Here is a 69,882-nt window from a genome sequence, read left to right on the forward strand (position 1 = left end):
GTCTGACCATTCTCGTTGACAGAGGAAGAGCAGAAGACCTATTATGAAGGGTATTTAAATCGCACGTGGGCCTTTTGCTGGGCCTTTGCATATGGGTGAATGTCAATCAGATAGAGCAGGGAGCACATGCCTCCCTGATTCTTCACCCAAAGTTGCAAAACACTAGGGAATAAACGTTTTTGAATCTGATTCACTAAAAAAAAAATATCCAAAACATGAAACTGGGATGGAACATGGACATGCTGAGTTGAAATTCACCATGAAAATAGTCGGTTATTTTAATTCCCCTGCAATTAGTTTCCGATTGTGCTGTGGTACGCCAAGTTGCCTCTGTCACGGGGCGTTTTCTCAGACTGCGTGGCATTGTGCGCACTGAGGGCAAGATCTTTGAAAGAGCTCAGGGCTAAAATTTCAAGGACTCAGCACCAACAAACAGGGTCAGATTTGCAAAAGAGCTGAGCACCCAGATGGTCTCAGGCCACTGGCCCTGCCCCCACTCCACCCCTTTCTGCAGCCTCCCCTGAGCCTGCCGTGCCCTCACTCCTCCCCCTCCCCCCCAGAGCCTTCTGCATGCCACGAACCAGCTGATTAGGAAGTGCAGGGAGGGAGCAGGAGGTGCTGATCGGTGGAGCTGCCGGTGGGTGGGAGGTGCTGGGAGTGGGGGGAGCTGATGGGGGGCTGCTGACGTATTCCTGTGGCTCTTTGGCAATGTATGTTGGTAAATTCTGGCTCCTTCTCAGGCTCAGGTTGGCCACCCCTGCCTTAAATATTAATTAAAGGTCTGGACAGCAGAATAAATTACATATGCATTTTATTAGACAAACACTGGAAAGTGACAAGAAGCTTCCAACAACATGAGCTCCTGAGCCCAAAGAACAAACAATAGTGCGACACGTTTTATATACAACATAAGGCTGGATAACTTTCAATTCAAAGTCTGTTGGAAATAAAACAGTGGGAATTATGTGCAATGTGAGATACAGATGTGGCAAATGCAGAACAAGGTGGGAACACCCGTTTCCAGACAGAACTCAATACAATTTGGGTGAACTAAAGCACAGTGTGCTGTAAATTTCTAGACAAGGAACCGTTTGTTCAACTGAATAATGAAATAACCTGATGGCATAAATAGGTGCCCAAGCTATGGAGAGAGAGAGCCATGTACATTGTGTCCTGTAATGGACTCAGATTTTGAAATGTACACTAGATCTGAACAAGAAATAATGATCAGGTGCCTGGTTCTACCATCATTCAGACAGTGCTTAACATAATGGTTCTCTTGCCATTGTATAACTTACGCAACTGAGTTTTGGCATAAAAAATATCCAAATCCATGAGCTACTCCTTGGTATGGAGGAAAAGAAAATACCTGGGAAAGGGACGGCGGTTTTATTAGTTGCACTAGGTCTTGTTGAGGCTATGGAATCACCAGAGGTGATTCAGAAAATAGGGAAATCTTTTTATCCAGAAAAATTCAATATTTCACTGGAAGAAAGGGAGCCCCTAAATTGAACGTGTTTGAAGGAAACTCAAATTTTCCACATTTTGAGGGGAGATTTTGGCATGTTTGGCTGAAAACTTTTGGGTGAAAATTAACAGAAATGTTTGGGCTTGTCAAAAACATTCATCTTTTCAGCTTTCCGTTTTCCAATGAAAAATTCAAAGTTTGTGAGGAAAGCACACACATTCTGCTGTCTGGAGAAATATGTACTTTCTCTTCTTGTTGGACAGAGGTTATAGGTTTCTACGTGAGAGATAATAGATAGCAAGATTGAAAAAAGAACCGATTCAAGGCAATGTTTGGAAAATTCAGATATAGGCCAACATTTTTTAAGCTTGGTTTCTAAAGAGAAGATTAGAAAACGTTGCTTTTATTCAATATGGTGGTCCCATTCGTAGGTCAGTAATGTGTCAGCATCAGGAAACCATGGAGATATTTCAATCAGGGTGCGAGGACTTTGAATTCTGAGCTTTAGCTTTTCTAGCTTCTTTTGGTGGAACAGGTAGTTGAGACGAATTTCATGCTAGAGCCACTTCCGCCTCCGAGGCTCAACCCGCCGATGCCTCTTCCGCTTCCAGAGCTGAAGCTGCTTCCTCCAACACTGAGCCCACCTCCCAGGCCAAGACTGCTTCCACCTCCAACGCAGACACCGCTTCCACCTCCCATGCCGAGACCGCTTCCACCTCCAATGCAGACACCGCTTCCACCTCCCATGCCGAGACCGCTTCTGCTTCCATACCCACCTCCAACAGTTGAGGTGACCACAGCTGCAAAAAGAAAGCACCGTGTGTTTAGATCTCACCGGATGGTGGCCACTGAGTGGCAAATGGAGACTAAAGCAAGGCAGTTTGTACAATATATATATTCAAGTGACTTACAAATATTCACTGCGCCTACACCATCTCCACACAGCCTGTTAGGGAAGAGAAGAGAGGAAAGTAAGAATTCAAGTGATGTCCATTGACATTGCTGGTTGAAAAAGGCAGAAAAATGTCCATGACATTTTTCATCAAGTAGTTGAATTTTTGTGCGGAAAACAGACACTTTCCAGGAAAATTTTCAGTTAGCCAAAAACCCCAGTTTTCCAACTAAAAAAAAAAGTTTTGACAGAAGCCTTTTGACCAGCCTTCAGGGTTTTGTTTGTTTTTGACATTTCAAAAAATCAAAACCTCTCTACACACTGGCTGACAAACAAAAATAATTTCAAAAAATATTTTTTTAAAATTGCTAGTATATTTCATCCAAATTTCAAAACTTTTTGACCAAGTTTTTCATTAACATTTTAATTGATTCCAGCATAAAGAGAAGTTGCTTCAGGGGGGAGTTTTCAGAAATGCTGAGCACCTGCAGTTCCCATTGACCTCATTAAAATCCGGACATGAATGTGCTGCATTTCACCCACCTGCTCTCCTCTCCTTCCAGCAGCTTCCTGTAGGTGGCGATTTCGATATCCAGCGCCAGCTTGACGTTCATCAGCTCCTGGTACTCCCGCAGCTGACGCGCCAAATCTCCCTTGGCCTTCTGCAGGGCATCCTCCAGCTCAGCCAGTTTGCCCTGGGCATCCTTGAGGGCCAGTTCACCGCGTTCCTCAGCCTCAGCAATGGCTGCTTGCAGGTTGGCGCACTATGGCAGAGAAGAACATCGATCTAAACTTCCGTAGGAAACATCAAACCATTCTGCCTTCCCAGTACGCAATTGTCTGGGTGCAGATCAAGCTGGAATAATCTATGAGCATCTCATCTCTTCCCATCAACTTTTCTACAGTTCGGAATAGATCATCAGCTGGTGTAAATTTTCTGAGCTCCATTAACTTTAGCAGAACGTGGCTGATTGACACCACTGAAAATTTGGCTCTCTGTGTTTCAATCTAACATGTTTGCAATCATTTCCAGGGGCTGCAATGGGGGAAACATTAGGGATAGTATCATGCAGCTTAACCCTTTGAAGTCCAGATTGCCAGCTGGCCTAAAGCGCATTGACTTCATTGACACTGAGGTTCTGGCCCTATATTATTTATTCATTTTATTTAAAAGCAGAAAAATCTGGTCAAATCCTAGTGGCATTTTTACTTTGAGACCAAAGGGGCCAGATTCAGTTCTGGTGCAGCAGAAATCAACGGGGTTCCACTTGGCCTAAGGCTTGGAACTGCGAAAATGAAGCACCCGCCCACAAAATACCCTCCTGTGTTTTCCGGAGCGCCCTACCTGTCTTTTCACATTGTCAATTTCATTCCGCAGTCTCTGGACGATTCGGGTCAGCTCTGAGATCTCATGCTTGGTGTTGCGGAGGTCATCCCCGTGTCTGCCAGCGGTAACCTGCAGCTCTTCATACTGCCGTACACAAAGGGACACACAAATCACGTTAAAGTCCATTTTGTTTGGGGCAGGCGTTGCATGGTATTACGTGTGTGCAGTGACTAGCACAATTGGTTACCACCTAATCCCTGATTGGTCCCTCTGAATGCTCAGTGACACAAATCAGGAAGCACAATAATAGTGATATACAACTGAACGTGCAGCGAGTTGGGACTCAACCCTTTGTTGGTGTATGGTGACTCACCTTAGTTTGGTACCAAGATTCAGCCTCAGCTCGGCTCCTGTTAGCGATCTCCTCGTACTGCGCTTTGACTTCAGCAATGATGCCGTCCAGGTCCAGGTCTCGGTTGTTGTCCATAGACAGAACGACGGAGGTGTTGGAGATTTGCGTCTGCATCTGAGCCAGTTCCTGCAATTCATGTCAATATTTGGGCGAACGGTGAGTCAAAGAGACTTTTCCTCATTCGTAGACAACTGAACTTTTTACTATGTACCATACGCAGAGGCTATAACCTAAGGTAAGGAGCTGCCACTCAAACAACTATCAGGAACAGTAAAGACAGCCCATGTCATTGCAAAAAAAGCTTCAGAATTTTGGACGTCACTGGGAAACCTCATTTGAAACCCATGAAAGAGACCTCGTGCTGCTAGCACTTACCTCTTCGTACACGGCTCTCAGGAAATTGATCTCATCAGTCAGGGAGTCCACCTTGGCAACCAGCTCCACCTTGTTCATGTAGGCACCATCCACATCCTGAAAGACAGTAAGGGACTGAAATGAGCGAAGCACTTTCATTACCAGGCCAGCAACGTGATTAGCTCCAAACTCATTTTCTAGAGGAGAATAAATGTAAAGGATTTTCTAATAGCTGTTAATAGTGTTGTGGCTGAAGGGCTGATCTGAGAGGTCTGGTGGTTAAAACATTGGACTGATGCTCTGAAGAGCTAGGTTCAGTTCCCAGGTGTGCCACAGATTCCCTATGTAATGTTGGACAAGCCCCTTAGATCTTCCTGTGCTGCACTTCCACTGGGCTAATAATCCTCCCTTTGTCTGTCTTCTCTATTGCAAGCTCTTTGGGGCAAGACCTGCCTCTCTCTGTGTGTTTGTACAGCACCTTGCACAACGGTGCCCGGATCTCTAGCTGTTGCTGAAAGACAAACAGTAATAAGGCTTGCATTACACAAACGACACTCACCTTCTTGAGCGTCACAAAGTCATTCTCAGCAGTTGTGCGCTTGTTGATTTCATCTTCGTACCTAATGGAACAGGGCAGAGGGAACGTTTGTGTAGGCAAGTAACTGACCAAGATCATTGCAGCCTGTTAGAATAAACTTCCCCAAGAGCATTTTGTGTGCGTGCTAATCTCAGCTGTCACCAGGATCTGAATTTTAGTTTTCAGGATAACTCAGGCAATGATCCGTGTGTCTACGCTAACCCAGTTAAAACATGCAAACTGACGTCTATAGAAAAGTACTCCAGATCAGTGGCTCTCAACCTTTCCAGACAGCTGCACCCCTTTTAGGAGTCTGATTTGTCTTGCGTACCCCCAAGTTGCACCTCACTTAAAAACCACCTGCTTACAAAACCAGATATTAAAATACAAAAGTGTCCCAGTGCTGAAAAATTGATGACTTTCTCATTTTCTCCATATCATTATAAAACAAATTGATTGGAGTATAAATATTGGACTTACATTTCAGTGTATAGTATATAGAGCAGTATAAACAAGTCATTGTCTGTATGTAAATTTAGTTTGTACTGACTTCGTTAGTGCTTTCTATGTAGCCTGCGGTAAAACTAGGCACAGATCTAGATGAATACCCCCTGGAGTACATGTACCCCTGGTTGAGAACTATCACTCTAGATAAAACCTTCTGTTCTTTTCCTCTCTTTCTGGCAGTCAGTCATTCTCACTGCTTCTTCCCTTACAGTTTAAGGATGCAGTCTCCAAAAGTCTAATGCCCGTGAGTTATTTTACTCAGACCAATAAAATGCATTCATAACTCTTTGTAGATTCTGCACCTAACGTGTCATCTACAAAATACTGTTATACCTGGACTTCTTGTCCCTTCACTCTATAGAGAGATTTTTAGCCTTTCCAATTAACCATGGGAAAGTGATATAATACATATACTATAAGATAAAACAAAGAGGAGTCCTTGTGGCACCTTAGACACTAACAAATGTATTTGGGCATAAGCTTTCGTGGGCTAAAACCCTCTTCATCAGATGCATGGAGTGAAAAAGCTTATGCCCAAATCAGGGGTGGCTCCAGGCACCAGCACGCCAAGCGTGTGCTTGGGGCGGCACGCCACGGGGGGGCGCTCTGCCAGTCGCCACGAGGGCGGCAGGCAGGCTGCCTTCGGCGGCATGCCTGCGGAGGGTCTGCTAATCCCGCTGCTTCAGCGAACCTCCTGCAGGCGTGCCGCCGAAGGCAGCCTGCCTGCCGTGCTTGGGGCGGCAAAATACCTAGAGCCATCCCTGGCCCAAATACATTTGTTAGTCTCTAAGGTGCCACAAGGACTCCTCCTTGTTTTTGCTGATACAGACTAACCCGGCTGCTCCTCTGAAAACCTCCCTGGCCACTCAGTAACAGACCTGAAGGTGGCAATTTTGCAACAGAAAGACTTCAAAAACAGACTCCAACGAGAAACTGCTGAGCTTGAATTGATTTGCAAATTAGATACCATTAACTCTGGTTTGAATAGAAACTGGGAATGGCTGAGTCATTACACTACTTGAATCTATTTCCTTATGATAACTATCCTTACACCTCTTGTCAACTGTCTGTAATTGACCATCTTGATTATCACCACCAAAGTTTTTTTCCTGCTGATAACAGGTCATCTTAATTAATTAGCCTCTTAGAGCTGGTATGGCATCTTCTCTGTATGTATATATATATGTACTCTTCTTATATGTTCCGTTCTATGCATCCGATGAAGTGGGCTGTAGCCCACGAAAGCTTATGCTCAAATAAATTTGTTAGTCTCTAAGGTGCCACAAGGACTCCTGTTCTTTTTACGGATACAGACTAACACGGCTGCTACTCTGAAACCTCTGAAAACTGTCACATTATAAGATGTAGCTCTCTAGTGACCTTGCAATTGGTGACTTGTTAGTCTTGTCCCTTCCTTATCAGACTGATATTACCGTGTGGATGTACTATTTTTTTTATTTAAGCACCCCTGATACTATGGTGATGGGGCGCAGCTAGGGAGATGGACTTACCTGTTCTTGAAATCCTCCACCACGTTTTGCATGTTGTTCAGCTCCCCTTCAAGTCTTCCTCTCTCATTCAGCAGGTTGTTCAGCTGCCTCCTGAGATTACCGATGTAATTTTCAAAGAGGGGCTCAATGTTGTTTTTCACGGTTTTTTGACCCTGTTCCTGCAGCAGGCTCCATTTGGTTTCCAGCACCCTATTTTGCTGCTCGAGGAATCGGACCTGAAAAGCACAAGGATCCAGAAGATGCTAAAATGGTTCCATAAAAGTATTAAAATAATATGGGTCATCCAGGTTAACTCCCATGCATGTTTAGGGTCCAATCCTGCAAGGTACTGAGCATTTCCTGAGAGATGCTGAGTGCCCTCCGTGCTCACTGAGCTCCTATGAACTAGTGAGCAAGACTGGCAGTCGTAAGGAAGATAGTCAGGGCCAGATCTTCAGCTGGTGTAAATGGGTGTAGCAAATTTGACTTCACGGATCTTGCCCATATTTCAATCTAATTAGAAGCCAGTTCCCCTGTTCCTTATACCATATTCCTCCCCACTGAACAATCAGGACAAGACAGCGATGAAATCTTATATCCTCGCCATTTACACCTGTGCAAAGTGGGTTTTTAAATGATGCCAGGACAGATTGGTTGCCTTTTGCACACGTGCAAATGATGACACGGGGGACAAGGCAGGAGAAAAATAATCCCTTAAGTGGAAAATAAATCTAAAATATTTATTACTGGGCTGAGTACAAAAAAGTCCACAAGACAGTTTAACATTTGCTTTCACCACTAATGCATGCGGATTGGTCAACAAGAACATCAAGGTTTTCGTTATGCTCCTGTTTCTGCTTGTTCTGGCAAATCTGATGCAATCAACAAAGAGATGACCAGGATGCTGTCAGGTAGGTAAGTCCTCAAAATACCTGGACTTTAAAAGAACCACCTAACTCTAATTGCATTGTTTCAATGTTACCTTTCCAATTTAACAAGAAAATTCAAGTCTGGAGGTGTGGTTCCCTGATAGCTTAAATGGGCAGGGCACCGCTGACTGGCCATTTGACAGCTCCGTGATTAATAACACAAGATAATAGTCAGTAACTGCCTTTACAGGCCAGATGCTGATGTCAACTGCAGTGGACTGATAGACCTGACCCAAATGAGTGGGGTTATGCCAGATTCGCCCCCAGGCTCTGTTCGTGGATGAGCAGACAATGCTGATAAGGAAACGCAATTGTTTTTCCTCCCCACTGAACAATCAGGGCAAGAATTTGATGAACTCTTATATCTCACCTTGTCAATGAAGGAGGCGAATTGGTTGTTGAGGGTCTTGATTTGCTCCTTCTCCTCTTTACGCACCCTCTGGATGGTGGGGTCGATTTCCAAGTTGAGAGGTGTTAGAAGGCTCTGGTTGATGGTCACTTCTTGGATCCCACCAGGTGGACAAACAGGGAACCCAAGGCCAACTCTTCCCCCACCAAACCCAGCGCCAGCTAACCCATAGCCGCCGCCTGCTCCGCCACCGAAACCGAATCCGTAGCCAGCGCCACCAGCAAAACCAGCTGGGCCTGGAGCGCCACACAGAAAGCCACCGCTGCTTCCAGCCATGGAGATTCTTTTAGATCCGCCTAGGTTGTAGAGGCTTCTGCTACCAAAGCAACTGCCACCGCCAACAACCCTGCCAGCGCCAGTGCCAGCGCCAGCGCCGCAACCTCCGGCCCGGGCTACAGAACAGGAGCTGTAGCTGGTGCGGCAGCTGTTTGGGATGATGGCAGAAGAGGCACTGAAGCCCTGTTTTCCGCTCTGGAACCTTACAGTGGATTGGCGAGACATTGTAGCTGGTCTGGGTAAAATGGAAGTAGTGGAAGGAAGGAAGGAGTGAGCTTTCTGGAGAAGAGAACAGAACAAAGAAGAATAGGCTGAACCTCTGTTCTTTAAGGGCCGAGGCTACCTCTTTTATTTGCTTGAGGAACTGGGATTGGCTTCGCGATGTGAATTATCTCCCTGATTAATTGGGCTTGGTATGCCCTGCAGCGTTCTGAACAGTGAGGTCACTCCACCTACACGCCCCTGTCTAATGAAATAGTTGCATTTCGGAGCAACACTCCTGCCGTTTGGAAATAACTGTCGCCGTTTGGCCTCTGCGTAGGCAATAAGAAAGGCAGTGTCAAAGAGTTCACGGCGTCTGCTCGTCATTTGGAGCCCAGAGAACAAACTGCCGACATGTCTCGCTGTAACACTGCTTGTTCAGCCCTTACGCGTTGCCATTTCCAAGCCTGGTCCCAGCACGCCCATCTTGACCTTAAAAGCAAGGGGTTTTCACCTGTGTTATTCAAGGCACAAAGCTAGCATTTTATAAGATACATTTATAAGATTTAAATTTATTTATAAGATAAATAATATGTTCAATATGCCAAATGGGTTTCCTCCGGTCACTGCAGCAGAGAGAGAGAATAAAACTTTCTGTTCTAGATTTTTTAACCCTTTCGTTTTACATGAGACTTACATACTCCCATGGAACTAGATTTTCAAAAGGGCTCAGTTCCCAGAGAGGGCCTAAATCAGAGGTGGGCAAACTACAGCCCACGGGCCACATCCGGCCCCCCCCAGTCGGGTTCATCTGACCCTCAAGCTCCTGCTGGGGAGTGGGGTCTGGGGCGTGCCCTGCTCCCGCGCTCCAGCCGGGGAGCGGGGTCGGAGGTCGCTCCATGTGCACGTGCTGAGGCTCCCTGGAGCAGCAGCATGTCCCCCCTCCGGCTCCTACATTGAGAAGCAGCCAGGGGGCTCCACGCGCTGCCCCTGCCCCAAGCGCCACCCCTGCAGCTCCCATTGGTTGGGAGCTGCGGCAAATGGGAGCTGCAGGGGTGACACCTGTGGCCAGGGCAGCGCACAGAGCTGGAGAAGGGACATGCCGCTGCTTCCAGGCGCTGCTTGAGGTAAGCGTCACCTGGTGCCTGCACCCCTGACCCCTCTCCCGCACCCAACCCCCCTGACCCAACCCCCCTGCCCTAGCACCCTGAACTCCTCATTTCTGGCCTCACTCCAGCCTGCACCCCCAGCCAGAGCCCTCACTCCCTCCTGCACCCCAACCCCAGTTTCATGAGCATTCATGGCCCACCATACAATTTCCATACCCAGATGTGGCCCTCGGGCCAAAAGGTTTGCCCACCCCCTGGCCAGATTTCTAATGCTGAGCTCTTTTGAAAATGTATCCATAAAGAAAACCCCATAAAACAGAGGGATCTGGTGGAAGGGTGGCCATGGCAGGTAGCGCTGGTGGAGAATGTGTCACCGAAAGGGTGAGTGACCAAAATTTGCTGACCCGTCAAAACTATAATAATGGCTTTTTTTTAAAAAGTTCCACATTGTGGAAATGGCCCTTTTGGACAGTTTGGAAAACAAATGTTTTTTGGCGGGTTGAGGGTTTCCCTTTCAAAATTTCACTTAAATTCTCCTAAAGAAAAGGAGAACAAAATGTCAAAAATCAAAACAAAAAGGTTCAGAATTTTCAAATGAAATGTTTCAATGGACCTGAACGGACTTTTTTTTTTTTTCCACTTTCTGGGTTCACAAAAATTGTTGGGACTTTGACCTTTTTGTTTCGATCTGGAAAGAGAAAATGTTTCAAAATCTAGAAAAATCATATGGGATTGAAAAACCTGCCGGAGTGGTAGGTGAATAACATTGGTGCAATGTTCAGAGTGCTAAATCAAGCAACTGAAAACAAATCAGGGAATTCCAGAAGGTAATGCCACTCCAGCAATGGTAACCCAGCAGTACAGTATATTTTACAGTATGTGTTCAAAACAAAGACTGATACATTAATGGGCTCTATGTCTGAATCTTTTCCGTAGGGTTACATCACAAGAACTTCCTCCCATATAGCAAAGATTGAACCAGGCGTTCTCTCCCTTTTAGTATCAGAGGGGTAGCCGTGTTAGTCTGGATCTGTAAAAGCAGCAAAGAGTCTTGTGACACCTTATAGACTAATAGACATTTGGGAGCATGATGCATCTGACGAAGTGGGTATTCACCCACGAAAGCTCATGCTCCCAAACGTCTGTTAGTCTACAAGGTGCCACAAGACTCTTTGCTGCTCTTCCTTTTAGGAGTATGAGACTAGCAGGATGGTTGCAACCTAGGGAGGTGGTGGAATCTCCATCCTTAGAGGTTTTTAAGGCCCGGCTTGACCAAGCCCTGGTTGGGATGATTTAGTTAGGTATTGGTCCTGCATTGAGCAGGGGGTTGGACTAGATACCTCCTGAGGTCTCTTCCAACCCTGATATTTTGTGATTCTAACCCTTGACACAAATGTTTGCCATCTCCCTGGGAGTCATGACATCCCCCACCATCCCAGGTTGTGAGACGCTGCATTATGTTATTTTCTGATGTGCAAAAAAAAAAAAGGAATAGAAAATACCACACATGCCAGACCCCCAGCTGATGTAAAGTGGTGTTGCCCCACTGGCATCAATGGGCCGCACCCCACAACTGGTGTAAATCAGTGTGGCACCACTGAAATCAGTGGACCACAGCGTCAGCGGGGGTAAATTGTCAGAGCTTCTCTGAAGTCAATGGACTTTGCACTAGCTGCCCATCTGGGCACGTGTGTGGAGAACGGTTGAGATAACGTTGCTAAAACAGCCTTGACTGCCCTGAGTTTTGAGTGACAAGGCAGGTGAAGTAATATATTACCACACCCACCTTGCCCCTCTGATATCCTGGGACCCACACTGCTACAACTACACTGTGTTTTGAGTGTCTGATCTCGCAGCTTGGTTACTCCATTCGGGATATTTTGTATGTATTTAGGCTGAGATTTTCCACAGCTGCCATTAAAATCAAAGGAAACCGGGTGCACGCGTCCCCTAGCTTGCTTTGAAATAGCTCAGTCTTCGTTTCTTTAGAGGGAACAAAGAAGGAGATTGGCACCTGACGCTGCTTTGACAATCAAAGCTGGCTCTGTGGCACTTGAAAAACTCTCTTACCTGCTGCTATTCTCACTGCACAGTATATAGACCCTGATGGATTTTCCAGGAGAATTTGTAAACTCTTTAAACCAGGTGCTATACACATAGATGAGGGGTGGCCAACCTGAGCCCGAGAAGGAGCCAGAATTTACCAATGTACATTGCCAAAGAGCCACACTAATACATCAGCAGCTCCCCCATCAGCTCCCTTCTGGTTCCCAGCACCTCCCGCCCACCGGCAGCCCCGCCAATCAGCGCCTCCCGCTCACTTCCCACACCTCCCGATCAGCTGTTTCCTGGTGTGCAGGAGGCTCTGGGGGGAAGGGGAGAAGTGAGGGCATGGCAGGCCCAGGGGAGGGGGCGGGAAGGGGTGTAGTTGCCACACCTGTAAAATTAAGGAAATCGTCCGCTGAGTATGTTTAATAGGCCATTTTCAAATAGTCATATCCCTGTTAGATTAAAACCATTACCCTGCCGCCCAATGAATCAAAGACACTAGTCCTTCATTAGGACAACCGCCTTTCCTAATTTTGCCATTCAAACTGCCGCCCGTTTTGCTGTAGCCTTGCCTCAATAGGATATTTTTAATCCCAAAAAAAACAACGGAAGACTTTTAATTCACATTTTCTGGGATGCAGTCACCGTGCAGCAGAAAGGGGCTCATTTTGGAAGGTGGTGAATGCTTTGTGAAGACAAGGGGGTTAGAACTGAAACTGGCTTGCAATACTATGTATACCGGCTTCTAGAATGCAACCTGCTGATTTTTTGTACTTGTGTGTAGTCAATTGTTACCAGTTCTCTTTGGCTCTTTTCATCTAGATTGTCACTGCACATGGCAAGGAGGTTTAGCAATGGCAAACGTCTTTCTTGGCTGTTTGCTCCAGGCTCCTCTTCCTGCAAGCCACCTGCTTTGCTTTTGGATTCACAGTGGATTCAGCTGGCAAGGTAATCTGGGTTTTGTCCAGTTTCAAGCTGACATTCATGCGGGGGGATGTTTTTAGACAGTATGTGCATTCCAGCTAATTCAAGAAGTATATGATTCATGCCGAATCTGTTTACACAGGCAGAGTGATCTCACAAACACATACCCCTGGGAAACCTCCAGTCCTATTGTTAACATGCCTAAGTATCAGCAGACTGTAATAATGAGATGGTGAAACGATTAGGGATGAGTCCTGAATGGCAGTGAACACCCTGATCTCCCACTAACTTGCAATGGGGACACACATCTGTAATCCCAGAAAGATTTTGTGTTCTGTACTGATGTGTGTTCATCTTTGTTTCTCTAAAACCTATTGAGTGAAATATTATTTTTAAAATATGAAACGCTAAATGTCAAAAAAAATTTATGAGAGACAAGGCGGGTGAGGTAATATCTTTTATTGGACCAGTTTCTGTTGGTGGAAGAGACAAAGTTTTGAGCTATACAGAGCTCTTCTTCATGTCTGGGAAAGGTAATCAGAATGTCACAGCTAAATACAAGGTGGAACAGATTGTTGTAATGAGACATAAAACCAGTGTCTCTACTGAGTCCATGATTTTGAACATATGAACATAAGAATGGCCATACTAGGTCAAACCAAATGTCCACCTAGCTCAGTATCCTGTCTTCCAACAGTGGCCAATGCCAGGTGCCCCAGAGGGAATGAACAGAACAGGGAATCATCAAGTGATCCATCCCCTGTCACCCAATTCCCAGCCTCTGGCAAACAGAGGCTAGGGACACCATCCCTGCCCATCCTGGCTAGTAGCCATTGATAGACCTATCCTCCATGAACTTATCTAGTTCTTTTTTGAACCCTGAATTTCAGCTCCCAGGCTTGTCTTTTGAAGGTGTTGGGCAGGCTTGCTTTGAGGACGAAGACTGAGGTGTCAGATATGGAGCCACCACTTTGTGAAAAGTCATCAATCACCGGTGACAGGGTGTTTTTGTCTTTTATCGTTTTTCTGTGCGAGTTCATTCGAGAGTGTAGCGATTGTCTCGTTCCACCCACATTGTTGTTGGGGCGTTTGATGCACTGGATGAGGTACGTTTTTTGCAGCTATTATACTATAAGCGTGGACTTTTAAGTTAAGCTAGGGACAGATTCTGCAACCTTCACTCGTGTGAACACCCCACCGGGGCCTGATTCTCTTCCCATTTACACACCCTGTGCTTCCAGGCATGTGAACAAGTGCACCTTTCTGAGGCCGATGCCTGCTTTGATATTGGGTGAATCTGGTTTTAAGATAGGGTCTCCCCTCTCATTCCCCAGGCCTGTTCCAGCCTCTTTGTACCAGTCAGTTGCAGTCAGTGGAGTTACAGCCACGTAAAACTGGTGTGAGAGGACAAGAAGGCTCGTTGAGTTCCCGGCAGCGGCAGCTCCCGGCACCAGTGCACCAAGCACGTGCCTGGGGTGGCAAGTCGCGGGGGGCACCCTGCCAGTCCCTGCGAGGGCAGCAGTCAGGCAGCCTACGGCGGCTTGCCTGCGGAAGGTCCGCCAGTCCTGTGGATTTGGCGGTAATTTGGCAGCAGGTACGCTGAAGCCGCGGGACCAGTGGACCTGCGGCAGGCAAGCCGCCGAATCCGCATTACCAGCGGACCTCCCGCTTGCACGCTGCCGAAGGCTGCCTGACTGCCGTGCTTAGGGCGGCAGAAAAACTAGAGCCGCCCCTGGTTCCAGGACGATTGCAGGACATGGCCCTAGAGATATTATTCCCGTAGCCCAGATCCCGAAAACAGTCATAGGTCAAAGCACACAACAGACCCTTTGGTACACTGTAGCAGGGTCCACGTGCCCAGTGAGTGCGTCGTAGATTGACACCCCAACTCACTGTGCACCGAGTCTCCATGTAGACAAGCCCTCATGGTTAGTTATCTCATAGACTCGCCTTTGCACTAATATCTCACACGAGTGTGTTAGACTAGCAATGCAGGTGGGTCAACCAGGCGTTGCAGCTTGCAAACTTTTACTCATCTGAGTAGACTTATTCACAGTCCCAGAAACCACGAGTAAAGGATAGTCCCATAAGGAAGAGAATGCAGGATCAAGCCCAAAGGATATTTGATTTGCAGACAATATTCTGGGCTTGATTCTCATCTGACTTGCACTTTGGGTCATCTGCTGCACCTGTGCAGACGTAACCCACTGGCGAGCCTGTTGCAGATCCCCCTCTTCGCTCGATCCACAGAGGATACGAGTCTATCATCACAGCAGCTTGTGGGCTTTAGCTCAGGTTGTAGCAGCTCATCCTTTTAGCTCCGTAGGGCCACAGTGCATCAGCAAAGACAGCAGCCATTCACTCGTGCAGCTGACAGCCTATTGGTCCCTCATTCTATTCCCTTTGCACAACCGTGAATGACCACACAAACAGCAGAGCAGTGGAGAATCAAGACCTCAGGTTTAAACGGTTTCCTCCCCTGATGGGTGAAAAATAAGGAGCCAGAATTAGTTTATGACTGCATCCAGTCCCCCCGTACCTATGCATATGCCAATCACCTACTGAAATCCCATAGACTTCTTTGAAAACCACAGCCCTTAACACCAAGTCACACTGCAAAACTCACTGGTTACCCCCTTTTACGTTTGCAACATACTAGCTGGGGTGGAGACCATTGCAAAAAGAAAACTCTTCGAACCAACTTAAAAGGAAACAAATGAAACTTTCCATTCAGCATTTACCATAGGGTGGGGACTGTCACTCATCAGAAAGGAATTCCAAGGAGAAGCCACAGATAAAAGGCAGAAGTAAAGTGCAAGGAGCTGCAGCTACAGGTTTGGGGTGACTGATCATGACAATACAGCCCCCACCCTAGGCTGTTGTCGAAACATTGTGTTTCTAAGTAGCTGGCTGGAGGAATGTATTAGGTACACCATGTGAACGAAGGCACCTTTCAGAGGCAGATGTCTGTTTTGTCACTGAGCTCATCTGGCCTTAAGGTGAGGGCCCCCTCACCCTCCCCAGGCCCGCGCCAACTTCTGTGGCTACCTCCACACTTGAAGGTAGGGGTGTGATTCCCCACTTGCGTACACATATTCACGGTAGTGTGCCGAAGACAGTAATGTAGGTGCAGTAACAGGGAGCGGCTGCACAGGCTAGCTGCCCTGACTGCAAACCCACCTGGACCTCTTGGGTATGTACTCAGGGCATCTAGCAAACTTTTTTAACACGCAAACTCAATCAGAGTTAGAGCAAATATGTCTGTGGGAGCTGGGAATCTCACCCCTAGCTCCAAGTGTAGACGTAACCTTAGTCCCAATCCATCCATGCCGCGGGAGCAGAGACTGGCCTGATCCCACCAGCTGAGAATTCCTCTTACACGGTACATTGAAGCAGCGCTGGCTATGCTGTTTTCTCCACTACTTCTGCCTCTCAGCCCCAGCGGAAGGGTGAAACCAGAGCTCGACGCCGATCCCGCAAGTCGTGGCACGGTGCATGGCGGGGCCGTGCAGGGCTGTTGTGCGCTTGCACGAGCGTGAGCTTGTGCAGCTGCAAGCGTGAGATCGGTGGGTCTCAGCATGAGCGTCAGAGCTGGGGGGTGGTCCTTTGCACGGAGTGGGACGTCTGAAGCCCCTTCAGGCCGGCTGTCATAGTTGCGAATGCATGGGGGTTAAAAAAAAGAGTGCTGCCTAAAACACCCGAGTATAACAGGCCTCATTCGTACCAACTGGTGAAACCCTGGAGGAACTACATTGACGTTAATGGGGCCAGATTCTGCTCTCGTTTACACTGGCACCAATCCAGAGTTACTCCACTGCCTATAATGGAATGACTTCAGATTTACATCAGTGAAATGAACGCTGAATAGGCTGAACACTTGTTTAAAACCAGGCTACGTGGGAGGAGCAGTTTGGCCCACATTGTGAGAGCAGAGAAGCATTCGCATTCCTGACAGCCCATGGATGACTCATTCAGTAATATCCAAGCTTAGTAGTTTCTTTCTTAATAAAGATTGGGCTACCCCCAGTGTCTACCTTAGAATGCTGGGGGGTGGAAGAAAAGATGTAGGTAGATGCCCACCCATGGTCAAGGGTGCAGACCTTGGCTGCTTGGCCAGGATTGTCCAAAGCTCATTAAAGGAGTTAGAGGCCCAATTCACAATGAATTACAATGGGAATTAGGGGTAAAAGTTTTCTAAAGTACCTAAAGGATTTAGGAGCCAAGTCTTGGTAACTCTCAATTTGACTTGGATTCCTAAATCCCTGGATTGGAACCAATCCAAAATAAATTTCTTAGCCCTGGTCTACACACAGCCCCGGGGTCGAACTAGGGTACGCGAATTCAGCTACGTGAATAACGTAGCTGAATTCGAACTACCCTAGTTCGAATGACTTACCCGTCCAGACGCCGCGGAAGCGAACTCCGCGGCTCCAAGGTCGACTCCGCCAACTCCTCCTGCCGCGGTGGAGTACCGGAGTCGACCGCGGCGCTTCCGGAGTTCGAACTATCGCGTCTAGATCAGACGCGATAGTTCGAACTCCGAGAAGTCGAACTCGCCGCGTCGACCCGCGCGGTAAGTATAAACGTACCCTTAGAAAGATTTGGGGTCTCTCAGACAATCTCTCCAGCAGGTCTTCTCAGAGATGAGACTAGCATGAAGTCTGTTCTCTTCAAAGTGCAATGCCGTAATATCAATTTCTGGCTTTGCATTCACAGTAGGCATCCACAGCGTTTGCCAAGCCTACGCTTAGAGGAACTGACCAGTAGGGGTTTGTTTTCATGTACATTTCCTTGGCTAGAATATACTCAAAATTCTTTGGCTTCTCTAGGCCTCTCAGGATTGGAAATGATCAGATTTAAGTTAAAAAAATGTGAAATCCATACACAAGTGAAGATTCATAGATTCATAGACTCTAGGACTGGAAGAGACCTCGAGAGGTCATCGAGTCCAGTCCCCTGCCCTCATGGCAGGACCAAATACTGTCTAGACCATCCCGGATAGACATTTATCTAACCTGCTCTTAAATATCTCCAGAGATGGAGATTCCACAACCCCCCTAGGCAATTTATTCCAGTGTTTAACCACCCTGACAGTTAGGAACTTTTTCCTAATGTCCAACCTAAACCTCCCTTGCTGCAGTTTAAGCCCATTGCTTCTTGTTCTGTCCTTAGAGACCAAGATGAACAAGTTTTCTCCCTCCTCCTGATGACACCCTTTTAGATACCTGAAAACTGCTCTCATGTCCCCTCTCAGTCTTCTCTGTTCCAAACTAAACAAACCCAATTCTGTCAGCCTCCTTCGTAGGTCATGTTCTCTAGACCGTTAATCATTCTTGTTGCTCTTCTCTGGACCCTCTCCAATTTCTCCACATCTTTCTTGAAATGCGGTGCCCAGAATTGGACACAATACTGCAGCTGAGGCCTGACCAGCGCAGAGCAGAGCGGAAGAATGACTTCTCGTGTCTTGCTCACAACACACCAGTTAATGCAGCCCAGAATCACGTTTGCTTTTTTTGCAACAGCATCACACTGTTGACTGCTGTTAGGGACTATTAGTAAGCAACTAGCCATGGCAGCTGTTTGTGTTACAAATATGTCACCCTGGTTTCTGCTTGTTGAAAAGCCTCTTGAATATGCCAGATATTTGGACAGTTTGTCCAATAGCAAGTTAAGGAGGGCTTTCCCTGCTCTTTGTTTCCAAACTATGCAGTCAGCTTACTTAGAAGGAGAATGTAAATGGCACTGAGAAGTGGAACTGCCTCTGCCCATGCAGCTTTGGGCAGGTGGAAGACCTACCCCATTATCTGTTGGATCGTACTTTGCATAGCCAATGGCTTTCGGTGGTTTTGTCCCAGATGCTATGACATTCTGGCGTGCGATCCAGACCAGTGAGGGGCTCTGTCTCCCTTGCCCTGCAACCTGGGGTGCCTCCCACACAACCAAACAGCAGGCAGGTCACACTCTGAATGTCTGCGTATCGCAGTCGCCCAGCACACTCTGGTTTCCACCCGCCTCGGTTACCACTGCAGGGTGACCCCCAACACACTCCCAGTCCCGAACGTTCCCCCAAAATGGAGTTCTGCACTCCCCCGCCCTTTCCTGGACAGTTCAGATATTTGAGATCTGCTGCCCCTTTGAGGAGATCAACATCCAACAGTTTCCTACTTTAAATGGAGTTACCCACACAATCCAGTTTAAACACGACACTGCATTAGTCTGATTAAAGAATAAAACACGTGTATTTCATGGCCACGAGATAGGCTTTACGGGAGCACAAATATAAGGCATTAAAGTCAGAAATGGTTACAAGAGAAATAAAGATAAAACGCTTCCTAAAGCTTAAGAAAATAGACTTGGCTCAAGGTGAAATCCCTTACCATGTGCTTCCAGTAACATTGCTGCCCAATTTTTCAGGCCAAGATCTGCATCCAAAGCCCAAAGGCTGTTTCTTTTGTCTTCTTAGGTGAAAGAGAGAGAGATGGATAGGGAGAGAGTTCTTATGTTCTTATAACAGGGTTCAAAAAAGAACTAGATAAGTTCATGGAGGATCGGTCCATCAATGGCTATTAGGCAGGATGGACATAGATGGTGTCCTGAGCCTCTGTTTGCCAAGAGCTGGAAATGGGCAACAGGGGATGGATCACTGATGATTACCTGTTCTGTTCATTCCCTCTGAAGGACCTGGCAGTGGTCACTGTCAGAAGGCAGGATACTGGGCTAAATGGATTTACTGTCTCCTTTTTTACACAGGGGAATCTGTAGCTCACAAAAACTTGAGATTTCCAAGTGTCCCCCTCCTGAATCAGGATGAAAAGTCAAAATCATGAAAAAATGTCATGAATCAAAAATCTGAAAAAATAATTGTTTTGGTTCCGGTCAGTCGAAGCACTGCGTTTTGATAATTTTGACATGCTTTGTTTCGATTTCAGCCACTTAAAAAAGTGTGCATTCTATTGAAAGCAAAAGTCAGTTTTAATCAGAAAACTGGAACTTGCTATCATAGAAAACCCGGTCATGAATTCCATTCATAAATGTATCATATTCTATCTTTAATTATTTGAAACCAATGCTTTTCTGTGAAAAGGTTTGGTTGCACCAGAGCAAAGTTCCTGACCACTTTAACGGGTAACCTTGGGCTCCCCTATTCCCATCGCTAATAGTCAACTAGTCTTTCATGGCTTCTCATTGGCTGGAGCAAGCTCCTTTTGTGGATGGGCAATATTTTCGACCAACTACCTAGCATCAAGGACTATTCGATTCCTTTCCCCCTTTTTGCCACAGAGAAGAAATTTGTTGTCTTAGTGTTCTCCAGGGATAGTCATCCTGCTGTAGTCTCAAAGGCTAAGATGAAAAAATTAGAACTGGTTGAAAATTTTCCATTTAAATATTTTTTGGATCGAAAATGCCTTTTCAATGTAATGGAAGTTTCCACCAAACAAGCTCATGAGAACATAAGAACAGCCATACTGGGTCAGACCAATGGTCCAGCTAGCCCAGTATCCTGTCTTCCGACAGTGGCCAATGCCCGGTGCTTCAGAGGGAATGAAAAGAACAGGGAATCATCCAATGATCCATCCCCTGTCACCCAATTCCCAGCTTCTGGCAAACAGAGGCTAGGGACACCATCCCTGCCCATCCTGGCTAATAGCCATTGATGGACCTGTCTTCCATGAACTTATCGAATTTCTTTTTGAAGTTCAGTTTTCCTAGAAAAATTTCCAGTTTTCATCAAAAGCCAAACAATTTGCAGGTTGGGAGGTTTCAAAGAAAATGACAAAACATTTCTAATAAGCTTTGCTTCGTTTAAGCTTTTTCTTTTCAGATTTGAATGGGAGATTATTTTTTTATTTCCTCTCGAAAAACGCCGATGAAAAATGTCATTTCCCAACCAGTGTCTTTAACAATTATCTTAAATGAAGCGAAGTGTATTAGACACGCAAGAGAAGATCAAAGCAAAGATGATTGGTATAAGGCAGGTCTCCGTCAGAGACCACACCAAGCCTCTCCCAGGAATTTCATAGTGACAGCAGAGATGGGTCAATGGCTAAACTACTTACAGTTGCCATATGAGTGTGTGTGTCAGTCTTTCCTTCTGTTTCTTTGCATCACAGCAGCTCAGAGATCAAGCCTGTCAGTGAGACTCCACCCTTGCTCCAGGACAGATCATGCCTCCAAAATCCAGATGAGGATCAGTTCATCCAAGCGTGGATCTCACCCCTCCTGCAGGGAAAGGGAGGTCAGACCATTTCACAGTACAACCTCCCTCTGACTCATGCCTTGAGTGGGGGCTTCTCCGTTGGGTCAGGGTTGCATGGATTGGAAGGGAGATGGAAGAGTGGGTGAGCTGGGTTTGGGCAATGAGACACACATTGCCCCCTCCTACTTTCCCTGTAGAAATTAGGGAGGGAAGGGAATACAGCCTGGGGGGCTCCCTTTTACTGGGGAAGAGCCCTTTAAAAATGGTAGGAACCAGGGCAAGGACAATCATGGCGGTACCTTGAGGCCACTCACGCTCTTAGATTGCTTTGAAGTGTAGGTGTGACTTGCTCACTCCAGGATGTCTTCTCCTGAGGCAACAGACTTCGCTGGCGCTTCGCGTCCTGTGGGGTAACTCCGCCTCTGTCTCTTTACCCCGCTCAATAACCACGTTTTTTATTCGTGGCCGCCCTACTGCAGATATGCAGTCTCAGCGCCTCCTTCGCAGATCGTAGCATTTCAGAGGCTCCTTTGAACCACCTCCATTGATCTGCTCTAGGAATTATTTACGGGGATTTCTCTGGCCTGGGTTATGCCGGAGGTCAGGCTGGATGATCACAGTGTTCCCTTCTGGCCTTGTATCAGAGGGGTAGCCGTGTTAGTCTGGATCTGTAAAAGCAGCAAAGAGTCCTGTGGCACCCTCCGACAAAGTGGGAATTCACCCACGAAAGCTCATGCGCCAATACGTCTGTTAGTCTATAAGGTGCCACAGGACTCTTTGCTCCTTCTGTCCTTGGAATCTCTGCATCTAGAAGCTGCCATAGAGATTAGCTGAGTGCACCCGTTATCCTATTCTGTGTACAATGTATTAGACTCTATGGGCTTGATTCCCGGCTGCTGAGGACTTTCTCTAGTCATTTACATGGGGTAGTGAAAACTGTATTGAAACAGTGAGAAAACTGTCTCTCTTTAAATCCTCCGGGGTTTTCCTGGTCTTGTTTGCAGGCTAGGGGGCTCTACAGGGAAGCGTGCGATCTGGGTTTCACCTCAGTTATCACACTCACTTCACACTGCCGTAAATCACTGCATAAGGGGGCAGACCAGTGAAGCTCAGACCCTAAGCATCTAGAACTCGCCCCTAGGGGGTTCTTGGCTGAGTTTGATCTGCATGTCTTGGGTCCACTTTTACAAAGGGCTGTATTTCCTTAAGAGATCAAACGTGTCAATTACAGCTGAGCCCATGGACTGGGTACAGGCCGTCACGGATCCAGTGGGCATCCAGGGGTGATTCGTGTGGGAGCATTTGTTAATGCTCTTCTAGAACATCTCTGTAGAGTTTAGGGAACTGTTAATTCATCTCCAGAACCACGTTCTGTGGCTATTAGGGGCCATCAAAACCCGATGTCTTCACTATCTAGTTCACTTATCTGCCTTAAGCCAGCTCTGCATGGGACTGAAGGGTCTAGAGGCAGCAATCTAAATACATCATAGAGTACCGTAGCCTTTTTCCTATGAACAGGACTATTTAGCCTAGGGAGGCGGAAGCTCCCTGTGAATGGGGCAGGGGTTCGGGAGGATGGTGGGAGGGTGAAGCTAAGTACTGAGGTTCAGTAGGCAGGAGGGAGGCAGCCAGCTCCAGGTGGGTCCTGAGGGTTCCTACCTACTCCTGGACCCATCCCAACGCCTTTGGGCTCCATGGCACCTGCTCCAGACTCTCTGGGTCCCATTGTAACCTCCTCCTCCCCCTGAGCATGTGTGTGTTTACGTAGGGAAGGAGCCTCCATAGTATTTCCACTAAGGGGCGCTAGCACCCTTCCCCACCCCCCACCCCCCGTTTTGCTATCCCTGCTATTTAGCAGTGGGTTGGAGAAGCAAGAAGCTACATGGGAATCGTTATATGTGTAAGCTGAGATTTCCAAAGAAACCTAAAGGCTATTCAGCATCCAACTTCCAGTGGAGGCTCCTTTAGACATTCCCCACCTTAACTGATCAGGGGTGCTGACAGGACTAAGAGATCAGGTTCCAACTTAAGGCAGAGCGTATGCTCTTGCAACACTTATTTAATCAATAGTCTAACATCTCTTCGTTCCTCCTGGATGGAGAGTAATTCTCTTCTTCTGCTTAATAAAACAAAGCCCTGGAAACCATGCTGCTGGAAAGCACCGTGACATTGTAATGTAAACTATACCTAATGGATTTGGAATTTCCCCTTGGCTCTGTTCCACAGCCAACTTTTCGGCTATGGTATCTGATCACAGACAACAGAGTTGAATTACCCTCCATGGATCATTTATACAGTTATGTTCATGAAATATGGACAGTGTTTCCTTCCTAACAAACATTTCTAATTCTGTTACTTCTCTGGTTGTCACTGGGAGTCAGATTGCAGAGCTGTTGTGCTGACCCAGCCTGGTACTCAGACTGGGTGGGTCTCATTTAGGGTGACCAGATGTCCCAATTTTATAGGGACAGTCCCAATTTTTGGGTCTTTTTCTTATATAGGCTCCTATTACCCCCACCCCGTGTCCCGATTTTTCACATGTGCTGTCTGGTCACCCTAGTCTCATTAGCTCCATTAAAAGGAAGAGTGTTTCTGGGGCAGACGAGAGCTAGAGGGAAGAGCAGAGCAAAATCTTGAGCAGCCACCACTAGAGGGAGCTTGGGGACAAAGAGACATTTGTAAAGCCATGTTTTAGCTTTTTAAGCTGAGATTTCTGGTCACCGAAGGGATCTGGATAGGAATCAGGCATCCAGTTTCTCTATGACCTATTGAAAATCTCAGCCTTCATTAAAAATAAAGTTAAACTCCAGAAAAGTAAAGAGAGGATCGTGTACATTGTGAAGGACCAACTACAGCATCCATTGTGTGTGTCTGCGCTGGTAGGGCCAGTTTGCGGATGTCACCTGTTCCCACTGTATTCCACAAATTCTTATTCTGAAGCCACTGAGTTTCATTGATGTAGTTCAGGTTATGTCAGCATTTCCACTGTTAACTAAGGATTTTTTTGGGGGGAGGGGGTAGGCAACCTATGGCATGTGTGCCGAAGGCGGCACGTGAGCTGATTTTCAGTGGCACTCACACTGCTGGGTAATGGCCACTGGTCTGGGGGGCTCTGCATTTTAATTTAATTTTAAATGAAGCTTCTTAAACATTTTAAAAACCTTATTTACTTTACATACAATAGTTTAGTTATATATTATAGACTTATAGAAAGAGACCTTCTGAAAATGTTAAAATGTATGACTGGCACACAAAACTTTAAATCAGAGGGAATAAATGAAGACTCAGCCTATCACTTCTGAAACATTGAGGCATGAACCCTTGCGAAACAGCTGGAGCGTGCTACCCACCCCACTCCTCGTTGTCCACTTCTTCAAATGTGTGCAGCTTCAGGGGAAAAGGAGGATTTTTTTTTCTTTTTTTGGTTAATGTCCTGGCCTGAAATTCAGCAGGCCTGAGTTAATAGAATCATAGAATATTAGGGTTGGAAGAGACCTCAGGAGGTCATCTAGTGACCCAACCCTCTGCTCAAAGCAGGCCCAACACCAACTAAATCATCCCAGCCAGGGCTTTGTCAAGCCGGGCCGTAAAAACCTCTAAGGATGGAGATTCCACCACCTCCCTAGGGAACCCATTCCAGTGCTTCACCACCCTACTAGTGAAATAGTGTTTCCTAATATCCAACCTAGACCTCCCCCACTGCAACCTGAGACCATTGCTTCTTGTTCTGTCATCTGCCACCACTGAGAACAGCCGAGCTCCATCCTCTTTGGAACCCCCCCTTCAGGTAGTTGAAGGCTGCTATCAAATCCCCCCTTACTCTTCTCTTCTGCAGACTAAATAACCCCAGTTCCCTCAGCGTCTCCCCGTAAGTCATGGTGCCCCAGCCCCCTAATCATTTTCGTTGCCCTCTGCAGGACTCTTTCCAATTTGTTCCATACTTAGTTCTCCCACCAGTTTTGCAAGACGCCTTGGGCAGCTCACGTAATCTCTCTGTGCCTCAGGCCCTCATCTGTAAAATGGGTGTAATAATTCTTCCTTTCTCCGACTTTTCATCTCTGGACATGGTGGCTACATCTAAGAAGTGTCATTCCCAGCTTGGGTAGATGTCGCATGTTCGTGCACTAAAAATTTCTGCATAGACACAGCAGCACGGGCAATGGCTGGGGTTAGCCACCCAAGCATAGACCGAGGATCTCGGCCGGGGTTGTACTTGTGCGGCTCTCCTGCACGGTTGTCCCTCGTGCTGCGGCCCCGCTGCTATTTGTAGGGCGCTAGCTTGTCCAAAGTTCCAGCTGAGCGGGGAATTACACCTCCCAGCTGTAGTATAGACATATTCTGTAAGCTCTCCAAGGCAGGGACTGTCTCTTGCTAGGTGTTTATAGAGCACCTAGTGCTGGGGTGGCCAACCTGAGCCTGAGAAGGAGCCAGAATTTACCGATGTACCTTGCCAAAGAGCCACAATAATACATCAGCAGCCCCCCATCAGCTCCCCCACCCTGCTCCCAGTGCCTCCCACCCATTGGCAGCCCCGCCAGTCAGTACCTCTCCCTCCCTCCCCGCACCTAACAATCAGCTGGTTCGTGGCGTACAGGAGGCTCTGTGGGGGAGGGGAGGAGAGGGCACTGCAGGCTCAGGGGAGGGGTGCAGTGGGGGCAGGGCCTGTGGCAGAACCAGGGGTTGAGTAGTGAGCCCCCCTCCCCTCCCCCGGCACATTGGAAAGTTGGCGCCTGTCGCTCCAGCCCCGGAGTCGGTGCCTGTACAAGGAGCCGCATATTAACTCCTGAAGAGCTGCATGTGGCTCTGGAGCCACAGATTGGCCAGCCCTGGCCTAGTGCAATGGAGAGCTGCTCTCAATTGAGGTCCGCTTGGTGCTACAATAATACACCTCATAATATTTTAGGGAGGAAAAAACAGTAAAACGACAGTTTAAAAATGACAGATGCTGTTTATTGGACATACAGTACCAGACGCCCGAAAGTCAAGGGGCTGTAGCCATGAGGACAAAGAATTAGAAAGCAGTGCTGGAGTTTATACATCAAAAAAGCAATCACCTTTTCCACCGGATCACTCACAAAAAAGACGGCGTCGAAGATATTTTTTTTAGTTGCCAGGAGGACACCCGCAGCTTAGAACACATGTTGGGGCACAGATCTTACCTGATTATAGGGTCATGTAACTATTTTCTTTGGCTAGAACAGATGGATTTGTAATTTCGTGAGGCTGACGCTATATTTTTCTTTTTTACTGTGAATTAAATGAACATGCCCAAACAGGAAAGGGATTTCAGGCAACATATATCTAGGCACGTTCGCACAGCATGTAAATGGAAATCCCCTTTCCCAGCAGCTGTAAGTAATGGATTTAAATGGCCACGGTGATCAGATAGGTCCCGATTCAGCAAAGCGCTTCGGCTTATCTTTAAGTTCACAATTCCAATGGGAATGAACGTTAAAGCACGTGCCGAATCAGGAATACGGTCTGGCCTTTGTGCTGGTCAGAACCCCACATGTGAAACAGATTGCAAGCAATGCTTTGGCCTACAACATTCCTGATTTCCATGGTAAGATCCTGGCTGTACCCAATCCACGGGGAAAAGGTGAAAGGACTTGAGTGCGGGGGTTAGCTCAGCTATTTACACAATGGATTTCTAAGGGCTGCACTTGCTTTCAGTAGATAGGAAACGTGTTTTCATTCATGCGGGGATCGCTGGGGGCCTTGTCTTTATCTGATGGATTTTTTGCTGGTCGTGGTCTTGGATACGATTTTCACGCTGGAGCTGCCCCTCCCTCCGGAGCTCAGACTTCCACTCAGGCCTCTTCCACTTCCAGAGCTGAAAGCGCCGCCACCTCCAACACTCATCCCGCTTCCGTAGCTATATCCGCCACCGCTGCCGCCGCCAAGGCCGTATCCGCTCCCGCCTCCGATGCCGAGACCGTAGCCGCCGCCACCTCCTCCGCCACCTCCCAGGGAAAGCCCACCTCCATATCCTCCTCCCAGGCTGCCTCCGCCACTGTATCCAGTCGAGGAACTGACCACTGCTGCAAAACGACAAGCACAACAAGTGAGATCTCTGTGGTTTCCAGAGGGAAACCAAACCCACACATCAGCTTCATTTGGAAAAGCCAGTAAAAGGTCAGAGGTCGAGTCACTTACAGATGCTCACAGGTCCAACTCCCTCTCCTGCCAGCCTGTTAGGGAAGAGAGAGACAGGAAGGAAAGGATGTAAGTGATGCCCTCAGTTCATAGACACAATGACCAATACAGATAGATTTGCAGACATTAAGGTCAGAAGGGACCATTGTGCTTGTCTATTGTGATAACCCATGCCTGAGAAACTCCTTTAGGGATTCCTGCATCCATAACTCCTGGTTGAGCCAGCACATATCTTTTAGAAAGGCCCCTAGTCTTGACTTAAAGACCTACAGTGGTGGAGAATCTACCCTGACCCTCGGTAAGTTGCACCTTATTTTGAGTCTGAATTGATTTAGGATCATAGGCTGGAATTTTCAAAAGGGTCTTACCTACTCCCTTTGAAAATTCAAGCTCCATTGCTTGTTAGAGCCGACCGGTATTTTTCAGGATTGGAAATTTCAGGGAAAAACTTTTTTAAGGCCATGGAAAAATGGGAAGGGGGAGATTGGAAGTTTTCTGAATGTTGGTGCATATTCTCCCTCCCATTTTCCAGCCAGCTATGGAGCCAGTTGACATTTGCTCAAAGCCCAGATGAAATGTTTAGGTAAAAAATGTAGAATGCTGATGAAAACAATGGAAAAGGAGGGAATAGTCTCCAGCCCGCCTCACACATATCGTTTTGTCAGCTAGATTTTCAGCCTTATAGGATTCATAGAATCATAGAAGATCAGGGTTGGAAAGGAACTCAGGAGGTCATCTAGGCCAACCCCCTGCTCAAAGCAGAACCAATCCCCAACTAAATCATCCCAGCCAGGGCTTTGTCAAGCCTGACCTTAAAAACCTTTAAGGATGGAGATTCCACCACCTCCCTAGGGAACCCATTCCAGTGCTTCACCACCCTCCTCGTGAAAAAGCTTTTCCTAATATCCAACCTAGACCTCCCCCACTGCAACTGATTCCCATCTCTGAACGTCAGTCGAACATCACACATCGGCCTCCATCTAATCTAGCTCATGGTCATGGGATTGCATTTGCAGCTCCTTATCCCATCTCTGCTTCAATTACAATGGCACTTTTACCGTCTTTTTTATCTTCTTCTCCTCATTACTGGGACATATTTCCGGAGTCACTCGCAATGTGCTAGGAACTGTGCAAACATGAAGGAAGGCACCTTATTTGCTCACACTACCATGTCGCCTTTGTTCTGGCCCTCGTTGCCTGTATGTCTACACTGCAGTTGGGAGGTGTCATTGCCGCATGTGTAGATAGACATACCCAAGGCAGCTTTGATCAACCCAGCTTATTAAAAATAGCAGTGAAGCCACGGCAGTACAAACTAACCGCTTGGGCCCAAGCCCGGGTGTGTACTCAAATGTGGAGCCCCGTCGCTGCCCAGGCGTTGTGGCTTATTTTTAGCAAGTGAGCTCAGTCAGAGCTCGCGCGGGTTCTGCAGTCACACCTCGGCGTTGCTGGGTAGACATACCCTGAATTATACCGCATAGGGTTCCAATCTCGCCTCCTGCTCTCAGGGGAGCAATGGAGCTGCTCCCTTGCCTCAGGGCTGCAGTATCATTGCATTGTGCACCCACCTGTTCTCCTCTCCTTCCAGCAGCTTCCTGTAGGTGGCGATCTCAATATCCAGGGCCAGCTTGACGTTCATCAGCTCCTGGTACTCTCGCAGCTGGCGGGCCAAGTCTGCCTTGGCCTTCTGCAGGGCATCCTCCAGCTCAGTCAGTTTCCCTCGGGCATCCTTGAGGGCCATTTCGCCGCGCTCCTCGGCCTCGGCGATGGCCGCTTGCAGGCTGGCGCACTGCAAAGCGGGAACGTTGAAGTGTGATTATTATTTAATGGGGTAACCAAATGTGAGCGCGAAAGTTTACTCTGGGCATGTAAACCTGGAGTAATTAGCATGAGCCTCCTTTGTGCAAATCAGGAGTCACTCCATTGAAGTCAATTGATACGATTCTCTTTTGCATGCACCAGGGTAAATCAGGCACCACTGCGCTGAAGTCAATGGATATGATTCTCTTTCTCCTGCACAGATGCAACTCAGGAGTCATGCTATTGGCATGATTCTCTTTTGCGTGCTCCAGGGTAAATTGGGAGTAACTCCACTGAAGCCAATGGGTGTCATTCCTCTTTTGCTTACAGTATTGCAAACCAGGAGTAATTTCGCTGAATGGAATGGGCCTGAGACTCCTTTCACTTACAATGGTGTAAATCATCAGCCCCTCCATTGATGTGAATCACATTAGCGTGAGTAAAGGGCAAACAGATATTTTCTCAATATCATAGAATCATAGAAGATCAGGGTTGGAAGGGACCTCAGGAGGTCATCTAGTCCAACCCCCTGCTCAAAGCAGGACCAACCCCCAACTAAATCAGTGGTTCTCAAGCTTATCAGTGGTGTGTATTGTGTCTTGGGTAGAGTCCCTCTGGCAATAATATGGCCAGATCTTCCCCTGGTGTAAACTTGAGCTGCTTCACTGTTTTTAACAGAGGAAGAGAGAGGAAGGATGGCCCAGTGGTTAGAGCGCTAGCCTAGAACTGCTCCATGGACCACCAGAAAGTTACCGCTGAGTGTTAGAAGAGTTGCATAAAAGGAGGGGCCAGTGGCTAGCGATTTGAGATATCATGGTAATGGAGGCCTTGCAAGTATGAGTGCTCGGTGTGCAATGCACAGTGTCTCGTGCACGCTTCCGTCAGGCTGGCATCACCGTTTCTTACAAAGCGAGAAGACCCTCAACCACCTCCCTGCTCCGAAGCCAGCAGCCGAACCGTTATTCAGCGCACGAGCCCTGGCCTGTGCCTCACGCCCAACCACTAGCCTGCCCCAGGTAACGAGAGGCTCCACCCTACCTGCTTCTTCACGCTGTCGATTTCATTCCGCAGCCTGTGGATCATCCGGTTGGTCTCGGAAATTTCGACCTTTGTGTTGCGCAGGTCATCACCATGCCGCCCGACGGAGATCTGCAGCTCCTCAAACTAAATATTCAGACATAAGGGTTGGAGGGGAGGGAGAACATGACCCATTACTTACTGCAGCGTTGAGGAATTGGATAGTAGCCATTTAAATAGTTTGGGAGCCCTATGGCTTGTACGGCAGAAGCCACCGGACACTAGCAGGACAAAGGTTTATGTATGCAGCCGGGCCTTGTGTGTCTGTCTAGCATTAGTAATCCCAGTACTTGGAATCCAAATGTCTTTCCACTTATTCTTAATGTTGCGTATAGAGCAAAGACACACTTGCAATTACTACAATAAAGAAAGCATGCACGGCCTCGCACCCCACGAGACCTGGCTTCTAATGCTGGCTCTGCCGCTGACTCTTTGGGCAATGAGTGTCAAGTCACTTAAACGGTCCCTACCTCAGTTTCCCCATATTTAAAATGATACTTATCTGCCACTGTTAAGAGTTTTGCAAACTAATGATGAAAATCTCTGCATAGTTTACTATTGTTATTACTGGGCGCAATGAGCCAAATTCATTCCTGGTGTAACTTAAGAATGGCCGTAGTGGGTCAGACCAAAGGTGCATCTAGCCCAGTGTCCTGTCTTCCAACAGCGGCCAACGGCAGGTACTTGAGAGGGAATTAACGGAACAGGCAATCATGAAGTGATCCATCCTCTGTCATGTACCCGTCTAAGTCAAGGATAAAGCTCCCATTGGCTTCCGTGGTGCAGTGTGAGGAACTGAATGCAAGCAGTAGATAAGAGGAATTAAAAAAGCCAAGAACATTATTGGCCTTCAGTCCTCACCTTGGTCTGGTACCAAGACTCCGCCTCAGCTCTGCTCCTGTTGGCAATCTCCTCGTACTGCGCTTTGACCTCCCGGATGATACTGTCCAGGTCCAGGCTTCGGTTGTTGTCCATAGACAGGACGACGGAGGTGTCAGAGACCTGCTGCTGCATCTGGCTCAGTTCCTACAAGAGACACGAAGCCTGGGTCATTTGCATTGTATGTAGAGCTGACACCCGTGAGGCAGCTGGTGTCCTGAGATCCCTGTCCATCCACTTGTGTCTTTCTATTTCCTTGGGCTCCCATGTCTGTCAGTATCCGCCTTTCCTCTCTTGTCTTATACTTAGATTGCAAGTTCTTTGGGGCAGGGACTTTTTTGTTCTGCATTTGTACAGCCCCTAGCACAGTGGGGTCATGGTCCGTGACTGTGGCTCCTAGGTACTACCATAATACAGCTAATAAGTAATAATAGACCTGGTCATAAACCTGCCTTTTTTCCTCCAAAAAAAATGTTGAGCAACAATTTTTCCTTTAAAATGTTTTGATTTTTTTTTTTTGGTGTGGAAAATGTCAATATGTAATAAAGCCAAGGGTTTGGATTTTTTCATTTTGATTTAATTTGAATAAAACCATTCCTTTGGGGGACTTTTAAAAAACCCTACCCGAAAAGCAAAATTAAACCAACAAAAAAAATGTTAGGGAATTTTACCGTTGAAAATTCTTGTCAAAAATGACATTTTCCCACAGAAAAAAAAATCTCATTTTTGGTGAACACTCAATTTTTGGGAGGGGGGTTTTGAAAAATTCTCACCAGCTCCAAATGTATGGGATAGACTGTCCCTTCTCTTATTTGATTTTTCTCCATGACTCGTGATCTGTCTGCTGCTGAGTCATCAACCACTGGGATCAATAGAGAAGCCAGTCCTGTCGTTTGACTAGTAGCAATTTGTGTGGCAGGTTCAGAATTCAAACCCTGCTGCTGATGGATGATGAGGGGTTTGTTACAGTAGTGCCTACTAATGCTTGCTTATCAGAGGAAGTATGGTACAATGGTTAAAGCGCTACCCTAGGACACCTGGGTTTAATTCTCTTCTCTGTGCGATGTTGGGCAAATGCTTTAGTGTCTCTGTGCCTGAGTTTTCCATCTGTCAAATGAGGGTAATAGTACTTCCCTACTTTACAGGGGTGTTGGAAGGATAAATACACTGACAATTATGAGGTGCTCAGGTACCATGTTAAAGGGGACCATACAAAGACCCATAGATTGACACATCCCCAGTCATCAGTGCCTGGTGCGGGGAACTCTCTGAGTTTCTAAAAGAGTGGGGGACCGATGCTTACCGCTTCAAACAAAGCTCTCAGGAAATTAATTTCATCCAGCAGCGCGTCTGCTTTGGCCTGCAACTCGACCTTGTTCATGTAGGAGCCGTCCACATCCTAAAGGAAAGAAGAGAAAAGTCACGGACACCCTGATGAGCGACAGAGTCAGCCAAAGGGCTGAACACAGCAAAAAAAAAACACCCGTCCGCTGCCATCAGCCTTTGCAGAGTGTTATTGTCTAAGCGGCCGCTGCATCGCGACGTAGAAGGTCTTTTAAAATGTGTCATTAAAGGGCAAGGCTGGTCCCTTCTTCTGTGGCCATGGATGGGCCTAGGTGAGCAGAACTGAGGTAGTGCCCCTTGGGGCGGGAGGGGAAGTGTTGTTCCAATCGGTGCAGGGTAAGGATGGGGCTACTAGATTTACCACTAGGCATAGCCACTGGCCATTGTTTTCCATGTAACAAGCATGCAACCAGCAGGGAAGAAGCCTTCTTCCTCTCGGGCCTGACTCGGGGGGGTTTCACTTCCAAGGTGATTGATGCCAGACCGGTTTACTCCAGCTGAGGACCTCGCCCACAATGTATTGCTAAACATTCTGGTTTGAGCTGTAATTATCCCAATCGCGCAGGGGCTGGGGGGTGGGGTGGGGAGGGGGTTCACAGCTCCCACTGGCGTTGGTTGGACTCTGCAGGTACCTCACACCTCTTGGACTCAGGCCCGTGAGTGACGCTGGGCTACTCACCTTCTTGAGCACCACAAAGTCATTCTCTGCAGCTGTGCGCCGGTTGATTTCATCTTCATATCTGTCGGGAGAGAGGAGAGAGTGTGCTAGATCAGGACCCGTCCGCTTGAGTGACTAGCGGAGAAGGCACGGACCCTGCCTTGAGTGCAGGGGAGTGGACTAGAAGATCTCTCAAGGTCCCTTCCAGTCCTACATTTCTATGGTGCAAGTCACTCCTATTCCAAATGATAGGGGCCGTGTGTGTGGGGGGGAGGATTTTAGGGACCCAACTCCCACTGAAATTCAATGGGAGTTGGGTGCCTAGATCCAACCTGTGCTTATGAAAATCTCTCCACTGAGTCTCCAAGCTTAGCTAGTGGTACCAGGTCTTGTGGTAGCAGAATCCACATCGTGAAGTGACTAACTGTAGCATTTCGCCTACAACTGCCTCAGAGGGAAATGATCCAGTGTGTTGCGTGCAAGCGAGCACCTGAGGTCAGAATCCTCAGCTCAAATCCTTGCTCGGCTACAAACTTCCTGTAGGACTTTGACGGAGTCAGACATTTTAAAGTGACCGAAGCGCCTAAATCCCTTGGGAGCTCTGGAAAATGTTTCCCTCCATACCCCATCTTTAACAAGGGGTACTAGCACTGCCCCCTTTCAAGGGGGTGTTAAGATAAATACGTTCGCAACTGCATGGCTGCTCAGATGCTGCGCAACCTGGGGCCATATAAATACCATTGATTTTCTTTAGCTGTGGCTTGCTGAAAGAAGGGGGTCTACATTTGAAAAATAGTACAGAGTCCAGAACTGACACACCTGCTTAAAATCTAGCCCCAGATGTAAGGGTAGCTACTGGTTGGTTACTCACCCGAAACCTGCACAGAATCACCCACATGGTTAAGTTTCTGCATTCTTAGTAGTCCCAGCTGAAACCAATGGCGCTACCCACCAGGCATCAAGTTAAGCATGTGGACAAAATCTTTGCAGGATCAGGGCCCATTATCAAGTGTCACTAATTGCTTTAGATGCAACTGCCATGGAAATGCCTGTAAATACATCATAAATCAGCCTGTCTAACTAACTGTACCATTTATTCCAAGATCTTTTAGCTGGAGTTTTGCAAAAGCACTTCGTTATGCTAAAAATATGCTTCTGTGAAACTTCATGGCTTAGGGCTAAATCAAAGAGGCAGGGTGGGTCTTGGCAAGATAGGAGAAAGGAAGCGTTATCTTGACCGCGCTGTGGCAAACGTGATCTGGATGTCTCCAGAAGGCTTTTGCCAACTCTGTGCCTGATTTTGGCATGGGAATGAGAGGAAAGAGGCAATGAAGAGGGATTTGAAATAAGACACGGTCTGTTTCCCATGCAGTATTTCCATCCTCCAGAAACCATAGTATAATGCGTAAAACAGACTATGTATTATTTTGAACCATTAAAAAAAGCCAATGAAATATACAAATACAAGAAACACAAATGAATATTAGAAGCCAATTCATGCCATGCCACCATGCCAATATTATGTGCGAATTCCTAAAAACACATCTATCTATCTATCTCCATCCATCTATCTAAACTTTTCTGATCCTCAAGTCTAATTTTCTCAGATCTGCACTTTGCCAGTCTTGCTACCTAATGCTTTATAGGCTGCAAGGATTAAGAGTGTCTTGTAAATATGAGGGATGAAGAGAAGGCATTTTAGATAAGGGTAAAATGTTAAAAAGCACCTAAGTCCCATGGAAAGTCACTAGGATTTAGGCACCTAAGTAACTGCCACTTTTGAAAATCAAAAGTCAATGGGTCTTAGTTCTAAGCGCTAGGTCACTTTTTGAAAATGGGACTTAAGCTCCTAAGTCACTTTGGTGCCTTTGAAATTTTTGCACATCCACTATACTTGTGAATGTGAATTTTAAAATCCTCTGCTGTTTTATTTTTAACAAATCAGTGGGTCAAATTCTGATCTCAGTTATGCTAGAGTAACTCCACTGACTTCAACGATGGAGTTAGAGCCAGATGCTCCGAGATCAGAATCCGGCTCAGCATCTGCTTTGAGAGTAGCAAATGCCACGTGATGCCAGTGTAAGGCGTTTTGATGCTCAATACAGTATGAAATGCCTGGCTTGGCATAGATTTTAATGCAGACTTTCTTACTTATTCTTAAAATCCTCCACCATGTCTTGCATGTTCCTCAGTTCTGAATCCAGCCTTCCTCTCTCCCCCAAGAGGTTGTCTAGCTGCCGCCTGAGGTTATTAATGTAGGCATCAAAAAGAGGATCCAGGCTCCGTTTGATAGTCGTCTGACCCTGTTCCTGCAGTAGAGTCCATTTGGTCTCCAATACTTTGTTCTGTTGCTCCAAGAATCGGACCTGGGGAAAAAACAGAACCCACAGGCAGGTGCTTAAACCTATTCAAACAATCCACAAAATCACTGACAAGAAAAAGGTTGATTGTTCAGTTCAGGGCGGAGAGAGAGAGAGAGATGGGGGTAGGGAGAATGTGACAGATACTTTTCATATAGGAATTTTGGGACCAGGTGCCAGATTTTCAATGGCATTTAGGTAACTAAAGATGCAGGCAGGATTTTCAAAAGAACTTAAGCAGGTTAGGCACCTACCTACTTGGGTACTTTTGTAAAGCCCACTAGGTACCTCTCTTTAGGTGCCTAAATATCTTTGAAAGTCTGGATCCAGATTCACGACTACTTTAAATCAATGTAACCCCCTTGAGTCCAATGGAGCTCCACCGAATTACAGTAGCTGAGAAGGATTAAACAAAACAATGTATTGTCTCCCCGCTCACCCCCCAGCAAGTCTCTGTGACAAGGAGATTTAAGAAAAATTCCTGGCTTTTAATCAGCAATTTCTCCTAATACTAATAATCTGCTGCCTGTGGATAAACCATGGCGAATACAGAAAATGCCCAGGCAACACATGCTCATGGAAAATGATAGCATTCCATTTTTTTTCTTGAAGACACTGAACTATCCAGAGAAGATACTTTGCAGCCTGTGGGTTCAGGACAGGTGCTCACCTTGTCGATGAAGGAGGCAAATTTATTGTTGAGGGTCTTGATCTGTTCTCGTTCCTGCACTTTCACTTTCTGGACCTCCGGGTCGATATCCAGGTGGAGCGGCGCCAAGAGGCTCTGGTTGATGGTCACTTCATGGATGCCACCAGGTGGACAAACGGGAAACCCAGGGCCACCCCTTACACCGAACCCAGGGCCACCCAACCCATAGCCACCGCCAGCACCACCTAACCCATACCCGCCACCTCCACCTCCACCGAGACCAAAACCACTGCCTGCTCCACCACCGTAACCAAAGCCTGCTCCTCCACCAAAACCGTATCCTCCACCACCACCAAATCCACTCCGGAGACCTCCGCCGACGGTACTGTAGGAAATTCTTTTATTTCCACCTAGGCTATATAGGCTTCTGCTGCCAAAACCGCCACCGCCACCAGCTCCAAAGCCACCAGCTCTTCCTCCTCCAACTCGAGAGACAGAGACCGAGCTGAAGCTGCTTCTGCCACCACCACCACCACCAAAACCTCCGCCTAAGCCAGCAGAACCTGAGCTGAAGCTCTTGCTTCCACCCCCGCTTGTTGATTTTCTCATGGAGATTCGACTCATGGTGGCTCGTTCAATTGAAAACTAAGAGTGGAGAGCAAAGTGTGGGAATAGAAGCTGTGCTGCAGGAGAAGAGCAGAGAGCGAAGGAGATGGAACCCCTCTGGTGTGAGAGCAGGGAGCCGCTTCTTTTATCTGCTTGGAGCACTTGGCAGGGACGCAGAGACGATCCGCTGCATTCATGGGCTTGATGTACCTTGCAGCAACTTGTCTTGTCAAACACACCTAGGTAGCAGCCTGGCTTTGAAAAAATGCATTGTTTGTGGGCAAGAAAGTAACGGAGTGCACTTACTTGTCCTTGCACAGGAGGGTTGTTGTTTTTTTAATTAAACGAGATTGTAGGCCTGATTCTGAAACACTGACTCATGAGATTTGGCATGAAGAGGCTACTCGTGTGTGTCAGGACTAGTCCCTGGATCATCCACTATCCCAGAGCTAGCATCTGTAAAAGACCACACCAGCTGCTCTATTAACGTGAACAATGCAATTGACTGTAACCACTAAAGTTACTTCCACGCTCAAGTCTTTGCAGGGCTGGGGGGGGATGGTTCTTACATTGCAAAGGGGCTGCAAGTTCTTATTGCAGAGGACATGATCCACAATCTGCTTAGAAATCTGCATACCTAAAGACATCAGTAATGCCAGTTTCAGCTATTACAGCACTGCTGTGCGAGTATGTGTGTGTGTGTGAGAGAGAGATTTTCAAAGGCTCCTTGGGAATTTAGATGACCGACTCTTGATCATTTTAGTGGGAGATGGGTGTGCAAATCCTCCGGGCAACTTGGAAAATCTTAGCCTTAAGCTTTTTGAGCTTTAATTCGGCTATGGCAAACAGAGCTGCAAATGGCTGTTGAAATGGCTTTCAAAGATGAAGCCAACTAATCCTTGCACCAAGCAACAAATCAAAAGCGCCCCACATTTCAAGAGAGACTCTGTTGCAGAACTGTGGAATGAGGCTACATTTTTTTTGAATGATGTTCATTCAAAAAAAAAATCTATACTACATTAGGGAGCATTATCAAGGTCTTTTCCTGCCCCCTATTCAATTCTACTGGACTTCTCAGTCAGGGCCAATTCTAAAAGTAAGGGAGTGAGGCTGTGTTTTTATTGTGCTTGTTTTTCACCTGCTGATCTGCAAAATTATGATGTTCAACAGGGGGTTTCCAGTCATCAGTGCCCAGTAGTGACATTTGTTGGTGGAAATGGAATTCACAGCATTCTGGTTTTAGGTCCATTGCTGCACATCCTCACTCCGGTAAATGAGCTGTTGGAACTTACCGCACTGGTCAAGATTTTCAACAGTTTCTGTTTGATTTTGGTCACTTTGTTTTTTGGGTGCACGACTTGAGTCAGTTTAAGGGGGTTCTAATTCTCAGCGAGCAGTTTCTGAAAGTCAGTCCCCTGGAAGGTATTGCAAGTCGTGCAAGCCCCTGAAAATCACTAGAAACGTTTGAAAATCTTGGCCAGTGGGCTTACTCATAAACCAGATTCTGCCAACCGCGTCCATCCGGAATGGTACCTTCGCTGTGCAGTTAGTTCCGTTGGCCTCAATGGGACTTCTGGCAAAGTAAGATACTGCTCTGTATAAGGAAAGCAGGCGGCTCAGACCCTGTCTTGAGCTGGATTTTTGCAGAGTTGGGTGCATGAGCAGCCAGCAGAGATAATGAATCCAAAATTAGAAGCTTAAGGGCATCATCATCATATCATGGCTTGTTTTCTGTGATAACTTTCCAAAACTAGTTTCCTTTGCTGAGAACTTGAAAGAAACTGATTAAAACTGATTTTTTTTAATTGCAGTCAGAAAACCTGATGTTTGCACAATGTGTGTTCCCCCAGCATTCCTGTTGCTGCTTATTGCCAGTTATGTGAGTCATTAGCACCTGAAGCTCATTCAGGTAAGAAATCAGGAAAATAATCATTTAATTAAACCTCCAATGGCAGGGATCAGGCTGAGTTGTAGCAAGGGGGTGCTCTAATCACGGGATTGTAGAATTTAGAAAGCAGTTGGTTGCTTGCATATCTGGAGGTTACATTTAAAAATGTAACATTATCTACGACAAAGATAATGCCATCAGCTCCCATGTGATCTGTCCAGACATTGCCATAGCAACATGGATTCCATTCCAACATGCATTGTCCATTCCAACATGCATTGGCTTTATGGACGATATTAAGACTTCGATCCTCCTTTCATTGGTACCAACATAAGCTGGGAGTCTACTGACGTCAGTGGACCTATACAGATGTAAAAGCTGCGCAAGGGAAAGGAGAATCAGGCCCAAAGTGTCTTAGATTAATAGGTACCTCCCCATAACAGCAAGGGATACATTTTCAGCAAGTGTAAATTGGCGTATATCTATTGACTTCAATGGAGCTACATCCATTTTTACACCAGGTGGGAATCTGGCCCCATTTACTCCAGTGGAGCAATGCCAAGTTATGCCAGCGGGACCACAGTGTGAAAAGTTTGAATTAAAAAGTATAAAATGTTCATTTTTATTTTAATGAATGAATGACTCTACACTGGAACGTCTAAATATGCATGTTACCCCCAAATAATGTTCATTCACTGGGTCATTACAAAGAGTATCAAAATGTAAAGCAACTGGCGGCGTGAGACTAGGGTGACCAGACAGCAAGTGTGAAAAATCGGGACGGGGGTAAGGGGTAATAGGCACCTATATAAGACAAAGCCCCAAATATCGGGACTGTCCCTATAAAATCGGGACATCTGGTCACCCTACGTGAGACACTTATGCATGGAAAGGTCACACAGTGCATATCGAGTCCTCACTCAGGCAATATTGTCATGAATTTAGGGCCAAAGCGTGCTCATTTTACTCGCTTGAGTAAGCCTGTTGAGGTAAATTGAGTCACCAGCGTGAGTTCGATTTGGCCCAGCAGTGGAACATTTACATGAGCAAAGAACGCAATGTAGACCTCTTCTTTCCAACATAAATTGGCCGGTCATTTTGCAGAGGATCAACCTTTACTCACCTTTTGTCATCTGCACTATCACAAGCAAGGATGACTGCATAAATCAGGCTAGCAGGGCATGGTACTAAAAGATCAGAAATGTTGGTTTGCCTCATAATAATACCTGGCTTTTCTATAGCTAGGCTTGGCAAACTCTGATTTCTATTTTTTATATAAATTTGACCGATATCAATGTTTACTTTTTGGCATTTTTAAACAGTTTAAATTTTCAGTTGCACAAAATTATGGAGTTTAAGCCATATTTTTATTTGTTTACAGTTCAGGAATGGCAGGAAGTTGTGCGGAGGTCAGAGAGTGTGGCGGGGGGACAATCATTTTTTAATGACATTGAGCTTCAAAAAGTGAAAGCTTTATTGTGGTTAAACGTGCAAAGTAAAGAACCTTAAATCAAACTCTAATAAGTTCTGAAGTAGCATTTTTCGTCCTTTGCCGATCTGTGAATTCTGATGATTCTCAATCAAAATATTGTTTTGTTGGTTGGCTTTTACTGACATTCACTGATAAAAACCCTAATCCTTCCAAGCGTAGAGATCACAAAGCACTTTACAAAGGAGGGCAGTATCATTATCCTCTTTTTACATTTAGGGAAACCGAGGCACGGGGCAGGAAGTGAGGTCATCCAGAAGGCCAGTTGGTTGCTTCTACTTCCATCTATGTCTGTGGTGTCGTTTTGGCAGCACACCTCAAGTGTGGTGCATCCTACCAAGGAGCATTAGGTCTAGTTCTCTTTTGACACCTGTGTAATTCCTTTGACTTCAATGAAGTCACTTACACCTGTTTAAGTGAGAGAAGAATCAGTCCTAATATTTTTAGGCTCATGGCGGGGAAAAAAAAAAAGACTTGAAAATCTCTTGTCTTGGTTTTATACCTTTTGTATATTTGCTTTATTCATCGCTTGATGGCATTCGGGTATTAATGATAAAATAATACCGTGTGTTCCAATAGCACACCCATGGCTCAGCACCCCAATGCGCTAGGCTCTGTACAAATATAGAACAAAATGATGCTTCCGGTCCAAAAATACTGACAGTCTAAGGAAGGGCCTTTTAAAATGCAAGAGGGACAGATTGTTATAGCTCACTCTGCATGACACCAATCCCTGATTTCAATGGGAGCTTGAAGTCAGACCTCTGAAAATCAGGTTGTTTTTATTTAGGTCCCTAAACCTGGCTTTAGGGGACTGACTTTAGGACCCCTGGTATGAAAATTTACCCCTGCATTTATATTTCAGTCTGCTAGACAATTGAATTCCCTTGGCATCCGTGTAGCACTTTAAACTCTCAAAAGCACTTTGCAAATGGCAAGTCCCGGGGGCAGCTCCTCAACTGGTCATGAAAATTGCCACCAGCTGGTGGATCTACTCCCGGATCTGCAAGGGGCCGTGTGTTCTCAGCTCCCGTTAGCTTTACAGGGAGATAAAAATGCTCTGCCCCTCCCAGGGTGGGGCATGTTAACTACTGCAATGAAATCCTTGCAACACCTCTGCAAAGGACAAGATCGTTATCGTCATTTTACACGTGGGGGAAACTGAGGCACGTCAAAGTTGTGCCCTACCCTGTCCTAGATGACCCAGAAGTGGCAGCTGAGACTGGAATCCTGGCATTCCTTTCTCCCAGTAACTTTCCCCTTCCTGTTTCTCTGATGCTGCACCCCCTCTATATGCAAATATATCGCACTTTGTCTATACTGAGCTTTCAGATTTCTGGGCTGAGCAAAATGACTGGGTTTTTTTCTCTGTAACATTATAACATCCAAATGGAGTTTTCCAAATCAGGTTTCTAGTTCAGTAGACTTTCCTCCCAGCCTGAGATCTTGCTCTCATGTTCAGAGGAAAGCTCTCCTGGAAAGACAGTGAATTCCAGCGTCTCCCAGCCCTGCGGGGTTGTTTGTGCTGCTGGGATACAGGTTTCTTTCACTGTTGTTATATGTCAAGATGATTTATTCCCAAAGAAGCCTAGTTCGCAAAGAGGCTGTGCACAGAGTTAATTAGTCATCTTCTGCTTCTGAACATTTATGTGTTCTAGCAACATTGTGTATTCACCAGAAAACTGGACAGATTCTGTCATCAATTAAATCTGGAGCAGTTGCGCTGACTTCAGAGTTAATCTGGATTTGCACTGGTGTAAATCAGGGATGAATTTGGCCCAATGTCTGTCTGTAAGGCATTTCTCAATTGACAAGGAGAGACTGGACCAGATCGTTAAGAGGTATTGTGGTCTAATAACCAGGGGCATTGAACTGGGATTCCAAAGAGACGAGTTTCATTCTTCACTCCACCACTCACCTGCTGTGTGACCCTGGGCATTCGTGTTCCATCTTTGTGCCTATGTTTACTTTCTTTCTTGTTATTATGTGTTTGTAGAGTGTGGTCTGTTACAATGGACCTCAGCTGGGACCTCTGCATCGTATTGTAAGAACAACAACAACTAATGAAATCATAATGGGGTTACATTTTATATACATGGGTGTAACTGACATCAGCATCTGGCACCAGTGATTTTGGTAATGACCAGATTTAAGTTAGACTGAAACTGAGTTGATCTTTAACCCACATCATCTTCAAGCTACGCCTGTTGTAAAACTAGGCAAACATCTAGATGAGTTGATGAACCCCCTGGAGGACCTCTGCGTACCTCCAGGGGTACGTGTACCCCTGGTTGAGAATCACTGCCCTAGAATATTCCACCTTCCGTGTCTACCGATGCATCTAGGTGTTTTATGCTTTGTTCCAGCAAAAGAACCCCACAGCTGCACAACCTGAATTCAGGTTATTTCCCCCAAAGCCACCAAAAAACTCAGTGAATGTATCTTTCTCATCTTGTGCCTTAAGAAATGCAGAAATAGAAACATAGATCCATAGTTTCTAAGGCCAGAGGAGACCACTGTGATCAGGCCATAATAGACCTTCCTCGAAATCTTTCAACAAAATTATTTCTGCTAGTTAGTAGAGCTGCTCAAAACGTCATTTTGATGGAATGTGCATTTTCAGTGAAATAAAAACATTTCCAGAAAATACTCGCTTTCCTTGACAATTTTTGATCAGAAACCCAAAATCCAAGTTTTTTCAGTTTTCAGCCAAATATTTTTCCATTTTCGCGGAAGTGTTTTGGCTTTCAGTTGCCAAAAACTGAAAACATTTGGGTGAAAACAATAACAACAAAAAAAGTCAGCTCAATCTTTGGTTTTTCAATTTTCATGTGCTTGACGAACATTAAACATTTGCCATGGGAAAATAAATCCCATTTTCCTTGTTATAAATACATCCCTCTACTGTGAAAGATGGTGCAGAAATATTTTGTACTATAAATTCACCTCTTCTGTAAAAATAGGCAGCAACACGTTGTAAATACAATCCAGTTTTATTGGACACATACCAAAAAGTCAAAAGGGAGTATAATAATTGTTTGTCATTATTATTGAAGAAGCGTAGAAATCTGTAGCCTTTTTTAGCGGTGCACTCACAAAAAATAACATGAAGGAATTTCATGGCAAACCTGGTATTTATAAACTGGATAGTACACGTGAAGATGGTTTGTTCAGATAAATTTTTGCTAAAACACACAGTGCTGGAGATTTTTGCGGTACCATTGCTACTGATGACTATACTCACAAGAAGTGCAATATAAAATAAAATTATCTAGTACTCCTGGGCCAGATTCAAATGTCAATTGCAAATATGGAGTAACTCTATTGAGACCAAGGGACATATTTCCTGATTTACATCAGTGTAATTTACACCAGAGTCTAACCCCCTCGGACAAAGATATTCTTCCCATCTGCTGTATATGTTGCTTGAATTTTCCACATAAGTGTTTTAAGAATTGTACTATAATTTTCTTAATTCATTCTTAATATCCAATTAATCAGACTTAAAATTGCCCTGTTGGAAAAGTTAACTGTTCTTAAAGGTATTTTTTTAACACAAATCCACTTTCTCTCTCTTTGTATTTCTCTTTCAACATCGTAGAAACTCTAGTGCAGAGAGCTCAGGTGGAATTTTCAAACGCACCTATGGGAGTTAGGAATCTGGGCCAGATTTTTAAAGGTTTTTAGGCATCTAGTAAGATTTTCCAAAAGTGCCTAAGTCCATAGGCAGTTAGGCACTTAGATGTTTTTGAAAATCCCACCAGGCACCGATGAGCATCTTTAGGTGCCTAAATCCCTTAAATCTGGTGCTTGGGTCTTATTTTGAAAAGTGACTTCGGAATTTAGGAGCTTATATGCCATTGACTTTCAATGAGACTTTGGCTTCTAGGCCTAGATCCCCAAAGGTATTATTTGGGCATCTAACTCCCACTGATTTCCATGGGAGTTAGTCACCTAGATACCTTTGAGGAGCTAGAACCCAAATGCTTGTCACTTTTAAAAATAGCACTGAGGTGCCTAAGTCACTTAGGCACTTTTGAAAATTTGAGTTAGGGGCTTTTGAAAATCCCATTCCTTGTCTTATGTGTATATACAGGTTAAATTTGTCAAAAGTGTACCTAAATCACTTAGAAGCCTAATTCTCATGGAAAGCCAAGAGGACGTAAGCTCCTAAATCACTCTGACCCTTTTGAAAATGTTAACCATGGTGCCTAGCACAAGGCTGGACTGAGTCTAGCAGGAGCCTTTTGGCAGTGTAAATATTAAATCATAACTGTTCTCTCGGAAACCAATCCCTGCCCTGGTTAATTTTGTTTTAATCTCAGTAAATCAAAACTAGAGCTCTTAAACAAACAGATCTGATCATTTGTACTTCTAGCCTTTGATAACACCTGACCACAAGACTACATGTAAACTGTGGCAAATCTCATGTTTGCCTTTGGTTTAGTTTTGAAAATGTAACACCACGGGGTAAACTTTCCTTTCAATAAAAGAACACGAGGATTAGTATTTGATAAGCCATTTGTAAATCTAATCAGCGTGGCTGTAGCTAACATTGCAAACACAGTTATCTAAAGTCAGTTTCACAACTTTAATTGATATTCAGCTTCTGAATACGTGGCCTTATTTTCAGAAGCACCGAGTGCCCACTGCTTCATGGACTTCAACAATTGCAGCTGCTCAGCATCTGTGACTCTTAGGGCACTTATTTTAGGAGTCTACATATAGATTTTGGGAGAGATCTTCTAAAGCACTAAAGAGATTTAGGAGCACGAGTCCCAAGGACTTTCAATGGGACACTTGTTCCTAAATCCATTTGGCTGTTTTGAAAATTTCTCCCTTAGGTTCTTAGGCTTGGGTGCCAGATTTGAAAATGTTGACAACCTCTCATGTCGCACGGAATGCAACAAAGGCCCCTGTTCACTTAAGCAGAGTCTTAACTTTTAAAGATGGGTTTAAGTCCCTTTTAGAAAATGCATAAGCACACGCTTAACTTGAGTACATGCTTAACAGCTTTCCTGAATTAAGACCAACGTGCTTAAGAACTACCATGCCAGGAGCCAAAGAAACGGGCACATCGATGTCATTCACACTAGAATTAGAAAAGGGGTGGCTGAAGGAATTCAAGATGCTACAGGGGTTTTCTTGGTAAAGTGATGGATTGTTGCCACAGGGGCTAGTATCAAGAGGCAGTTATACATGGGTGGGCTGCGGGGGTGGTATATCTATTACTTGAACTGTGGGGAATTCCTCAAGCTTAACTTTTAATGGTCTTTTTGCTGGAAGAGGTTTTGGAGACAATTTTCACGCCCACGCTGGTTCCCACCCCAGTGCCTTTCCCGCTTCCAGCGCTGAAATTTCCTCCTCCGGCACTCAGCCCGCTGCCACCTCCATAGCCAAAGCCACTGCCCCCTCCGAAGCCGCCTCCACTTCCAAAGCCGAACCCTCCGCCTCCAAGACCGAGACCGCTTCCACCTCCATAGCCGAATCCTCCTCCGCCTCCTGCTGAGCTAAAGCCGCCAAATCCGCCTCCTAAACCAGCTCCGCCACCAATTCCAGCGCTAGAGCTGACCACCGCTGCAAGAAAACCACAGCCTGGTCAGACGCTCGGTTGAATCAGGTGTTCGGTTCCAGTGAAACATGGACTCTTCACTGGCCCTACTGGTAGGTTGCCGACCCTCCAGCATTGTCCTGGAGTCTCCAGGAATTAAAGATGAATCTTTAATTAAAGGTTACCTCATGTGATGAAACCTCCTGGAATTCGCCCAACCTAAGTTGGTGACCCTACCTGCTGGGCCCACAATTGGGTATTGAACCTGGGCCCTCTGGCACTAAAAGCGTGGGCCTCTGCCGCCACTGGAGATAAAAGACTAGGCCACAGAGCCTCAGAGATAGTTAGGCACCCAAGCCCCATTGAAATCAATAGACCGTAGGTGTCTAAATGAACTGGGGATAGACCCTGTAACTAGGGAGAGGAGCAGACCCTTTAATAGCTTATGTGGGCCAGCCATAGAGGGAGCAAATACCCACACTCGCCTAGCACGGGTTACATAAGCTCAGACGCTGCTCCCGACAGGAGAAAGATACTCACAGTAGCTGACAGGGATGACGCCCTCTCCGCACAGCCTGTGGGGGAAGGCAGACAAAAGTCAAAGTTTGACTTTTAAGGTTGAGATGTCATATTATTCACAGAATACCAGGGTTGGAAGGGACCTCAGGAGGTCATCGAGTCCAGCCCCCTGCTCAAAGCAGGACTAATCCCCAGACAGATTTTTGCCCCAGATCTCTAAATGGCCCCCTCAAGGATTGAACTCACAACCCTGGATTTAGCAGGCCAATGCTCAAACCACTGAGCTATCCCTCCCCCTGTAAAGCTGGGTGGAAGTTTACCACAGCTGCTTTTTCCAGCACATTTGCAACTTTGCAGTGCTAAGATCTTCAAAGACTCATTGACTAAAAGGCCAGAAGGGACCATCATATTCATCTAGTCCATCAAGACCATCTGTTTTCAGGTTTTCCTAGGAGGCTAGTCTGTTTCTGTCCGTGGAGCCTAAATACCTTTAAAAATCTGGCCCTAAGTGAACTGCTCAACATCACAGGAGAAGGGTGCCGTAAAAGCAGGGAACCAGACCAGATTCTCCTAATTTGCAGGCTACACTAACCACTGTACCATCCATCCTTCTTGAATAGGGAACCCAGCCCCCAACAGAGCCATGGTAATTTTGCAAAAGATTAGCCACTCAGCGTGCTGGGCTGAGAGTCAGGAGATGCTGCTCCCTGTGGTCCCTCCTCCATATGTTTGTTGTGTCCATCTCTTGTCTCCTGTTCTGGGCAAGGACTTTGTAAGCTCTTTGGGGCAGGGACTATTGACCACCTAGCCCAGTGGGCTCTTGACTGTGGATTGGAGCCTCTAGTGTGACTTCAATACGAATAATAAAGTGACTTGGGTTCTATTCTATCTCTGCCTTTGGCTTGCTAGGTAACCTTGGGAAAGGAAGTATCTAGCTATTCCCATGCATACACATCTATCCATCCATCCTCCATATACATTCCTCCATCTACATTACCCTGAATTGCTAAATCAATCTGCATATAGAACTTTCTCTCTCTCTCTCTATGTGCATACATTACTATCTCTCTATCTAGGAATTTATACTAGACTCACCACTGTGTGTGCCTCAATTTACTCTCAGTGCCTCAGTTTCCCTGTCTGTAGAATAGGGATAAAGATGCTCCCCTACCCCCATTGAAAAGAGCTTTGAGAGCTGTAGATGAAGAGTGCTGTATCTCAATGAGTTAGAAGCATTATGATCACGCTCATTATCTCGCACCCACCTGCTCTCCTCTCCCTCCAGCAGCTTCCTGTAGGTGGCGATCTCGATATCCAGGGCCAGCTTGACGTTCATCAGCTCCTGGTACTCCCGCAGCTGGCGGGCCATGTCCTGCTTGGCCTTCTGGAGAGCATCCTCCAGATCGGCCACCTTCATCCTGGCATCTTTGACAGCCAGCTCGCCACGTTCCTCCGAGTCCGCAATCGCTGTCTGCAGACTGGCGCACTGCAGGGGAAGGGAGTTGGCTTCCTTTTAATTACCAGCCATTTCTCTCTGTGTTTTCCCTCTTTCCTTTAACAGTGCAGAATTCACAGGCAGAGAGCTGGCTCCTATCTGTCCTTGCTGCTATTAGCACCCGAGGGGTGACTGGCCTGTACATTTCTGTAGAGATTTAGTCTTTGTAGCTTTTTTCTGCATCATCATCACCACTAATCTGGCCTATGCCACTGAGGCACAATATCCAGTCAGAGGATGGTGACTGATTTATATTTACTGCTGCTAAGTCTTATGCTGGAGCGTTTTGAGCTATGGCCATCTCTACAGCGTACAAACTATTGTGAGGGCTGAGTCTCTAGCTTAGCAAGTGCAGCACAGTGGAGAGAAGGCTGATATGTATGTGTGTGAGCACGCATGCACACCACTGCCCTCTGCTGGGTGGAATGAAACTACTTACGTGTGACATGTCGCCCTCTACTGACTGCAGCTGGTGGGGCTATACATCCTCACAGTGCTGCAGCTGATAGAGTGGGGCAGGGGGCAGGAAACTGGGTGACAGGAGTAGGCAGTTCTGTCTTCTCCCGTCTCTAGTGAGAGCTGTTCCTACCTGGTTCCTTGCATTCTCAATCTCGGCCCGTAACCTCTGGATCAGCCGGTTGAGCTCTGAGATTTCTCCCTTTGTATTCCGCAGGTCATCGCCGTGTTTCCCAGCAGTGGCTCGCAGCTCCTCGAACTAATATTCAGAAACAAGAGCAAAAAAATATATATATATATACACAATCTAATGCCCAGCCATGCACTTTAACTAAGCAGCCGCTCATTGGGGCAGCAATAACTGCATAGCTCTGTGCACTGTTTTAAAAGAATTGAACGCCCAGAGAAGAATCCGGGTTCCTCCGTTTGTAGATCCACTCACCTTGGTCTGATACCATGACTCAGCCTCGGCTCGGCTCCTGTTAGCAATGTCCTCGTACTGAGCTTTGACTTCGTTCACGATGCTGCTAAGGTCCAGGTCTCGGTTGTTGTCCATTGACAGGATGACGGAGGTGTCGGACACCTGGACATTCAGCTGGGCCAGTTCCTGCAGAAGGACATGGGCGCCTGAGTCACCTCTAGTGCAGAAATGTCCTGATAGCCACCATCTGCCTTTAAAAATGCTGGACCTGATTCTCCTTCTATGTACACAGGTGCAAATCAGGAGAAAGTCCATCTGTGTTTTTATGAATATTGCAGTCGCATGTAAAGGCGTCAGCCAAGGTCAGGGCCCTGTTGAGTCAGGCACCATATCAACACAGAATGAGATAGACCTGGCCCCGAAGACCTTCTTATAAAAGTAGACAAAACAGCAATGAAGTGACTGTAAGATCACACAGCAGCTAAGTCACAAAGCTCGGAACAGAACCCAGGTCTACCGACTGCCAGCCCAATGGCCTATCCAATGGACAAAACCGCCTTCTGTGGTGGTCTTGATTCCCTCCCATGTTAAGCCTGCTCATGAACATAGGCCGTGTTTAATTTCCTAGCGAAGACCCCCGGGAAGAAGCAATACCGTATCATAGAGGGTTCTGAGGAAGTTGATCTCATCCATCAACGCATCCACCTTGGCCTCCAGGTCTATCTTGTTCATATAGGCAGCATCCACGTCCTGAGAAACAGCAAGCACAGTCACAGCTGCAGCCTAGCGGCCTTGGCTGGCCCAGAAAAGAAGCCAAGGGTTGCCTAGGGGTGACGATCAAGTGGCCATCCCGGCTCTATGTGGGCTGGAGAAGTTGACACTTCATTGCACTGCTGACTTTTAAAGGACAAAGCTCAGCTAGGGGGTGCAGAGAGCTTATAGGGGAAGGACTCTGAAGCATTCTGGGCCAAAGATAGGGAGAGCGTAAAGCCCTGGGTGCATTTTTACCCAGCTGAGCTCACATGGAGGTAATATTTTGGGGTCTGCTCACAATCCCTCCCTTACCCTTCAGAAAAGCCGGCATTCTGCCAGATCCAGGCCAGCTCTAGCGTAGTGTCACGGGGGTGGGAGTGGGGGACAAGATGCTACCTCCAGCCCCCTTGGAAGACCTAGTGGAACAACTGTCCCATGTAGGGCCAAGGAGGCATTTCAAAATCATTCTCATTTTCAAATGAGATTTGAAAATCTCAGCCTTCGATAACGGAAACACTATGAAAATTGTAATCGATCTCGGCACGGCTCACCTTCTTGAGCACCACAAACTCATTCTCCGCCGCGGTGCGCCTGTTGATTTCATCTTCGTACCTGTAGGGACAGAGGGGAGGCAGCGCTAGACCTCACTCATGGAATAGGAGAGACAGGAAGGCAAGAATTTCTTGCCTGAGCTCCCATTTGCAAATGCCTGTTTCTAAGATTAACCTGGCAACCTTTCTCGTAGCATGATTGTCTTTTCTACTGAAATTTAGGGTAATGCTTTTTACAAATTGCACTTCCTTTGGTCATGCTGATTCTTTGAATTTTTGGATTGAAAACGGGAATATGGATGTTTAGAAAAAAGGAAATCTTTTTAGACACTATCTTCATTAGCTGCAGTCCAGGCTAGCGACTGGTTTTCGCTTCAAAATTTAGCTTCGCAACATGATCCATATTTTCAACCTCTCTAAAATTTTGGCAGGGGGAGACAGGGGGGCTTTCAAGGTCCAGTCTGCTACAGAACTCAGATTCACATCTGGATGCAGCTCGATCTCTGTGTGTGTTCGTGGCCCACTGGCATTGACCCTGGTGGTCTCACCTCTTCTCTCTTTCCACATGCACTCTGCAAAGCTGCTGTAAAGCTGTGCTCTATAAGCTTGCGGGATGTTTTAATTTCCTCTGCAACAGTATTGATGCTGCTGGAATGTCGTGTGCAAGGACTGAACACCAGATCTTAAAGCATGAGCCTGTGCTGATTAAACTAATGGAATTAATACATTTGTTTGGAGTAGTAGAAAACTCAAACATTCTATGTACGCCAGCCACTAGTGTTCCATACATCTCCTCAGCAAACATGCTCCATCTCCTGGGTTTTTGTCCCTAACAAACTCACATGTGCAGGCTTAAGATTTCGGCCATGTGTGTTGGTCATGCCTGCTGTAAGCATGAAAAAAATGTAGCACAACTTGAACTGGTTGGAGACTGGAATTTCTCCTCTGGGGGAAATTCAGACATTTCAAAATTTGTTGTCACGCTGAATCAGAACAGAAAGTTGGAATTTTGACATTTTTCTCAGTGTGGAAATTCTGAAAAATTTTAATGTGAAACATTGAATGGTTGTCTTCCGGTAATACCAGATTGTTTTGTGCAGATCATGTTAAAATATGATATTTTTATCTTAAATATGTGTCTGTAAAATGTGAACTATAATATATAGTTCAAATCATTCTACCATTAAAGTTAATACAAAATGAAACAAAACAGTAAAGTCCAAATGAAACATTTCAACATTATCAGCATGAAAGAAGCGTCAAAACAATTCATTTTAACGCTTTTCCGTTGAACATTTCGTCAAAATCAACATGTTCCCATGAAACTTTTTGACTGCTTTTTCCAACAGAAAACCGTTCCATCTAATTTTTATCAACTAGCCCTTGTCACATCAAAGCTACTGTACTGTACCTGATACCCACCTTCCAAAGTGGAACGACTGTAGAGTATAAAATTCAGCACAGATCGGCTCAATGTCCTTTCATTAAACATTCACTTACTTGTTCTTAAAATCCTCTACAAGGTCCTGCGTGTTCTTCAGTTCTCCCTCCATCCGCCCTCTTTCATTTAACAGGTTGTTCAGCTGCTTCCTCAGGTTGGTGATATAAGACTCAAAGAGGGGGTCGAGGTTATTCTTGTTGGAGGTGGATTTCTGACCCTGCTCCTGCAACAGGGTCCACTTGGTCTCGAGCACCTTGTTCTGCTGCTCCAGGAAGCGGACCTAAACCCCAACAGGCAAAAGATATTGAATGGAAGATATTCGCAAATAGGTTGACACCTGAGATTCAGTAACTTGGCAGTTCAGGGGACAAGAGAGGGCGTATTAAATTAACCCCTACATTTTCTCAAAAACAACGGGCCAGATCCTCAGGGTCTCTCACATTAACATAGTCTTTAGCCAAGCAAATCTTCCTGAGGCAGGTTGATGTACTAGCTAGGACAATATAGACTGGAACGCAAGAGATCTGGGTTTTATTCCTATCGCTGACCGTCTGTGTGACTTCTATGCCTCAGTTTCCTCATCTTTGTAGGTGGCGTAATGATATTTAACTTCCTCTGTCGCTAAGTATTGGCTTACTCCAGTTTTCCTTGCTTTGGGCTCAGTCTTGACTCAGGCGTACTCCATTTAATGGCCTTTTCCTGAGTAAACCCAAGTAAGGACCTCAATACAGAAACATGGAGTTGTACTTAAATAGTGACTGAGAGAAAACTGACTCAGCCTGTGGTCAAGCCTTAGCAGAAAGGTGAGCGTTAGAGGAAATGCCCCAGTTAGAGATGAATAACATTTTTCACTGACATTTCAAATTGTGTCCCCAAAAGGGATTACAAATATTAATGAAATAGTGGTGAATTTTGCAATCTATATTTCATGTGTTCCCTCTTTCTGCGTGCGTTCAGGGCCACCCAGGGGGGAGGACAAGTGGGGCAATTTGCCCCAGGCCACCATGAGAATATAGTATTCTATAGGATTGCAACTTTTTTTTATGGAAGGGGGCCCGAAATTGCTTTGCCTCAGGCCCTCTGAATCCTCTGGGCGGCCCTGTGTGCATTTGGGGGTCGAGCAAATCAAGTCCCTGTCTGTTCAGCTTCCAGTGTTAACCCCTGAGAAATCTGGATTCTCGTAGCTATTTAGAAGCACGTTCATTTACTGGGAGATTTGAATCAATCAGTGCAAAGAGGAAACATTTGCCGGGTGAGAGACTTATTGACTCATGGGTTTTTGTAGATGTCCAAATATGAAAAGATGCCTTTTCCGTTCCTTTCCACCTATCTGCCTTTCCCCACAGCATTCCCATCACCGGAGTTTCTGATAAACTCTCACCTTGTCAATGAAAGAGGCAAATTTATTGTTGAGACTCTTAATCTGCTCCTTCTCCTCTTTCCGCACCTGTTGGATGTTTGGGTCAATCTCCAGGTTCAGTGGCGCCAGGAGACTCTGGTTGACGGTCACTTCTTGGATGGTACCCATGCCAGGTGAATTGCCACCGCCAAATCCTGCTGGACTTCTACCGCCACCAAAGCCTCCCCCGCCACCAAAACTAAGCCCACTGCCACCAAAGCCAAATCCACTCCCAGTGGCTCCACCACCAATACTGAGCCCACCGCCGCCAGCTCCCCCGCCAAAGCTAGATCCGCCACCATGACCTCCGCCGCCAAGACCGAAGCCACCACCAGCTCCACCCCCAAATCCACTCCGGAGGTTGCTCCCACCACTGATGGAAATTTTCTTAGTGCCCCCTAAGTTATAAAGGCTCCTGCTGCCAAAACTGCCTCCGCCACCGAGCCTTCCGAAACCTCCGCCGCCTCTTGACACGGCGACCGAACTGAAGCTGGCTCTGTGGCTACTTGGAACCACAGCAGACACTGTGCTGAAGCCCTTGCTCCCACCTCCACTTCGGATGCTGCCGGATTTCCAGCTCATCGTGGCGGGAGATATCAGCACTGCTGCGGGAAAGGAGCGGAGTTGGCAAGCGGTGCCTTCTGGTGAACACCCCACCGGAGCCTGGCCCCTTTTATCCTTTCGGGGATCTGGGCTGGGTTGCCTGGAAGTGCAGTGATCAGTTGAGCGCCTTAATGGTTTTGACATTCCTGGCAGGCAGGTGTCGAAATGAACTTGTTAAACGCTCACTGAACTCAAACACTCCCATGGAACTGATGGGAGTCTGCATCGCTGATCGGCTTCGACCCAGCAACAGGGTTATCTAACGCCTCATTTTCCAGCAGTGAGTGCTCAGACACGGAGCTTCGCTTTCAGAGGCGAATCGTTTTTATTTTCCTGCTGCAAAACAAAGGCGTTTCGATATGAATGTGTCCCGAACTACAAGCCATGTTTTGAGAACCAATTTCAGAACCAATTGGCACTCTCATCTGAGTCAGCGATGGTTGCTCATTGGTTTCACACACCCCCAGGTGGCAATTGTCCAAAGCTGTTCAGTTACTATGCACCATGCTGTAACATTGCAAGGGGCTAAAAACCCCACTCTCGAGTGACAGCCCTTACCACGAATAATGCAGGTGGAAACTGCAGGGCCAGATGAAGCCAGTCTTCTACTGGCTTTCACTGACGCAGACAGTAAGCTGAAGCCCCAAGGTAAATGAATGCACCCAGGAACAGAGGTGGATGGAATACATCAATTTCCAGGATTATCCATCTGGTATCTTACCAAAGACTTGTCTGAATTAATTAGAATGAAAGTCAGTGGTGTCTATATCCTATTAGTGCCTTTTTAAAATCTCCTGCTTACTAATGCTGGACAAAAATTTCACGAGGATTCTTGGCCTGGAGGCATAGAACAGCTGTTTGGCAGCTGCACTGGCCTGCTGATCATTGACAAGGACAGCTCTATTTAGGGGCCATGATTTGTGCAATCCTCAAATGGATTGCTCCTATGGTAGTGTGGTTTAGTGGCTAGAGCGTGGATTGGCACTCAAGAGACCTGGACTCTCTTCCTGGCTTGGCCACTGGGTGCCCATGGCAAGTGACTTTGCCACTCCATGCCTCAGTTTCCCCATCTGTAAACATACATGTGACTAAGGATAGTGCTCTCCTTTGTAAACCGCTTTGAGACCTATGGATGAAAAACATGATAGAAAAGCCAGGTATTATTATTATTACATTCATACTCTCACAATAAGCTGTTTGAGGAAGGGACTGTCTTTTTCTTCTGGGATTGTACAGCACCTTGCACAATGGGGCCCTGATCCATGACTGGGGCACCTGGACACTACAGCAGTAAAATTAATAATAATAATAATGATACAGTCAGGAGAAGCATTTGGTCCAGAACCTGAAACCCTTCCTCTTTTGGTACTGAGGGCTTACTTTAGGGTTGCCAACCCTCCAGGATTGGCCTAGAGTCTCCAGGAATTAAAGATTAATATTTAATTGAAGATTATGTCATGTGATGAAACCTCCAGGAACACATGCAACCAAAATTGGCCACCCTAGCTTACTTCGATAAACGCCCAAGGGGATCCCAATTAAGCTCTCTACATTCAGAATTCCTGAAGACGAGGCAGCACAAAGGTTCCTGAAAAGGTCAGAAAGAAATGAACATTTTTAATTTGATTCAACATTTTTCAATGGAAAATTTCACTTCAGTAGGAACAAAACAAAACAAAAACACCGTCCTATTCCCTCCCGCCCCGCCTACACACACATTTTTTCCCCACAATAAATAAAGTAAATATCTGAGAGGGTTTATTTCCCCGACTGAAAAGAAATGAAACCAAAAAATTTCCAAATGGCAATTTTTTGTGAAAATGTTCAGTTGCTCTAAAAAGCCTTTTCTCTGAAAAAGAATTGTGTGGGAATTTTTTCCCACCAGCTTCATGTGGAATTACATTAATTATATATTCATTTTAAGAAATGATAAAATAAAATAAAATAAAATATTAATAATAATAGGTTGCACATCAGCCAAAATTTTTCAGGTTTGGGGGTTTCATTTTAGTGACAAAAATTGAAACTTTCCACTGCAAATCTCCATGGAAACAAAGACGTTTAGTTTTAGCTGAAATTTTCCATGAGGAAAAATATTCCGACCAGTTCTACATCTAGTTGTTGGGCATCTTTCTTACATGAGCCCCTGATACAACAGAATGACCAAAGCTTGGAAAAGAGAAGACTAAGGGGGGATATGATAGAGGTCTATAAAGTCATGGGTGATGTGGAGAAAGTGGATAAGGAAAAGTTATTTACTTATTCCCATAATACAAGAACTAGGGGTCACCAAATGAAATTAATGGGCAGCAGGTTTAAAACAAATAAAAGGAAGTTCTTCTTCACGCAGCGCACAGTCAACTTGTGGAACTCCTTACCTGAGGAGGTTGTGAAGGCTAGGACTATAACAATGTTTAAAAGGGGACTGGATAAATTCATGGTGGCTAAGTCCATAAATGGCTATTAGCCAGGATGGGTAAGGAATGGTGTCCCTAGCCTCTGTTTTTCAGAGGATGGAGATGGATGGCAGGAGAGAGATCACTTGATCATTGCCTGTTAGGTTCACTCCCTCTGGGGCACCTGGCATTGGCCACTGTTGGTAGACCGATACTGGGCTAGATGGACCTTTGGTCTGACCCGGTACGGCCGTTCTTATGTACTAAGCCTGCAATGCATTTGTATGCAACAGTCACCATGAGCTAAATTCCGCACGGCTCTGCTCTTCTCGTGGCCTTGGAGGTTTGAGATTATTTCTTCATTTCATCTCTGAACAAGTCACATGGTCCTGCAATTGCTTCACACACAGACCTGCCCAGTGAAGAGAATGGATGTTTGGATATGTTTCATCAGGACCAATGAGAAGCAAGAATCTTCTAGGTCTTCTCTGGGGGAGCTCTATGCATGTAGCAATTGCACAACCATGTGATTTTGTTCAAAGATCTGGAGGCAGGAGAAAAGCAGAGAACTAAACAGACTGATTGCCAGAACCAGAGCCAATCAGGGGGAGAGGGGGCAGGAGGACCATTTGGTCTGGGTCTCAAGCTCAAAAAGGGCCTCAAATGTAGACACTGCTGAGAGGGCCTGGCCAGAACTGCCCCCTTCCCTTTGTACTCTGTGGGTGTGTCTACACTGCACCTGGGACTGAACCTCCCAGCCTGAGTCCACAGACTTGTTCTAGCAGGGCTTGAGCTAGCAGTGCACACTAAAAAACACTGTGCAGATGGTGCTTTGAGGTTGCGACTCTGAGGACCTGAGAACCTGAGATTCAGCCCATGACCTCAGTAGAGTTACACCCAGGATCCAGGTGGCCCTGTGCGTTTGAGGAACTGGGCTGGATTACATGGGAAACCAGAGCCGAACGGAGTGCTTTGATGGGCTTGGTTTGCCTGGGAGCAATATGAGAAAGTCTTTATACTCTGCTAAATAAAGACAAACACTACACACCTATTTAATAGCACTTGTCAGCGTTTCATTCCGCTGATACTGAGATGTCTTTCTGACCGGCTTGTATGCAGCAAATAGAAATTAATCACATTGTTCCAGTGTTTGCCAAAAAACGTTTCACCCGGTTTGTTTTTCCACAGGGAGAGAACCGGCTGCCGTACTTTAAAGCAAAGATGTAACCTGCTGATCTGGCAACGATATAAAGTATTTTACACACAGAGAAACAGAGTGGGGATGGACCAGGTGACCTCTTGAGGTCCCGTCCAACTCTACTTTTCTATGATTCTACATGAACCAAATTTTGCTCACGCAAAAATAGGCCAACACTGAATCAAAAGTGGGTTGCGCATGTCGACATTGTGAATTTGCTGTTTTGAGTCAAACATATTTTAACAAACTTGTTTGTAAGAAGATCCGCCTCCAACTCGATAGTATTTTAAATCTCTGTTTGAGCAGGCTGATCCGCAAGGCCTTGCTTGTGCAAGCACTTCCGCGTGTGTTTAATGTGAAGCACGTGACTGTTCCACTGACGCTGGTGGAACTGCTCATGCACTGGAAGTTAAGCCTCGGCATAAGTGTTTGCAGGACTGGGGCCTAATGCACATTGACCTGGTTTCTCTGGCAGAAAAAGCACTTAACTACATGCTTACGTCCTACTCAAACCAATGGGAGATGCATGCTTAACGCTGAGCATATAAAGAACTTAAGTGCTTTGCTGAATGAAGATGGACTGCTGGTTTGAAGAGACATCAAGTAAAATGAACAAATTCTTGCCAGTGCAGTCAAATTAGGACAGTAAAAGTTTGACCACAGAAATCTAGCTTCTAGTTGCAGGGCCAGATTCCCAGCTGATGTAAAAACCCATGGAAGGAATTTTGGGCCCGATTTAGACCATCTGAGGTCTTGCCCAAAGTTAGAACACATTGGTCCAGGTAATATACGAAATACAACCACCAAGAGCTAGAGGAGCATCAGATTGTCTTCGTGCTGTCTCGATCCCGGTGAAGGAGAATTGCCCTAAAGCTGATGAACACCTTCAGCTCCGATGTGAATTATGAAAAAAATCTAATGAGATTAAGGGTGTGGCCTGGCCCAACAAGAGCGAGGACACTTTCCGTTCAGGTTCCCACACTATCCTTCATTCGGTCTATTGTGCATGAGGTATGCAAGTAATGCAAGGGGTGGGAAAAAGGCGTGATTCTCTTCCTTGACTTCCCCTCATCCAGTTCATCTGTGTGTAGAGGAGGCAGCTGTGGAAGGGTTCTACAGGGAACTGCCTGTCCAGGGCCAAATTTGGCTGTCAGTCACACCCCTGTCAATCTGGATCTGCTCTGTTGGATTCAATGGAGTGACAATGGTATAAATCCAAAGTGCCGAAGAGCAGAATTGGGCCCTCAGTGTGCACTGGGTGTATGGAGCCAGATCCTCAGCTGGTGTAAATCAACCTGGTGCCGTTGCAAATAATCCAGCCCATGCTCTCTGCAGTTGCCCCGTGGCAGCTCCATCCACTGGGCCAGTGTTACGAGCTCCAGAGAATTCAATAATGGCTTCAAAAGGGACCCATTTATGTTCCACACCCAGGTATGAGATTGATGGGCCAGACACCCACATTTTCAAAAACTGCCTCTAATTTTGGGTGCTAAAACTTGATATACCCTGGGCCTGATTTTTCAGACAAGTTCACCATCCACAACCCCACCTGGAGTCAGTGGGACACAGAGGCCCCCCAAATTCCACTAGAGAGATGAAGTGACTTGACCAAGGTCACCCAGGAAGTCTGTGACAGAGCAAGAAATTGAACCCAAATCTCTCCTAGAATGTCAAGGTTGGAAGGGACCTCAGGAGGTCATCTAGTCCAACCCCCTAACAGATTTTTACCCCAATTGCCTAAACAGCCCCCTCAAGGATTGAACTCACAACCCTGGGTTTAGCAAGCCAATGCTCAAACCACTGAGCTTACAGAATCCCATTGTTTGTCTTTTGATTCAATTGTCACATTGACCCTGAAGTTCTGCACAGAACTTTTTCTGCAGAGAGAGATTGTGCCAACATTCCCCCCTGTAATTTACAGTATGAGTGAGCTGCGTCTTACTTAGGTGCTTTGTACATACTGGAAAATATGTTCTGTGCCACCATTAAGCACCTAAAGGTGACGCAGAGATTTGTTTAGGTGGGAAAACTCATCCGTGGCTTAAGTTCCATTGATTTTAGTTGGAGCTGAAGTGGTTGATTCCGTAAAATAGGATTTCCCAAAGCACTGATCAGGGATAGGCAGCTGGTGAGGCCATGGAAGATAGGTAGACCTTTACAATGTATGATGATCTTGTAACTGGTTGGGAAATTATCTTCCCCTACGAATATTTTGAAGAACAGGCTTTTTTGGCTGGATTCTCATTGAAAACCTCAAAACTAAACACTTGTGATGAAAACAAACTTTTTCATGAACAACTTCTGGTTCATCAAAAAGTGTCAGGGCGGGGGGGCGGGGGAAGACAGTTTTCCCAAAGTCAAATTTTCAAAAATAATGAGTCAGGCCCAGAGCGGGTGCAAGGATGTTTCGTGCCCTAGGTGAAACTTCCACTTTGCATGCCCCCCAAGCCCTGTGGCAGCTCTCCACCCCCACCCCCCCCGCAGCAGCTCCCTCCCTCCACCCTGTGGTGCCCCCCTCCCCCCGCGGCAGCTCCCCCTGGCCCGGGGAGCCGTGTGGCAGCTCCCCGCCCCAGCTCACCTCTGCTCCGCCTCCTCCACGACCATGCCATCGCCGGTCCACTTCTCCCGCCTCCCAGGCTTGCGGCGCCAATCAGCTGTTTGGCGCCGCAAGCCTGGGAGGGAGAGAAGCAGAGCGGGGCAGTGTGCTCAGGGGAGGAGGCGGAGCAGAGGTGAGCTGGGGCGGGGAGTTCCCCTGCGTGCCGCCCCCTCCTCCCTTACTTGCTGCAGGCGGCCCTCTCCGCGCCCCCCTGCCCCAGCTCCCTCCGCCTAAATGACGACAATGACCGGGGCAGCCGAAGATCCGGCCGCCGCAGGGCTTGAAATGCCGCCTCCCCAATGCTAGCGCCCTACGCAACCGCTTAGGTCGCCTAATGGGTTGCACCGGCCCTGGTCAGGCCCTAAAAAACATGTTTTTTAAAAAATAATAAATTTAGGCTTCTCTGCTGGTTTCTAAACCTTTAAGGTCACCCACTTCATATTACCAGGCTATTCTCTGCAACCAAAAGGGCTAGAAATGTAGTGTTTAAAAAAAAAAAAAAAAGCTGGGATTCGCAATCACATGACTCCAGGAGGTGGGGCTCTAAGAAACATACCAAATATCGTGAGACTTGAGTTCGAACCACAAGAGTTGGTAATGCTGAAAATGGGGTTTGACAGCAAACTTTGGAGCGGCTCTGTCTCCTTCCTTTCCCTAAGGGTGGGACTCAGCTTTCAAAAGGTTGGGGAAGGTCCTGGTGTAGGCTACCCTTATATTGCATACTCGCTGGCTGCCAAATTGGTGCAAGTTGTATTACTTCTAACTTGCATTCAGTTTATACCTGGACGTGCACTTTATGCCTGGCTTTTTCAAACTCGGGTCCAGGCCCCGCTGGTGGGGGCTGCACGGTCTCCGAGCCAGGCCTGCATTTTACTCTTTATTAAATGTCTTGAAAAATCAGACAACGCGAATGGATTCTCTGTTAGATTCCCCCCGGCAGTTTGTTCCAGCTAAACAACTACGGTCTCCCTCACACATCCAGCAGGAATTCTGCTGCAGTGACTTTCCTGGCCACTAGGGGCAGCTGTTGGTCTTCCCTTTAGAGCAGGGCCAGCTGTAACATCTTCTCCTCCGCTCTCAATGCTCCCTCTGCTGGTGCCCAGCCAGCCTGGAGCTGTCAGTGGAAAGCGAGTAGGAGGAGGAAGGGGCAGCAGCCAACCACCCAAAGGCCTGGCTGGCAAGCGGGGGAGGAGGTAGATTGGTGGGAATAGGCGCCCCAAAGGGAAACAGGCTGCGGGGATCTTCTGATCCTCCCATCCCCCCCACGTCCTCCTCTAGCCCCTGTTCCAACCGCCTCCCTCCCCACAGTGCCTCCGTCTCCTCATATTGGCCTTCTCCTGCATCCACCCCTGGCACACTATCCTCTCAGCTTCCCCTCCCCATCCCAAGTCCCTGTTCCCTCTCGGAGCCCCATACAACCTCTGTCCCCACATGCTGTACCATTGGCCTGTTTCCACTCCTTCTCTTCCCCCATTTTGCAGGCTGCTCTCTAGTTTCAGGGGTTTTTTTAGTCTTTCTCCAGCTGGATGAACCATGTACACACAGAAACGAGCTCAGCTAACACACTGCGATGCGCACGGTAAAGGCTATTCTAGCTGTGTGTACATTAGTACTTCACAAATAGTCTCTCTCTGTGAATATCATCTCCAGCACGTGGGAAGTGGGACCTGACTTCATTTGCTTCGATACAAATGGAGCTTGTTTCTGCCCTGCTGAATCTGGCCCTGTAGCTTTAGCACTGTGTGCAGGAGCCGTACGGTCTGAAGTCAAGGGCTGGGTGAACTGAGGGTGCTTTAGCACTGTGCACTCCAGACAAATTTCATGGAGGAGAGAGACCCTGATTGACGTAATGCATGGGTGCTTTCTGAGAACAACAGAATACCAGGTACATTAATGTATCTTTTCCCCCTCACAATGATAATGTGGCAATCGCATGGATTCTTCTGCTCCCCAACTTGCTTCAGGACGTTCCCAAAGATTTCTGAGCCCAAACTCATCCCTTTGAATCTGATTCATCATTCATTCTTGGTTAGACTTGGCATCTCCAGGCTCCCTTATCACTTTGTTCATCGGCGTTGCGAGAATAATTATTGTGCAAGCACATATTTGCTTTTTTGGAACGGGTTGTACTCTGAGCTTGAGTCCACAGTTGGAGAAATAGGGTTTGTCTGCACGGCATGGCAAAGCAGACCAACGGGGTGATATATATAGAGCACTCTAATGTATTGCACTCTAACTAATGTGCCAGGGAGTCACCAAAGGAACATTCATCTTTGAGAACCTCGTCAGCTTGTTTTAACTCTGCAAGCTCTTATTTCTTGCCTGCTTCTCACCCACAGGGCACACAGCTATCCTTTCTAAAGGATATGATGCTCCTACACCCCTTCATCTAATCCACCATGACTATCCAGGCAAGATCCTGGAAAGGCTTCACAATTAACTGTAGCAATAAAACCACATGCAAATGTCTGAACTGCCTATTCTCCTCGCAGATAGTCTTCAGATGTTGCTGTGAATCACAGGAGCGCACGTAGCAAGCATAGGAAGGCCTGGTGGCCTCCTAAACAGGACTCGGAGACCTTGGTTCTAACACTGACCTGCCGCATGACCTTGTGCAAGTCACTGTGGCATTTTTTCTCACTCTTATTTTTTTCCTGCCTTGTCTATTTAGGTCGTAAGCTCCTCTAGGCAGGGACCGTCTCTGTGCCTAGCATAACAGGGGCCCTGATCTTGTTTGGAGCACCTCAGAGCTATTGTGAATCTAAGTTCTTTTAATTGGAAACCAGCTCAGGTCAGCCTGAACAATAGCACTGTGGCAACATCCAGACTAGAATAAGACATCCCAATCCCATAGCTCCTCCACTCACCAAGCCAAAGGACCTCGGCTGGACCTCAAGATCTGTACTCGTCAGGGATATGACTAGGACATGGGCCGTCATGCCTAATGGTCGGAGCCCTGGGGACGGCCAGGCCTGGAGGTTAGAGAGGAGCCGAGCTGGAGTCCAGAATCAAGGCAATGAGACACCCAGGGGAGCAGAGTCAAGGTGTATGGGCCAGGGATCAATGTTAGAGCCAAGTGGTGAGTAAGAGACATGGTCAGGTCAGAGCCAAGGCCGTCAAGGATGGAGAAAGGCAAGGGCTGAAAAGGGGACAACAGCAGGCACATGGAACAAGACCAAGCACAGCTACGGACATGGAACAGGGTGAGCTGCTGGCCAGCTCTGGCAGTGGTTGGGTCAAGTAGTAAGCTAGCTCCACCCCTCCACCAGTCAGGAAATGCAACCACTCAGGAAGCCCCTGCCAACATTGGCTGTGTCCAGTGTGTTGCTAGGAGACTGACCCTGCGGCCGCTGGCTCCCTGGCAGGACTATACGCACCAAATCAATCCCGTTCAAGCCAAGGGATGAAAGATCTGCCCTACCTGTTTCTTTGCGTGTCCCATTCTCGCACAGCAGCCTCTGGATCGGCCGGGCTCAGCTCTGCAATCTCCTGTGGGTTGGTTCTCAGGTCATCGCACGGCTGGCCCCTCTTGTTCTGCAACTCCTGCCTCTAAAATCCAGAAGCAAGAAGGTTGCTGTAAGGGAATATCCATTGCCTCGAAGATGGGTGGAAAGGAACCCTGTTGTCTGCTGATGCACTGGGGGCATGGATGACTGACGGGCGAACCTGACTTACAGGTTCAGATCGGAAAGGACTGACGAGTTGTCCCCACTACAGTTCCTAGAGCAGCTCCAGTTGTGCTGTGGTGCAAAGAATCCTGGGATACCCCCCCAAGGCAATCACAGCACCACGCCTGCGCACCAGACGTGCCAGTGTGGATTTGGGGGAGCGGCATTTGGTGCATGTACGACCCTGCAGGGTGGACTGCTGGGGTGGGCTTGCTTGGCTTCTGTTCTCAAGCCTGTGAACCAGGATGTGGGTGCGCCCAGCAGTGTAGACACAGTGGGTATGTCTACACTATAATTAAACACCCACGGCTGGCCCATGTCAGCCTTGTAGGCTGCAGGCTGCAGGGCTATAAAAGTGTAGTGTAGACATCCAGGCGTAGGCTGGAGCTTGGGCTCTGGGTCCCTCTCCCTGCTCTCCCCAGCGATTCACAAACCAGGGGAAGATAAGTGGAGGAACGCCTACCTCACATGTTCGGCTTGATCTGGTAGGCATGCTCAGAGGTCCACACTAAAGGGGTGATGGTGGATGAGGCCTCCTTCAGTCCAGTGGCCAGGGTACCCATCTAGGAGGTGGCGGAACTGGGTTCAAGTCCCCCCTCGCAGAGGTGATGCATGGGAGGCATGTGCCCCACCCCCTCCAGATTTGCTGCTTGGCTTCTACTGAGCATGCTCAGTAACACTGCTGAAGCTGGTTCTCCTCACTTCTGCCCCCACAATATCGGCAGGCATGGGTCATCTCTGCTTGTTGAAGAGAAGGCATGGGAAGAGGGCTCTTCCCCAGGCTGGTTGCATTCCCCAGGCTATATGGAGTCGTTCTCACTCATTTTCTAGCCTCGTTAATGATTAAATTAAAGCAGAACAGCTTCAACAGGTGAGATTGAGAAGCACCCAGTTCAGAATATCCCAAAGCCTAACCTCTCTGACAGGCTCTAGATCCCTCCACAAATCCTTTTTCCTCATCAGGCAGAAGGCAGACTTGAATCAGGCTCTCCCACATCCCAGCTGAGTATCCTAACCACTGGGCTAAAGGGAAGTCCTCCCCACCCAAATTCCCCCTCCGTTTTGTGTGGAATTGAGCAGGTGCCTAACTCTATCTTGCAAGAAATGGTGTAGGTGCCTGATTCCAGGCTCCCTGCAGCCTGGACATCAGTGCCTATCTCTGAGAGAGGGGCGGGGCTTAGGACATACCCCTCTGGTCGGCATCACCCGTTGGCTAACTTAGGCAACTCCCGACCTAGTATGCTGGCTTTTGTGGCTCCCGTTCCTAGGTGCCTAGCTCATTCATTGTATAGGGAGCTGGGCACCTCGCTCAGGCTTTGTGAATCATACGGTTCCAGTGATTTTCTAGGCACTGAAAAGTTAGGCGTTGCAACATCTAAGTTCCCTTGTGGATCTGGGCCTTAGGATCTCAAAGGAGATTTTCTAAGAGACATCTAACTCCCATTCGCTTTTAATGGGTGTCTCTGAAAATCATCTCCAAAGTCTTGCAGAAAGTCAGACTCCTTAGTCATACAGGTGCTCTTGAAAATCGTCACAGGGTCTGCTCAGGTTGCCACCCTCTCGTGCCTGTGCCCTGTGTTGGCTGGTTAAATAAAGAGCCCTCACACCTTCTTCGGTGCTTCGTCCTTGTGTCTTTATTTACAGTGCAATAGTGTAGTCCCCCGTCTTCCCCCAACAGCTATCCCCAGTCAGACCCTTCCCAAGGTCTTCTGGCCCATGAGGCTCCTTTCCTTTGGCAAGGAGACAGAGATGCAACCTTCCTATCCCCTCCCAGGCTAGCCTCCTGACTGAGCTGTCCCCACGGCTTTTATAGCCCCGCCTGTCCTCAGCCCAGCTGTCGCTACTTAACTTATTGCAGTGAGCCAGCCCTCGTTAGGGCCTGCAGCTGGGCTCTCTGCTGACTGCTGGGTCCCCGCACCTAGCCTCCCTACCAGAAAGCAGGGCTTAGCCAGCATTTTAGCAGAGCTTTCAAAGGGGTTTCACTTCAGCCTTGCCACAGACCCATTTGGGATTTTCTCTTTGGCCTTGAGCAACTATGAGACTCATAGACTTTAGACTTCAAGGTCAGAAGGGACCATTACAATCATCTAGTCTGACCTCCTGCACAACGCAGGCCACAGAATCTCCCCCATCCGCTCCTGTAACAAACCCCTAACCTAGGTTTAAAGACCTCAAGGAGCAGAGAATCCTCCAGCAAGTGCCCCCATGCTGGAGAGGAAGGCGAAAAACCTCCAGGGCCTCTTTGAAACCTCAGAGGGAGAGAAAAAACAACCCTTCAGAAACAAAGCTTGAATTATGCATTCAGTTTATTGGAGATACGGCAGAGAGTTTAGAGTGCTCAATTATAAGCAGAGGACAGTCAGCGGTGTTCCAATTGTATACACAGAAAAAGCACAAGACCTTTCCAGCCAATATACACACAGGAATAACAACGCAGACATTTAACCGCAGATGAATCAGACAGATGCTTATCTCTGGTGTAATTACACTGAGTTTTAGCAAAGGTCACTGAAGTGGATGCAGCAAATGGAATGGCAGTGATTATGCAAACTGATCAAAACCAGCTAACCCTCACCAAAAAAAAAAGCAACACAAAACTGCTTCCTGGTGTCATAAGAGAAGCTAAGTGATATCTGCAGTCTGATCTCGAATGGTTAATGCTTCCCGGTCTGAATGCTTCACCATAGGATGAGGAAAATTCTGGGTCCTAATGCTTTGTGATCCCCAGTGTAGCTAATGCAAGAAAACCCAGAGTGAGAAGGGCAAAATTATCAGGCAAAGGAGCCTTGTTTAATAGCCAAGATAATGCCTATAGACAGCCACAGACTCACTGAACGAAAAAGATAGTATAATCCTCTAGGACTAGCACCGCGTAAAGCTTCTCAAAAAGGGGCATTTAGAAGAATGTGGTTTCTGATCATACGAATTGCATTGGACACAGGTTTTTTCTTTAACGTGTGGTTATTGTCAGTGACAGATTTTGTGATTCATGTGGCTGTCAGAAGGCAGGAAATATTTTTCATTCCAGCAAAGGAGACTTTTGTGTTTGGACTTTTATCGGATGATCCTTCTGCTTGAAGAGCTGACTGATACCATGCGCGTACCCGAGCTGTATGCTCCTCCACTTCCACTGCTGCCTACACCTCCGCTGCTATAAACGCCACCACCAGAGCTTCCTACACCTCCACTGCTATAAACGCCACCACTAGAGCTTCCTACACCTCCACTGCTATAAACTCCACCACCAGAGCTTCCTACACCTCCACTGCTATAAACTCCACCACCAGAGCTTCCTACACCTCCACTGCTATAAACTCCACCACCAGAGCTTCCTACACCTCCGCTGCTATAAACTCCACCACTAGAGCTGCCTACCCCTCCACTTGCACTGCCAGAGCTCCCTACTGCATCTCCAGAGGAGGCTACATCTCCAGAGCTGCAAACTCCACCCACAGAACTGACTCCGCCCGAGGAATGGTATCCCACATCACCTCCACCGCTTGCACTCCCGGAGCTGCTCACTCCACCCGTGTGACCACCAGCACCCCCGGAGCTTGCAAATTCAGAGCTGAGCACACGTCTGTAGCTGTATCCTCCACTTCCAGAGCTGAATCCTCCCAAGCCATACCCAATTCCTCCACTACCTAGTCCTCCAGAACTATATCCCCTTCCTGAAGAGCTGACGGCACTCCTTGTACCATAGCCACCTCCCATCCTGGAGATGCCTTCTGCACTTCTGGAGCTGAATCCATCACTGGAGGCAAACATTCCAATTCCATGGCTGAATCCTCCCTTTAGAGGTCCACAAACACTTCCAAAGCCGGCTCTGCAATCCCCGATGGTATGGCCACCGCTGACCACAGCTGGGAGAAAAAGAGATGTTCAGTCACTTAAACAGCAGCTTTGAAGCTCTTAAAGAAATCTGACCTGACTTCTACAAAAACAAGGTGAATCCTCAGTTTACTTACCGACATTCGTGGGGTTCCCTGTACATATCCTGTTAAGGAAAGAAAAACAATACAGGTAAATGACCTCATATGCATTTAGAAACCTGTAGCCAATGAGACCTCAGGTAAATTTTCAAGCATGCCTGGATAATTAGGGATCTTAAATCCTATTTTCAAAAAAGGTGACCTAGATTGGGATTTTCCAAGGACTTCCAGGTATTTAGGCACCAAAATCCCATTGAAATTCAGTGGAAATTGGGTGCCTCAAGTCTTTTAAGCTCCTTTGAAAATTCCAGCCTTAGGAGCCTACGGGTCATTGAAAGTCAACGGGACTTAGACTCTTAAGTGCCTACCTCACTTTTCAAAACAGGGCTTAAGCTCCTAAATCGCGTAGATGCTGTTGAAAATTTTACCCCGACTATCTTTAAAGAACTCATCTCCTTCTCTTAGACACACACTTCCTCCATAAATCAGATAGTGGCCTGAATCCGGATGTTGCAATATGATTCATTTTCTTTCTTACTGATTATATTATCTTTGTTCCCATCAAACGCTACTGGGGCTACTTGAAATGTTACCGTGCTACAAAACATATAATGTACTTACCTGGTTTCTTCTCCTTCCAGCAGTGTTCTGTATGTAGCTATCTCAATATCCAAGGCCAGCTTGACGTTGAGTAGCTCGTGGTAGTCCCGCAGCATGCAGGCCAGTTTGTCCTTGGCCTTCTGCAAGGCATTCTGCAAATCAATATGCTTCTCTCTGGCGTCTTTGAGGGCGCAGTCGCCTCGTTGCTCAGCGTCAGCAATGGCCGTCTGCAGACAGGCAATCTGTGAAGGGATGAGAGGGGGGAAACCATTGTGCAGCTCTTCACCAGAGTTAAGACCATACTGCAAACCTCTTTTCTAAGTGCCAATTTGAATATCGAAATAGATCTGTTTCAGAGGTGCTTCCACCACCCGTCTTTTTTTGTCTGCAGCCTACTGTTGTGAGATCAAGTGTTACTAGCAATGAACATCAACGTTAAGCTTGCAAACTTGAGCATTCATGCGGTGCCGGCTTTCAGGTCACATTCTGTGAGCATTAGCACCAGAAACCTGAAGATGCTAAGCATGCTGCCTGAAACAATGGTGTCCCGATTCCCAATTAGGCCCCCCGGGTCACCTCGGAGATACCAATAATAAACAACAACAAGCATCTTATATGACCTATCACAAGTAAATGGTAAGGAAGGAAGGAAGGAACGCTCAGGTTTGAAATAGCTAACAGAGCAGGTGAGTATATACCAGTCATATTGCTATTGGATTTTAGAACACGGTCCATGGGTTAGATCCTCTGCTTGTGTCAACAGGTTTAACTCCATTCAAGTCAATGGAGTTATGCTGAATTCTGCCAGCTAATTCCTGGCCCCATATAGACTTGCCAGTGTTGAAATTCACTCCTGTGCATAGGGTCAACCATCAGAGATTATTCTGAATTGGCACTTAACTGGCCTGTAGATCTTGTGCTGTTCCTCTGAACAGCTGTGAATTTTACACCGAGGCAAGAGCAATCAATCCAGGAGAAAGCAAACAAATCTATCCTACCTCTTTCTTCACTTTATCAGTCTCGCCCTGCAGTTTGTGGATCAGCCGTTTCAGCTCCGCTATTTCACCGTGGATATTCTTCAGGTCATCGCAGAATCTGCCTCTGTTGGTGCTCAGCTCCTCAAGCTAGTTTTCAGAAACAAGGTAATTGCTATAAATTAATCATCATCCATTCCAAGACAGGCAGCAGTTGTTTTGAGTCTCATAGAAACCTCTGCTCATAGGAAAATACATAGCTGTGATATGAGTGTAAACAAGGGAAGGCGTCATCTGGAATTCATAGATGGGCCCAAACATAAGTAACTTAGACTGTACACTCTTCGAGACCAGGACTGTCTTTTTGTTATGTGTTCGTATAGTGGAGTCTTGATCCATAACTGGGACTTAATAATAATAATAATATTTAATGATATATCAAGGTTGGGAAAGAGCATCCCAGTTATCGATCACTGCTTTGTACTAAAATGATAGATGCAGTTCTCAGTGGTACCCGCTGACAGAACAAGGAGTAATGGTCTCAAGTACAGTGGGGGAGGTTTAGGTTGGATATTAGGAAAAACTTTTTCACTCAGAGAGTGGTGAAACACTGGAATGGGTTACCTAGGCAGGTGGTGGAATCTCCTTCCTTAGAGATTTTTAAGGTCAGGCTTGACAAAGCCTTGGCTGGGATGATTTAGTTGGGAATTGGTCCTGCTTTGAGCAGGGGGTTGGACTAGATGACCTCCTGAGGTCCCTTCCAACCCTGATATTCTATGATTCTATGATTATTTTTCATAAATATCCCACTTCTAGCTATTAAGCAGATTGTAGAGGTGGATGGTCAATGTGAATCACGTCTTCACAAGACGCGTCACTGCAACTGAGCAGAGCGAAGATGTTTTTTCAGCATGTATCATATGTTGAGAAGAAAGAAATTGTCCCATGCTCATGATTTTGTGGAAGTGGTAGAGTGACAAAATTACGGCTTTATTTCCATACACTATAGCTTTGTGATTACTCACTCTAGTTTGGTAGAACGTCTCAGCTTCTCCTTTGCTCTTTTGAGCGATTTCCTCATAACAGCATTTAACACTCTGGATAATGCCACTGAGGTCCAGGTCTCGGTTGTTGTCCATTTCCAAAACAATGGCGGTATCGCAGAGTTGGCCATCTAGATGAGCTCGCTCCTGCAAGTTGCATAAAGTCTCAGTCAGGTCTTAACGTTACAGCCCCTTCACGTACAGATCCCCTCATCTACACTCCCATGTATTCTGTCAAGAAGCATGCCCCTAATTTATT

General features: G+C 46.7%; 4 protein-coding genes across 7 annotated transcripts in view; all 4 read right to left on the reverse strand.

Annotated features, from left to right (window-relative positions):
• Positions 1-1,981: 1,981 nt before the first annotated feature.
• Positions 1,982-8,866, reverse strand: LOC123353917 (keratin, type II cytoskeletal 5-like). 3 transcript variants are annotated; one of them, XM_044995408.1, is made up of 10 exons: positions 8,327-8,866; positions 7,049-7,263; positions 5,013-5,073; positions 4,475-4,570; positions 4,061-4,225; positions 3,706-3,831; positions 2,904-3,124; positions 2,380-2,414; positions 2,233-2,268; positions 1,982-2,136 (listed from the first exon to the last, which is right to left on the reverse strand). In XM_044995408.1, the coding sequence occupies exons 1-10, from the start codon at positions 8,864-8,866 to the stop codon at positions 1,982-1,984; spliced, it is 1,650 nt and encodes a 549-aa protein (XP_044851343.1). The 3 variants fall into 3 exon arrangements, with proteins under 3 accessions (XP_044851343.1, XP_044851342.1, XP_044851340.1); XM_044995407.1 differs by having other exon boundaries at positions 2,209-2,268; XM_044995405.1 differs by having other exon boundaries at positions 1,982-2,268.
• Positions 8,867-26,091: 17,225 nt separating this feature from the next.
• On the reverse strand, positions 26,092-36,853 carry LOC123353480 (keratin, type II cytoskeletal 5-like). Of its 2 annotated transcripts, none has more exons than XM_044994576.1 (9): positions 36,066-36,853; positions 35,187-35,401; positions 33,057-33,117; positions 32,337-32,432; positions 31,016-31,180; positions 30,116-30,241; positions 28,846-29,066; positions 27,278-27,312; positions 26,092-27,162 (listed from the first exon to the last, which is right to left on the reverse strand). In XM_044994576.1, exons 1-9 carry the CDS (start codon positions 36,666-36,668, stop codon positions 26,846-26,848), a joined length of 1,839 nt encoding a protein of 612 aa, XP_044850511.1. In that variant the 5' UTR covers positions 36,669-36,853; the 3' UTR covers positions 26,092-26,845. The 2 variants fall into 2 exon arrangements, with proteins under 2 accessions (XP_044850511.1, XP_044850512.1); XM_044994577.1 differs by having other exon boundaries at positions 26,092-27,134; positions 27,274-27,312.
• An 8,421-nt stretch (positions 36,854-45,274) lies between these two features.
• LOC123353481 (keratin, type II cytoskeletal cochleal-like) lies at positions 45,275-53,195 on the reverse strand. Its single transcript, XM_044994578.1, has 10 exons — positions 52,934-53,195; positions 52,596-52,852; positions 51,274-51,494; positions 49,774-49,834; positions 49,124-49,219; positions 48,491-48,655; positions 48,182-48,307; positions 47,363-47,583; positions 46,119-46,153; positions 45,275-45,604 (listed from the first exon to the last, which is right to left on the reverse strand). The coding sequence occupies exons 1-10, from the start codon at positions 53,193-53,195 to the stop codon at positions 45,285-45,287; spliced, it is 1,764 nt and encodes a 587-aa protein (XP_044850513.1). The 3' UTR covers positions 45,275-45,284.
• A 12,492-nt stretch (positions 53,196-65,687) lies between these two features.
• LOC123353900 (keratin, type II cytoskeletal 1-like) overlaps positions 65,688-69,882 on the reverse strand; it is a 15,705-nt gene continuing 11,510 nt past the window's right edge. Inside the window, exons 6-10 of the mRNA XM_044995371.1 lie at positions 69,606-69,770; positions 68,605-68,730; positions 67,628-67,848; positions 67,043-67,071; positions 65,688-66,937 (exon numbers count right to left, since the gene is read on the reverse strand). Coding sequence (XP_044851306.1) covers positions 66,129-66,937; positions 67,043-67,071; positions 67,628-67,848; positions 68,605-68,730; positions 69,606-69,770 — 1,350 coding nt within the window. The 3' untranslated portion in view covers positions 65,688-66,128. The remainder of the gene's footprint in view (positions 66,938-67,042; positions 67,072-67,627; positions 67,849-68,604; positions 68,731-69,605; positions 69,771-69,882) is intronic.

This window comes from Mauremys mutica, chromosome 20 (genome assembly GCF_020497125.1).
Source record: "Mauremys mutica isolate MM-2020 ecotype Southern chromosome 20, ASM2049712v1, whole genome shotgun sequence".
NCBI lineage: Eukaryota > Metazoa > Chordata > Testudines > Geoemydidae > Mauremys > Mauremys mutica.

Excerpts from the sequence above, each read along its gene's own strand:
- LOC123353481 (XM_044994578.1), bottom strand. The coding sequence starts at position 53,195 with ATGAGCTGGAAATCCGGCAGCATCCGAAGTGGAGGTGGGAGCAAGGGC. Across the intron at positions 49,835-51,273 it reads GTAGAGGATTTTAAGAACAA|GTACGAAGATGAAATCAACA; the intron begins GTAAGTGAATGT and ends CTGTCCCTACAG. Across the intron at positions 48,308-48,490 it reads AGTCATGGTATCAGACCAAG|TTCGAGGAGCTGCGAGCCAC; the intron begins GTGAGTGGATCT and ends TCTGAATATTAG.
- LOC123353917 (XM_044995405.1), bottom strand. The coding sequence starts at position 8,866 with ATGTCTCGCCAATCCACTGTAAGGTTCCAGAGCGGAAAACAGGGCTTC. Across the intron at positions 7,264-8,326 it reads TCGCCTCCTTCATTGACAAG|GTCCGATTCCTCGAGCAGCA; the intron begins GTGAGATATAAG and ends TGTGCTTTTCAG. Across the intron at positions 4,571-5,012 it reads ACTTTGTGACGCTCAAGAAG|GATGTGGATGGTGCCTACAT; the intron begins GTGAGTGTCGTT and ends ACTGTCTTTCAG.
- LOC123353480 (XM_044994576.1), bottom strand. The coding sequence starts at position 36,668 with ATGAGTCGAATCTCCATGAGAAAATCAACAAGCGGGGGTGGAAGCAAG. Across the intron at positions 32,433-33,056 it reads ACTTTGTGGTGCTCAAGAAG|GATGTGGACGGCTCCTACAT; the intron begins GTGAGTAGCCCA and ends TCTTTCCTTTAG. Across the intron at positions 29,067-30,115 it reads TCGACAGCGTGAAGAAGCAG|TGCGCCAGCCTGCAAGCGGC; the intron begins GTAGGGTGGAGC and ends CCCGCTTTGCAG.